Source organism: Leptidea sinapis, chromosome 18 (assembly GCF_905404315.1).
Source record: "Leptidea sinapis chromosome 18, ilLepSina1.1, whole genome shotgun sequence".
Classification (NCBI taxonomy): domain Eukaryota; kingdom Metazoa; phylum Arthropoda; class Insecta; order Lepidoptera; family Pieridae; genus Leptidea; species Leptidea sinapis.
This window is the reverse complement of record NC_066282.1, coordinates 4,974,763-5,046,851: the sequence shown is the minus strand read 5'-3', so window position 1 is coordinate 5,046,851 and position 72,089 is coordinate 4,974,763. Positions and strand designations below refer to the sequence as shown.

The following is a 72,089-nucleotide window of genomic DNA, read 5'->3' as shown; positions in this document are numbered from 1 at the left end:
CACCCATTTCCATTCGGTAGAAGACTTTTACAACAAACAATGCCTAGGAAGTAGAAACATAGAGTACACAATGAGTTATAAAACTCTCGTCAGTGAAGTCAAAGTCAAGTCAAATAAACTTTATTCATATAAGCTTAAAGTAAGAGCTTTTGAATCGTCTGTATAATTATATGATTTTAATTAAAAAATCATATGTTTGAAAAAGGTAGAACTCGTGAGAAGAACATACAAGAAACTCAACGGTAATTCTGTTGAATCAGATATTGCAATAGTTGTAATCTACATAAGAAATTAGTTGTAGATTAGGTGTTAGATCCTATATATTAATAATGTGCATAGTTAAAATGTGTTTTAAATAATAATTATTTTTAAAACGTAATAAAACATAAACTATATGAATATAAATTACCGTTTATTGATGGATCAACCTTTAGAGCTTGGCCGTGATTACTGTCATAATTAGTCATAGCATAAAACAAATACAATGATTTATTAACTATAACGGGTCGACTAGCCATTACTAATTGGTACTTGGTCATAGAGATAGGTGTCGTTGTGTGCAAAGATGTCTTACATAATAATAATAATAATAATAATAAGAAGAAGTACCTAGACTTAGTACACGGTTACTGACATGTGGGAAGTTGATTCAACAATAATTGTCCCAATAGTCGTTTCCGTACACGGTCTTATAGCAAAGAGCCTCGACCATCATCTCAAGAGGCTCTCACTTAATAACTGGATAAAGGGTCAGTTACAGAAAGCAGCTGTTTTGGGAACGGCACGCATCGTGCGGAAGTTCCTCAGTCTGTCGCCCTAACCACCGGCGGAATTGTAGTGAACCAACGCCGGCGGGACTCTATTTTTTATATTTATATTTGTAATATTGTTTTTTATAAATATGTTATATATATAAATGTAGAAAATAAGATGAAATTGTAATAAAGAGAATAATAATAAATTCTTTATTGCCATACAAATCATTACAAATATAAAATGAACAATTAGGATACGCGATGAAACAAAAGGCAAAAGGAAAAGGCTCAGCTTCACCTGACATAGAACCATGGATTTATCAGCAATTGTTGCTGTTTTTCAGCCATTCCCTCCTCCGGTGTTGAGCGGGAGTGGATGTATTGTGGCTCCCCGATTACCTACTTAAGCTATCTTTTTTTATAAAATGTAATATTAGAGAAAAAAAAGTGTACATTGGTAACGATTGTCCTATAAAAAGCGTCGGTGACACAAAAGGAAAATTTGTTGACTCATCAATGTGTTTTCGGCTTTCGAATTCATTTCACATCTATTCGCCGCATTTTAAGATCGGCAATGTTAATGTGATTCCTCTGGTGACCCGTATGCTTGTTTGTCCTTCTTGTATATAAATAAAGGCAGTTGTAGACTGCCTATAGAAGTGAAAGGTTAACCCGCTTATTCGTAATGGTCCGCTAACTTTAAACAGCCGCTAAAGAGTGTTTTTTCTCATTCTGACTTAGGTCAATAGAAGAAGGCAGAGTGAGAATTAGCATTGCTTTAAGTAAGCAGACTATTATGAGTAAGGGGGTAAAACTTTAGTATTTAAATTTGATATTTCATAATGTTTAAAAACAATTAAATTATTAATATCAATTTAGTTTTAAACAATATATTAATCAAACTATAACACTAATTCAACAATGCACAGTATATACATATACACTAAATCCATTCAATTTCACTTATAAGATATACACAGCACTAATGTTGCACAATACGTCAGCTGTATAGCTACAGATATACTGCTATAAGAATTTCGGTGACGCGAACTCTCAAGATTTCACCCATGCAAAAAGTGTCTATCTATATATATTTTTTAATTAATTATTTATAGCATGCGCTAGTCATTCGCATGTCGGTCACGCGAACCTATAGGTCTTAACCCTACCTAAAAATATCCAACGCAGCTAAAGCAGATTTCACGTCAAAAAATGATTTGGACAGGACGTCTTTTGGGTTCAATAGTAAATATACTGTACCAAAAATGGTATCAATGGTATTTTCATCTCTAAAAAACAATTGTAAGAAATATTTTTATGTTTGTTTTAGATCTCCGTTATTTTTGGACCGTTTCGTTTTTTTATTCATTTGAAAGTGAGTACTGAGTGTATAAAAAAAAATATTTTCATATATATAAATTACGTGTCACGTTGTTTGTCCGCGATGGACTCCTAAACTAATGAACGGATTTTGATGGGGATTACTTCATGGAGTGTAGTTTAGTCCAACTTGAGAGATAGGATGGTTTTTATTTCGATTTGGGACCCATAATTATTTTTATTTTCAATATTTGTTTTGTATGGACATATTTTCTATGAAAGAATTTAGTGACGCACGGTTTGACATTTCCACTGTGAAACAATTTCATTATAACAACAAGGAGTATTTTTTACGAAATAATTCTTTATGTTTTGAAATATTATTGGCAAATTCCTATAAAACAGTATTTTTTTTTATCTACAGAACAACGTCTGTCGGGTCAGCTAGTATAATATAAATAATCCTTAAGTCATTCTACAAAGTGAAACTATGGATTGGTATTTTCACGGAAGACCCAAAGAAGACTATGGATGCTTATGCAATTGCTAACGCCGAGAACATCTAAGTAATGAATATTTAAACCGGAGTGTTAATGACTATAATAATAAACCCCATTATCATTTAAGCTGACGAAAGACAATTTTCCGACAATTCAGTATCGAATAAGTTGTCACCGAGTAATGTGTTTTTAACAACTTGACGCCTGCGCGGGCGCAAACCTAATTACAACATACACCTGCCCGAGATTGAGTCATCTACATACCACGAGCACTCTAATGATAGCTTTTTCTGATGATAAAAAATTTAATGAGACGAGTTAACTAGATTGAATAAAGTTCATGGGTTAACGCTCTGTATTTCATTATATATTGACCATTAAATGTTTACAGCTTTTTTAAGACACAATATTATGGTTATTAAAGAATACTATCCTATCAGGCTTAGTAAGTAGTGATACTTTGTGAACATTATAGTATAAACACATTTTTTTAATGATATTAAGGGACGAGACGAGCAGGACGTTCAGCCGATGGTAATTGATAGGCCCTGCCCATTACAATGCAGTGTTTCTCAGGATTCTTGAAAAAACCCAGAAATTCTGAGCGGCACTACAATTTCGCTCATCACCTTGAGACGTAAGACTTTAAGTCTCATTTGCCCAGTAATTTTCCAGACCTAAACATAGTAATGTTTACACATTACTGCTTCACGGCAATAATAGGCGCCGTTTCGGTACCCATAATCTGGCCGGCATCCTATGCAAAGAAGCCTCCAACTGATGAAAATATGCTCGTGGTGCTGTCGTGGGAAGGGTCGTTCCCTAATATGGCGAGAAGTGCGATGGCTGAGCTATGTAACGTGCTCGTGATCGATCCTGTCATTGAAATTTAAATATTTATTGATAGTAAAATGTTTCCGAATTCTTACATTATTTCACATAATATCTATTATTACAATTTTCACATTATAGGTGCTTTTATTTATTTAACATTTGTGTAGGTTTTATTGTTGATTTACTCATTTTTATTTAATGTATAACCCCGCAGAGATTTTATAAATACGTTTCAAAATACGCTTTCTGTAATTGATGATTAATGGAGTTTCTAGTCACTTCTTTTCAAATAATCTCACCATTTCCAAAGTTATTGTAAATGGTAAGAATTGGTACTTTGACATTCATATATGACATATTGTTGTACTATATAAACATAAGGGCTTACAAATATACTTACTATAAAGTTTTACCCGATAATAAACCAAGAATATGCAAAATGTTGGCTATATCGCTGGCAACATTGTCATTACAATGATAATTATGAAGTTTTCGATTGTCAAGCAGCCTTGCAAATAAACGCGGGAAACGTTATACGTCCGAATAAACAAATCATACGCAAAATGTCTATTTGTAAATATTTTGCATATTTACAAATAGGTTTATTCTCAGGTATAAGTTGATACCAAGTTAGTTGTGAGGCCGTTAGAGTTTATACTTATATAATTTTGACTGATTGATTAATTAATTAAAGAAAATTATGAGAACTTAATAGTTTCTCATAATATTTATATTTAAAAAAAACTTTATTTGAAGAAGTAAGAAGGTTCAAGAAAAGCGCGTTCACCTTCCTTAAAGGCCGGCAACGCTCTTGTGATTCCTCTGGTGTTGCAGGAGAGTGTGGGCGGCGGTGATCACTTAACACCAGGTGACCCGTACGCTCGTTTGTCCTCCTATTCCATAAAAAAAAAAAAAAAGTAAGAAGGTCTGTCATCATTTACTAACGAGTTTTTCATAGACAAATTCATCTTGATATGCCTCAGCAATGGTGGATTGTCCTTCAGCTCAGCTTCGCCTGACTTGTTTCAACTGTCTTATGCCAAGCGAAACAAGTCGCTATGTGAATATCCATGGATGTTTTGAAACTATGACTTTTTTCTGGAATTCCATAATTGCAGATGGATCTGCTATGAGCAGAAACAATACAATTTCAATGAATCACACCCCTATCACGCTGATATTCTTGCTTTAACTACTGAAGTAAAGAAAAAAAATTCTATTGCAAGTAATATTTATTACTTTGACAGTGTGTTAGTTTAATACATAAATATATAAAAAGCTTATTTGAAGTGGTCTCCATTGGCTGCAATACAGACCCTTAAACATTGAGGCCAATTATCAATAAGCAAGCACTCTTTCCATGGGACAATTCTTCACTGCCAATCATATGGATTATTTTACGGACTCCAAGTTATCATGGCGTTTAGAGCAAGCCGTACTCTATAAAAATGGTCACAATCCAGCGCATTAAGATCTGGACTTGTCGAAGGCTAGTCTTTAGCTCTGATGAAGTCTGAAACGTTCGTTTCCAACTAAGACTGCGTAGACCGGGCGCCGGGTGTTGCTGGAAGGACTATTGGTTATTGAACATGGGTTGTTAAGGGGCTTCACGACTTTCTCAAGAATGGTGTCTTGATACACTTGTGCCGATGTCTTGATACCTTTTCCACAAAAGTATGGCTCAGTCTCTTCTTCATAGCTACTAAATACCACACTTAACCATCACTGAAGTCGGATAGTGCCCACGTTGCACTCTGTCGACTAATTGGGTAGCTTCCTTAGAGCTTTGAGCATAAATACGGTCATTTTGTTTGTTAAAATGTTGCTCAATTGTAAAAAAATCTCATCCGTAAACAAAATTTTGTGTGACCTCACTTTGCGTACTGCTTCAGTAGTTGTTTCGATTTTACCACCCTATTCTTTTTTAAATTAACAGTTAAGAAATGACCAGTAAGTCTCTTATGGGCTGCAAGTCCTAAGTCATCTTTTAAATACACGACATGGTTCTAGGTGCTATCTTCATCCTCGAGATAAATCTTTTGCTTTCGGACAGGATTTCTTCGTATTCTTTCCCTTATTGCTTTGACCACGTTTTTCAATGCAATCACTCAATACAACTCCATTTTAATATCACAAAATATTCTACAATGTATTGGCGCCAAAATGAGAAAACTCAATAAACAATCATATAAAAATGACAGATTCCAAATTCAAATGTAATATTTTGTTTATTTTAATTTGTAACAGTATTTATGGCCTGACTAAGTAGATAGAATGATTCATAAGCCTGTATAATTCCGGCATTGTGTTCCAGTCTACAGACTACATGCCATACATTATTAATAATTAATCCTGATAGGAATATGTAAAACAAAGTGACTCCAATCACTTATCGGTACCAGATAACATTAAGCATTTAATCTCCTTCCATCATTGCTGGCTTAAATGATAAGTTAACAATATTTATATGCGTATATTAGTGAGAGTTTTCAAAAGCTGTCAAATCAATTACATTCACGCAAATGGGTCATTAAAGTTGAATCAAGCTGTTCGTGAGAACGAACGAAGCGAACTGATTTGGTAGTTCATTCTCTTTTAAGAGTTTTACATACAATTTAATATGAAATATTAAGTTCTTTCTTTATTTTGGCCTTTTTATTCCTGTCATTAAAGGATGGGTACAATTACTCGAGGGTGGGCGATCTACTTACCCACACTTTTAGCCATTATAAACAATTAAATCTCTACCGTGGTAGGTATCTTATCTGTCTGTAATGAACCGATAGATAAGATACCTACCACTGGCAAAAATATACAATCGCTATTATTTCAATTAGTTGTGTGTTAGTAAAACATTGTTCATCTTCAAGCAGCTCTTGAATAAAACTTTTCAATATAAATCCAAAACAAAACGCTAGGTTAAGACTTTTCATCTAGGTATTAAAACAAGGCAAACAATCATGCACAGGAATTGCTTCTCATTTATAAGTCGATTGTAAACAGATCCTCTTTACATCCTACATACCAACAAAGAGCGTTCACACCTACTCGTCATCGTGTAAGAGGTTCCCATATTAATTTATCCACACAACTGTCAGGTGATAATGTTACTCCATTTATTCTGACATTACAATAATCGACTGCGTTCGTTCGAAAGAGAATCAAAGGAAGGTAAAATATATAGTAATGCTATTGGTAAATTCGTATGAGACGAGTTTGTTTAAATAACGGGTTGCAAGCTTGATCCTCATTGAAAAGTCATGTTTAAAATATAATTAATTAATAATATGTTAGTACCTGAATCAAATATTTTATCCCTTTTTATACATTAAACGCCCATAGAATGAATATATAACTTAATGTTGACTTTAAATGGAGAAAAGTAAAAAAATGCTAAAATGATTGAATTGGCCTTGCCCATAAATACTGACACAATAAAATTAATAAATGCATTTTGCCGTTTGTTGTAGACAGAGGGTTGCCAACTCTTTGGTGGTCAAAATAAATAGTAAAAATATTTTTACTGATAATGATTAAACTTTGGAATGTTATGTATTAGTAAAAATGAAAGGAAATAGAAAATTTTTACAAATTTCTTTTCATATCTCACTTTTACCTTATTATAAATTGCTCAAAATGGTTTCCGTTGACTACAAAGCATAAGTTTGATATTGATAATGACCTAACTGCATTTAATACCATAACATGACTTATCCTCGATAGAATATCAACAAAAGAAGTAAGATTTCTAACAAAAAGTTATTAACTCCTATTCAAGGGGTGACTTTTCTTCCGTGTAAAAACAATAAAACAAAAAAATTGATATTTCCTTTCATTTTAAGTAATACATTTCTTTGTAAAGATTGATCCTTATCAGCAACAAAGTTCATTGGTCTAATAATTGGTCCTGTATTTGTTTTTTTGAAAAATAATTCAGATCGATTTCCGTAAAACGTTCAAGAAATTGTAAAAAACTAAATATGCAGTTATTGTTTTCTTATAAATCGAGGGCATGACTCCTTTCACGACTTTTCTCTAATACTCGTAATTTCCGACTTGGCCATCACCGCCCTTCCCAAAAAAGTACCCTGTATACATTCATATTTTTGTAATGCATAAACTATCAGCAGTCTACATACAGTGTTTCATACAAAAGAAAGCTGATATTTTCCTTGTGGCAATAGTTATGGCAGGACTAAGTATATTGATGAAGTAAGTATATATCCCCATGCGACATCACCCATGTAGAGATACTATTGTATCTGATTTAATTAACAGTTTCAAAATCGGTCAGACCGTTTTGGAGATAAAACGGAGAAAAACGTACATATAAAAATTATAAATGTATGATATACTGGTAAGTACTGAAAAATGCAGGCAGATCGTAAAAATATAATATTAAAATACTGTAAGAAAAAAAGAAGTTTATTATAAAAAAATGTATAGAATTTGCCACTTAAAATCAACCTAGTGGAAACTACGTTCTCGTCGAATCGATGCTATATTCTAAAATAAAGAATTATTAATAATATAATTACAAGGATCTTGTTAGTATTTGACTGTATGAATAGGGTGTAAACAATAATTTCATCGCATAATTACACCGAATGTTAATGACTGGTACCTAAAAACCACGCAAAAAACTATTAAAACATTTCCCGCTAAATGCAGACGGGGCGGACACCTTACAAAAGGACGCATGTATAAACATGTCACTGCAACACACATAAATATGTCAAAGAGTACAAAACCGGTTACAAGTTGCTTCTGCGAGGAGCATAAAGCCTCTGCCATTGTCTCACTCTACGAGTTGTTAACACATGCTGTCTATGGTTACTTATTGACAATTGTATTACTATTCATATTGGCAGCTAAAAATACGTTCGAAATTCAAAAGCAAAGTGCCAATTTTTTTAATCTATAGCCAATCTAGGCACAGGCTATATAGATAACGCTCGAGTTATGGTTATGAAATTTTTTGCAGTTCCTAACTTTTATAGGATATTTCTAAATATGAAGGTGTATATTTTCTAATAAATCATATTATTTTGCACGATATGTGTTTAAGTTTATATGAGGCTATGCTTAAGTAGTTAAATATTTGTATAATAGCTCGCACGTCGTCTTATCATAGTAATTCCTGAAAACCAATTTCTTAGGACATAATGCAGAATTGATTATTTAAATAAGCCAATGGAAATATGCTTCAACTGTTTGGAAACCGTTTATTCTGTCACTACATATAATAAAACAATTTTTCTCCGCCACGTCTGTCTGTTAGTCTGTTCGCGGTAAACTCAAAAACTACTGCACCAATTTTCATGCTCTCTTAAGCAATGGATTGCATGATTCTCAAGGAAGGTTTTAGTATATAAATTGTTAAGTTTTTCTATTAATTGGCTAAAATAGAACGATATTTATTGGTGGTGTCGGAAATAACAAGCCGTCTGGGAGTTTGCAAGGAAAACGCTCTCTAAGCCCTTAGAGATATAACAAAATAATATATGGTGGAATTGTGTATCTTAAAAATTAATAGGTTTACAGAAAAGTCCGCAATAGGATATGTCTATCTCATAAGGATTCTCCATCCATTACTACTATATCCATTTTATTACTCTAAAAAATTGGCAATTATAAAGCGGTAATATAAAAGGTGTTCACACAAATACGATATTAATTTTTATCATTTTGTTACTATATATTATTAAATAATTCAGAAATACGTTTTTATTTCATTATTAACTCATTTACTTTGAATACACATTTCCGATGTCTTTAGACAACATTAATCCCGAATACTTACATAATTTTTTTTCTATTCGACTCAACAGGACAGCATCTGCGTAAGATAGAACTATAGGTATATAAACATAAACAGATCGTGCCACAGATTGACATATAAGGCAATATTTCAATATGCCTCAGACTCGGAATAACACACGTTTACATATTATGACGTCGGAAGTCTTTTAGCAAAAGTAGCGCTATACGGTTGCGGCGTTTGGCGACTATCTCAAATTATATCTTTATTATTATCTATATATATATAAAAATTCATTGCTGTTCGTTAGTCTCGCTAAAACTCGAGAGCGGCTGGACCGATTTGGATAATTTTGGTCTTGAATTATTTGTGGAAGTTTAGAGAAGGTTTAAAAAGTGAATAAATACGAAAATGTTCGGAATTAAAAAAAAAGCAACAATTTTGTTTTTCATTTGATGTGTCCCCCGTCGTTCAGACATCAAATTGAAAGAATAGTTTAAAATGAATAAATAATTAGAATCTTTGTATCTGTCTACCTTTCTCAGGAGGTAAAGACAAACTTAATTTTGGCTACATATAATTGGTAGATTAACTACAGTTGATGATGATACTACGAGTATGATGGCAATACACGTTTGCTGGGTCAGCTTATTATTTATATTTATATTCGGCATCCTTACCATTTAATGATGCAGTCTCTATCTGCTGAGTATTAGTTATCTATGTACTTATATCATAATTTAAAACAGGAAACGTAGTCAAATTAAAGTACAGCTATATAAAGTTAATTCTTACATGGTAACCCTAATAACACATTAGGGTGAAAACACATTTGTTGTTCGCTATTAACGTAATCAACTGTTACATTTCTATTAAGACATTAATCTGTTGAGGCGTCTGTCTCTAACTATGTTTTAATTATGGGCTGTTCGTAACAGCTGGATTGGTAATAATTACAGAGTTCGCACCGACAGAGCGCCGCGTCTATGCTGCGCTTGCGCATACTTGCTACTTGCACTGTCCTATTAGTACTAATAAAAGAATGTTTGTTAATTTAATGCCTGAATTAATCGTTGATAGTGGTCAATGCCTTACATTACGCTCTGAAACAGAAGTGGAAGTGGGCTGAACATATAGCACGATGTAGAGACAATAGATGGACCTCAGAGGCAACTATGTGGGAAGGGCCAATAGGAAAAAGGAGAATAGGACGTCCTAGGAAAAGGTGGATAGAAGACATTCAAGCGACAGCAGGACACTTATGGAAAAATATAGCAATGGACAGAGAGGCATGGAACAAGCTGGAGGAGGCCTATACCCAAGAAGGGGTTCCACTCAATAATGATGATGACAGTTCTTAGCAACAGTCATTAATACAAATAAAAATTATATATATTTTTTTCTTATCTATGTAAATAATGCTAACAATAAGTAGTATTTATTATAATAGATGTAATCATAGATAAAACTGTAATATATACTATACTAATACTGTTATTATTATTACTGGTCGTACTACTCGAATTTGTCGTACTTTGTTTTAGGATAACTTTCGTTGTTCTTTTTAAATATTCATATTTCCACAACGGTGTTTGTTGTAGAGAATTTGTTAGTGTGACAGAGAACGTACGAACACCACACATCAAGCGCTTGACATTAGACGAGTACCTAATACCTGAATACTCTAGACGTTCTGTTAAAAAGCAGTTACAAAACATCATAAAGACGAAAATTTTAAGCAATAGAAATTCTAACTGTTACCACTCTATATATTTTTGATAATGTATTAGCACCACCAATGTGCATACTAGCGAATTTGCTAGAAACTGTCATAACCATAATGCATTAGCACCAGGAAACAGACTTAAAGTTATAATGCCTACTACTCGGCTGAGTCGAGTTAGTAAGTCTTTTTGTTGGGGCAGTGTATATGCTTTTACAACAAAATCCCAGAAAATGTTCAAAACAAATGTATTACAAAATTCAAACGAATTAACGACGAAATTCAAACGAATTAACAGTCCATGAGAGGTTCAAATCTAGGCTAGATGAGGGCCAGTCGTCAGTTTTCATATATTCTTATTTTGTATGGACAAACAAACAAACGGGTCTCCTGATGTTAAGTGCTCACCACCGCCCACTCTCTCCTGCAACAACAGAGGAATCATAGGAGCGTTGCCAGCCTTTGAGGAAGGAACGCGCTCTTAACATTGGTTTCACTACAAATTAGAAAACTACAAATTTTAAATTTATGTGTCTGTCCTGTTAATTAATTATGTACGCTTTTGCTAAAGGTTTTGCATAATTAATTATAATTAAACAGCACCGTAATTGCTGTAACTGCTCAAATTTTTGTATATGTGCAAATAATTATCGCTTTTGCCAACTTGCTCACATTCTCTTACGCTAGCTGCTAAGCAGGTGCAAACGCGGCACGATAGAGGCGTGTTGACGCCTCCAAGTTACAAACACATCAAATCCTACCAATATAATTGTAATTAGTCTTAGGAGCCCCCGAGAAGCGAACAAGAACTTAATTATCTAAGTACTCTGATAATCATTTGTGTTCTATAAATTGTTCTTCTACTAAACAGGCTTTGCATGAAATATTATAGATATAAGCATTATTATAGCAGTAAGACTGTCATGATGTGAAGGTGATAGTTCTGAATAAAAGCAACGATATGCTGTTCTGATTCTTTGAGGTTAGATGCAAAATTCATTTTACATTCATATATGTAATTGAATTATGATGATATTCATTAGAATAATATTTATTCAAATTCAAATAAGTATGTATGGATCTGAAATTATTTTAACAACCTAGGATCCAGGTTCCATGACTGCAAATGGTTTCCAAGATTCAAAGATTAATGGTCTTTTTCATAAAAACTTATCGTAGGCTTAGAACGGCGTTAATGAACGCTTGTTACAAAATGGTATCCATAGATGCAATATAATATGTGACTTAAAAGAATATAGTACCTATTTTAGGGCATCTATAACAAAACATGGCCGACGTAAATCAGCTGTTTCCATGATTGATTTTAAATGTAAGTCTGTTTAATTAAAAGCTAGGATTACATAACGCTTCGCGCCTACCGTTACTTAATGTGTTGCAGATTTATTGGAGTTTACTCCTTTAGAATCGATTTTCATATAAGGCGCCCGGTATGAGAAAAATATGGATAGTAAAATCTGCTCATCAAAATTTGATAGTGACGTTTTTCTCATTTAAATAAAAACAGACTTTGTCAGCTTACAAATAAGGTAACAATTAGCATTGTATTTTCCTGTCGGCCACCTATCGTTACTTTTGAAAATTATTTTATTTTGCATTATGAAGTGTTGTGGCTAGTGAAAGTTAGTTTCCTATTAGATGTCGTTGAACCACAGACATCTTAGTTCAAATTAAAAACAAATACCTAATACTAGATTAAACGTCATCTAGTGTCACTTTCATAAACTATTTCGTATTTCCAAATTGAACGCTGAATCTTTCGAGTAATACGACAACATAACTTTTTATTATATTGATATTGGTTGATATTATAAAAGACACTAAACTTAAACTTAAATTACATAGAAATTGGAGGAAAACCCAGCGGCTAGATGACTTCTGGGCCTTTTCAGATATGAGAAGTACATTAAAACGTCGAGCTGCTGAGGCTTACAAAGCATATCTAATACGCGTAGAAAATAAAATCAAATCTAATCCGCTTGTATTCTGGAAGCACATAGCAAGTCTTTGTTTCAAAGGAGGTTTTGAGCCAACGGTAAAGTTACAGAGTGACAGTTTTACGGGAGCTGCAGCTGCTAATGCATTTGCCAGGTTCTTTGCAAGTGTGTATTCTACCAATATTCCCCGACTAAATACAGCACAAGCCAATAATAATGACACTTCTCATAATAGCAACTATGTAAATATACTTAAATTCACATCTCAGGATATTCTATATGGTATTAATAAATTAAAATCTTCCAGTTCAGTAGGACCTGACAGATTACCATCTTTTCTCTTCAAGGATTTAAAGACATGCATTGCCTTTATTTCATATATTTATCTTTGCAAACAAGTTGCTATCCCCTCCAATGGAAAACAACGAGTGTAACGCCTATACCGAAGAGTTCTGATAAATCCGATGTTGAAAGTTATCGACCCATAGCATTTCTATCTTCACCAGCTGAAATATTTGAAAATGTTCCCCACAGACTAATTTATTTACAGGTAGTTAAACTTCTTAATAATGCTCAGCATGGTTTTAGATGCAGAAGGTCAGTAAATTCAAATTTGTTAACATTAACAGAATTTATATCAACACAATTAGATATACGATTACAAGTAGGTGTGATTTACTTTGATTTTCGACAGGGTTAATAATGAGATCCTGCTTTCTATACTTTGTGCTATAGGCTTCTGTCCAAAGCTTCGTAATCTCTTGTCTGACTATCTCCGTGATCGGCAGCAGTTTATTAGACATGGAATTTATGAATCGAACCCGCTCTGGGGTGAATCAAATCCTAGGACCTTTATTCGAGTTTATTGGAGTTTACTCCTTAAGAATCGATTTTCATATAAGGCGCCCGGTATGAGAAAAATATGGATGGTAAAATCTGCTCATCAAAATGTCATAGTAACGTTTTTGGTGCGCATCATTTCTCGCGCACCTTTCACTTTCTTGTATTTTGAAGCATTATTATATAATTGAAATTGATTTATTAATTTACTTTCATAAAGTTAAGTGAAAATTCTATAAATTATGGAAGAAAGTGGCGTAAATACTAGTGCTGGAAAATCTGATAAGCACGTGGGTACTACGTATGATACAATTCATACATTAATATGACATGTATTGTATATATAAACATGTGTGCTTTGTATTTATTTAATATTGAATTATCAATATAGTTGATACAAATGTTTGGTTTAATATGGAGAGTATATATAGCCCATTTCACGCCAAATAGTCAATTTTAACCTAACGTATTATTTTATTTTTTTAATATCTATAATTTTTTTTCTTTCTGCTGTATGTATGTTTGCAACCGACTCCATTGGACTTGATTTTGTTAAGTACCTGTTCAAAGACAATCGTTCTTGAGAAGTAAACTCCAGTCGTGCGTCGGAGCTGACACACACACTTTTTCTTTATTTTTTTATTTGGAGTAAAAAACAGAACAATTATCTAAGATCTAGGTACATATAAGTGGCTTATAATATATTATGCTAAAACAATTGTTCCTTAGAAACTCACTAAGATTTAAAGTTTTTAATGTGACAATGACAGTTTAATTATAATTAACTAACGATAACCGTAAAAGAACATCTAGGAAAAAGAAGACTAATGTTACAGAATGTATACCTACTACGCTTCATTATAGATCGTGTATTGCAGTAATTCTCTTGTTAATTATATTTTTTAATTGTGCTATTTTAATTAAGTATATATAAAATCTAATTATACAAATGATTTGAGTTTTCTTTAGTTCTTCGCCAATATTTGTCTTTAAACAATTCGACACGTGTTTCGCCTCTACACGAGGCATCGAGGCCAAATCTGGCATGAGACTCAAACGAATTAACACTAAAGAAAACTCAAATCATTTTTATAATTATGGATTTCCTCAAAGTAACGCCTACTTCAATAAATTTTCATAAAATCTAATATCAACAGAGACAAAGATTTTATTGTAAGACTTATCGGGGTCGCGCTAATTATCATAAAAGTAGACAAGTGTGAATCTGACATTCGCAACTGAGGTCTCGTACCAACTGCAAGTTAGCATCCAATTTAATGAATCTAAGTAAATTTAATTGAATGAAATGATAAATCTGAACTGTTCGACTGCAATTAGTGTCCGTTTTAACTAAAGTCGAACTATGTGAAATAAATGAATACAAAGAACCTCATAACGCGTTAATAACCTCAGCGATAATACACGCATGTGGTTTAAGCATTACCTGAAGTTTCCCGCGTAAATTTTAAATTCTTTGCTTCACATTGTTGGCAATCTGTTTGACAACGTTTTGACATTATGACTATTTTCAGAGACAATAAACAATAGAGTAAATACCTTTTTTTCCGAAATGGTAACATTGTATACGACATAAATTGTATCGGAGATTTAACAAACGATTATCATAAGGAATTTTATCGATCGTTCGACACTTAAATACGTTATATATATTTTATAAGCGTTTTGTTTTGTCTGTTGCCTTTCAAGACTAAACTGACCATGGAGATTTATCTCGAAGTAAGCGTTACACACTACTACATATTATAAAACAAAGTCCTCATCTGCGTCTGTCTGTATGTCTGTTCGCGATAAACTAATAAATTACTTCACCGATATTCATGCTGATTTCACCAATGGATATCGTGGTTCTCGATAAAGGTATAGCATATAATTTGTTAATTTTTGTATACATATTTACATTATATATATATTTATGTATACATATGTACATTAACGATATTTGTTGGAGACTTAGGAAAGAAATAAGTCGCCTGGGATCTTTCAACCAAAACGCCGTCTAAACCCTTCGAGATATAACAAAATAATGTATGGTTTACAGAAAAGTTCGCGATCGTCATATGTTTATATCTTAAGGATAGCATACTATATTCTTTTTAAACCTTTAAAAAATTGGCAATTATAAAGCGGTTATGCAAAAGCTGTTTAAAATAATACGATATTAATCCTTATCATATTATTAAGTACCACAAATTAACATAATTCATTGAGAAATAGGTTTTTTTTTTAATTTTCAACCCATTTACGTCATCCTCGAAAACATACATAAATTTTGTCTGTCAGGTCCTTCCGTTTATAATAAAACGTTACTGTTTTGTGAGCTTTCCGCGTCACCGAAAAGAACACGTCAGTTAAGTAGCATTAACTGCTCCAAAATTGTTTCTAATGATATTTTCTAATAGAATTCGTACATATATGCTGTGTTTACCATTCAAAGACGCGTAGCCGTAAACATTATAAAAAAAAACCTTCAATTACTTCTGACAGTTTAGTGGCGGCTGCATTACAAACGGCGTAATGCCATCATTTGCACTCAAGTTTGTGCTTGCGGCAATCCCGCTATTACAGTATTCTAGTCGCAACATTTAACTTAATTTGCCATAATACCCCGGGACAGATACTTAGTGTGATCAATGTTAATAGCCTTTATTGATACAACTTGTAGTTTAGTAGCTAACAGTGGTTGGAACTAGTATATTACGCTAATATCTCAATTCGTGAGCTCGTGAGATCTGTAAATTGTAGCCTGTGTGCTTTGTTGTTGGGTGCAGATTCTAATTTTATTGCCGTTAGCTTATTTATACCGGTTGATATTTCTCATACTTTTTTTATAGAAAAAGAGGACAAACGAGCGTACGGGTAACCTGGTGTTATGTGATCACCGCCGCCTACATTCTTGTGCAACACCAGAGCAATCAAAGGAGCGTTGCCGGAGCTTTAAGGCGACACTAAATGCCAGCGACCTTGAGCGATATGAGTTCACGGCTGCCGGCCCGCCATCTATGTAACAAAGCCAATATTTTCAAAATTCATGGGTGGAAAACAGTTTTTATGCTTACAATCCTCGTTATTCACTACTAATCTGAATAAATGAACCTACACAATAAAGTACAAGCTATAAGACTAACTTTTCTGATAAATGTACCAAAAAAATGCGTCACGCCATGCTTAAAAACTTGTTTAACTTCAAAGAAAAGTGGTAGTTCAAAAAGGCTCGGCAGTGTTAACTATAACCAACAGCAAGCATTAGCAACCTACAAATAAGACTTAAGGATATGTGTAACAGGATTAAGTAGTGTTCATAGCTCGAATTTCTATACTTTCACCACAAAACTTGTCTAAAAACACCATGTTTGCGAATTTTCTGCTTATTCTTCGCCTTAAGGAACGTGTACGCGCTTTTTTGAAGGTACCCATGTCGTATCGTCCCGGTAACACCGCACACGGCAGTTCATTCCACAGTTTTGTAGTACGTGGAAGAAAGCTCCTTGAAAACCGCACTGTAGAGGACCGCCACACATCCAGATGGTTGGAATGATATCGTAACTTGTCGTGTGTCGTTGCGAAGGTGGCATTCGGCGACAGGAATCAGGTGAAACAGCTCTCCGGAACACTCCCCGTCCCGTTACCTATATTAGGTAAACTATAAGATTTCGTTGCATTTTACTGTCATATATTGAATAGATTTTTTTTTAAGTAAGTATGGGTAGGCCTACTAAAGGTGCCGCGCGTCTTAAATAATATATAAGCAAGAAACGGGAACGGAAAAAGGGAAAAGACTCCGAAAAAATCCTGTTTGAAACTCTATTCACGAGTGGGACACTGAAATATCGTGAAGAACGCTTTATAGCTTTCAATTTGAACGGGTTAATACTTAATAATAATATATAAATAACCTATATGAAACATCCTAAGAAGCCGTACACAAACTATTATTATGTCATCCACGTAAACAAAGATATTTATAAAAAAAAAACATAAAATGAAAAGCCTACTGGGCCAAATTATCTGATTTTTATCGGACCAAATGGCAACTATTCCGCATCAAACTAAAGAAGAATCGCGTAAATCGGATCATAAATCATAGCGTAATCGGTGTAGATACATAAAAAAATACCGATCGAATGGAGAACCTCCTCCTTTTAAAAGTCGGTTAACAATATGATGACATTTCAGAATAATATTTTCTTTCGCTGGTCACAGTTGTCAACCAACCTAACCCAAAGGATTCAATAATAGTACTCGGTACCCAAACCTAAGGAGACGAGGAAAATACAAAAAAATTAATACACAAATATTAAGGCTCCCATAATTATATGAGATTCTCACAAGATTTTACAACTAAAATAAATATCCTATCAAAGTACAAGAAAGTGGTGAGACGTTTTTAAATAACATAATAATTTGGAATGTAAACGCAAGGACTAGTAAAAAAAGAAGGACTCCGCGCCGTGATATTAGCAAGTGAAGCACCTTTATGCTAGTGTGTGTGCCGTCATGGGGTATACCAGTAACACAATTTTTTCTCCCATAATCATATATCCACAAATACTTTTATATTATTGTTTTTACACTTTTTCACAACGCACGACGGCATCTTAAAATACTTTATTGCGACGCAAACTGATCTGTCACAGACGATGGCTAATCCCATAATGGCGGCCGATCGGCTTATATTTTAGTTTAAGTGCGTGCGTGGTGTTTACCGGCTAGTTTTGATGCTTCAGTGTTATGTAAGATGACACGGAGTCCTTCTTTTTTTACCGTCAGTGTGTATACGTACCTATATATACCTATACCTATAGGTACCTATACGCAACTAAATATTCTTCTACCTAATTGAATAAGAATCAGAATCCTAATTTTAACAGAATTAACCCTTTGGAATGTCGTTCTTCAGACTGACATAACCCATCGAGCTTTTATTATTCGAAATTATCTAAAACGGAAAAACAATCATTTTGCATTTACGACGAATTGTCCGACTTTTGAAAATCGGAATAAAATGTTGCGGAGCAGATAAAAGATATTGGGTGTTCCCAAAATTAAGAGTGTCATCTTCATTTAAATCAGTGTATATATGTATAGCATGTGTTCCCAACAACAGATTTTTCGAAAATGCCACCGTTTCTCAGGGATAGCTTTCATTAGCTAACTCTTTATACATACATACATGTTATAATTACTAGCACTATCGGTGCTTTTATACATTACTAAATATTATATAAATAATTTGCATTTTTTCTGGGTGGGATTAAAATAGGTAGTAGGTGTACTAAGGTACATCGAAAGCTACCTATAAGAAAAATTAAAGTAGGTACCTAACTTAGGTTAAATGACATGTATCTGTATAATCTAAGGTACTTACCACATTAAAATAAAATAGATCATTAAAATCGCATTTGATTGCACAATTTGTTATAATATATAATAATCATTAATTAATAATTATTAAAATTGTAAAGTTACATAAAGCCTAGAAAATATTGAGTCACCTGCCATCTATTGATGAATAGAATAATACGCAATATTATTCATTCAAGTTTATTTTATTCCGAGCCCATTTTTACTAGTCCTTCAATCAAAATAATAAAGCAACGTTTTTACTATTGTTGTACACTGTTGCTGCCACATTTTATTATAATGTTCATAACATACCCCTTGTATAACACCTTTGACAATATTTTCGTAGGTAATTTGCCTGCATTTATCGCCATTCACCAATAGATGTCACTTTTAACGTAGCATCAAGAGTTTTGTTACTGTTGATTGTTTTGATGATTGTAAAAAATAGCAACCTAATGTCATCATGGTTCATACTTCATGTGCGAAGAAAAACAAAATGCCAATTAAATTGTCAGAGTTAATAATAAGTTTTAATAATTGAACTACCTTCAAAGAATAAAAACTAGTAAGTTACGACAATTTAATTAAGAAAATTTTGATACAAACTTTGCTGCAGTTTTGTAATCATGTGAGTATTATAAATTTGTTAAGTTTGCAAATTTTATCGAGGTTACCTTTTTTTCTGAATTCCTAACTTTGCATTTATTATATATTAGGAGTTTCGTGAACCTAGCTACGTTGGCAATGCATCGCCGTAGTGAAATGGAGGAGCGACTTAAAGTTTTTAATGAAAAATGTGATCAAGTCATCCACAACATATCGAAGTTAAAAATGCAGGTTTGTAGTTATTATAAGGTTTACTTATTGGATAATAAATCTTACAGGATAATAAGTAGACAATATACTCGCTCCCTGATATTGCAAGAATCAATTTAGTATTTATAACCTCGTAATTATATTATGCCGCAATATAAACAATAAGTACATTAATTTAAAATACCATACTTAAATTATTAATATAACAACATTGAAGTACTTAGTTATCTGTTGTTTAGTATGTGTTTTTCTATATCTTAGAGCCAGTGGGCTTATTATGTATGACTAAAAAATCTTAAAATTATTCAAATAACTCATAAGGCATGTTCCAGATTTAAATCACCTATAAGACTATATCATACAAACTGGTGTATGTTTTAGCAGACAATTTTATATTGGCATTATATTTGCTGAGAAGATTTACTGTTAACAAATGAAAACATTTGTCTTGATTCTAGTCACAGGAGTAAGTTTGTTTCTGCCGAGTAGTACAAACACAGCATGTTTATCTACAGCAATACAGCTGTAATGTTATATTCTGGCTTATAGGGCATTCTTGTGTGATTGTAGTTCCATTTTATGGGTGTAGTGTAATAAGGTTTGGGTCACTTATCATTATGATATGAGACAGCTCATACTGTAACTGTCATGGGCAGATAACACAACATTGGAACAATGACAGAAGAGTTTTGCTAGGCTGCTTCATGCACTAAGCCTTTTGATTGGGCCATTGTGTACACTGTTATATTATAAAAATGTGTAAGCCCCACACATTGAAACAACCACAGAGCGTCATTATTATAAACATGTGTTATGTCATCAGGCAGTGGGCTGAATGGTTCTCTCATTCCAACAGAATGGATAACTGCAAGCTAAAAAGAAGGTAAATGAAATGCACACTAAGAGGCTGCAAAAAATACTTGGTGTTTGTAGAACACAAACAATATAGATACCAAAACAATACTTTTTACTAGATCCATGTAGGCTCATATTAGTCTCTGTGTAAGGCTCTATGGAAAATAGACTTAGTGTAGATGTATCAGCTATAATTATTAAGCTTGTTTGATTTATAGGCCTGTGGTTGTTGGTTTGGTAACTGTACTTTTAATTTGTGATTCTTCAATTGTATTCACAGACCGAGAGGTTTGGAAATTTTTCAAGTGTATTGTTAGTGATATCACTAAGATTGTGGAAAATTGATTGAAGTATCCATTATTTTGCGGAGATTCATAATTATCCAATTGATTTGAGTTTTCTTGAGTGTTAATTCCGACAACAATTGTCTTCAAACAATGCCTGCCAACATCTAATGAGAATGCCTCGTGTAGAGGCAAATATTGGCAGAATGAACACTCAAGAAATCTCAAAATAATTGGATACTAAGATATATATAAACTCATCATGATTATACTTACCTATGTTGATAGTGAAAAATCTGTAGCCGTTACTAAGAAATATAAAAAAACATTCCCAATTTCATTACTTATTTATTTTATATGTGTCAGCTTCCATCAGTGCCCAGTTATTAATAATTTACAATATTTTTATTTTATTTCTAAATAACAAAATCAAGCCTGTCTAGAAATGTAGGTCTTACTGCTAAAATGTTTAATGATAAAATCAAATATTGTTTCAGGCATCAGGTTTTGCGGAGCAATTAAATTGTGAGCCGTCAGCTTTGAGAGAAAGGTTTCTGAGTTGTATGAAGCAGTTAGATGAATATACATATCTTATAACTGATATTAATCTATCTGTTGTAAATTGTGGTTTGTACAACATATATTTCCTTTACAAAAAAAATTTATAATTATTTACAGAATTAGCATATAATTTATATGGTTTTCTCTTTTTAATATTTCTGCCATGAGTATATGTATTGCCCATAATATATTGCTTTAACTACCGTCAGTTGTTGTTTAAAATAACAATTTTTTGCATGCTAATTGATTGAATAAGAAAATGATAAAATTTTATATTTACTTAAACTTTTAAATGCATTTTGTAAATAGTCATAAAATGTTTACAAATAGAATAGTGGAAAAGTGTCAAAAACCAAATTAGATAACAAGAATTGATGTTAACAATTTGTTATTTTTAAAGTGATATAAAGTGCTTCTGGGATTAATTAAATTATATTTGAAACCATACTTTATGTATGATGCGGGACTCGAACCTGCGACCTCTAATAACAGATTGTTTTGATTTGAGAGTGACATATCAAGTCTATTTCCTAATAATTATGTATGCATTTATTTGGGTTGATCAGGTTATCAACTGTAAAGTAAATCCAGTAGATGGAGCCACAACATGAGAGTTGAACAAGACAAACAAAGATTTACGAAACATACATCACTCCAACTGTTGGCTCAGTTGGAAGAGCGCTCGGTCGGTACCTGAGAGGTGGTGGGTTCGAGTGCCGCATCGTTCATAAATTTTGATTAGTAATTTAATTTAAGAATTAATATTAGTTTCAGGTGATGTAACAATCAGTTCTGACATGACACCAGTCCATGACTCTGCCAGGAAATCTGAACCAGTACAGCCGACTATGAATTTAATGGATGCATTAAGTGAACCAATTCCGTCCACATCCAGACAGTGTATGAACCCCAATCCTGTCAATAAACCATTGAAAAAGAGAATCCCGAAGGACTCTTTGATAGTTTTCTCTAGTACTTCATGTTCTTCGGAGAGTGTTCAAAATCGCAGTGAAAGAGAGGAGGAGGAGCTTTCTAACAATTTATCAAAAATTCAAATAGAAGGTAGTTTTTGATTCTCTCTTGTCTAATTTAATATAGCTGTTTGACCTGATTCGTACGACACGCCACAAATAGGGATATCATCCCCACCATCTGTATGTGTTGCAGTCCACCACAGTGCGGTTTTCCAAAACATTCTTCCATGTACGACCAAGCTGTGGAATAAGCTTCCTTGTGTGGTGTTTCCAGGACTATACGACATGGGTACCTTCAAAAAAAGCGCGTACACTTTTCTAAAGGGTTGGCAACACTCTTGTGATTCCTCTGGTCTTGCAAGAGAATGTGGGCGGCGGTGATGAATTAACACCAGGTGATCCGTATGCTCGTTAGTCCTCCCTTACATAAAAGAAAAGAAACCGCTGGTTTTTAATGAAAAATTAAATCATTTTTGGACATATTTTTTTAATCAAAGTATCTACTGTTATAGATACAGTTCCTCCATCTAATTGGTTGATCACTTAAACGTTTTCCGATAGATAGAGTGAGGAGGAGATAGATGGAGACATTATCTGTCACCTGGGTTCAACCATTCATTATGTTGAATTTTTGTGACTATCACAAATGACTAACTTTAATTATAGGTCACAGTTTCGCTAAAATCCCTTAATTTCTGTACCACTTTAACAAAACACGACAAGGGTAAAAGGGGAAGAGGCATGAGGAAGGAATTCCACAAATAGGCACAATTCTAACTCTTCTATGCACCTGAGTAATGAAATCCCAATTTTCCCAAAGATTAAACTGTACATAGTGCTGTTTTTTTTATGAAAGTAAGGCACGAGACGAGCAGGACGTTCAGCTGATGGAAATTAATATGCCCCGCCCATTACAATGCAGTGTCGCTCAGGATTCTTGAAAAGCCCAAAAATTCTGAGTGGCACTACAATTGCGCTCGTCACCTTGAGACGTACGATGTTAAGTCTCATTTGCCCAGTAATCTCACTGGCTACGGCGCCCTTCAGACTGAAACACAGTAATGTTTACAAATTACTTAAATTATATTATAATTAAATAGGCGCCGTTGTATGATTTGTATTATTTATATCTTTATTTGTGAAAAACACTATTTTATATATGTATAGGGAAACATTCACAATATATATGAATAATGTTTGAACAACTTTTCAAAAATTCTGAGCGGCACTACAATTGCGCTCGTCACCACAATTTCACTAACTACGGCGATGAAAAACAAGTTATTTAACATTTTGCCAAATAAATCGAACACAGAAAGCATTTAGAAGTATTTTTGAAAATATTTTTATAATAAGGTAATGTTTGGCATCATTTCTATTTTTTTTAATTAAATGGCTCTGTTGACGATTCAGCCCACGTCAAGGTGGAGAGATTTTTTATTTTTATTTAGCTGATTGAAGTAAAGAAAGGAGTAAGTAAGAGGAAATGATCGGTTGATATAGCTGTGGTTTCCTTTTATGAACTTAAGAATAGGCAACAAGAGTTAGTACGGATGTTTTGCATTTATTTAATTGTTTTCTATTTAAGTTGCAATTGCACAGTAATGTTCACAGTCTGTCAAAATATTAATTATCAAAATAAGAGAGTTATATGAAGGAATATGTTAGAAATGGAGTTTTCTTTATGCCTAAGGACGAAAGTATGTATCGCGGGCATCAAGAGTCGAAAGTCAATGATATGTACATTAACAGGCATAAATTTTTTCAATGCAATTTTTTTCGTTATAACGCTACCGACCATAAAGAAAAATAGTATTATTTATTATTTACGATTCACGTTCGCCATAACGTTTAATACTAAATCACTACCTAATCGCTGGTTGCCTATAAGTCACCTGGGAGGCGACATGTTTTGACGCGACTATGTCACTTGTAGTACCTTCTTATTTATATTGTTATGATTGTATTCCTAATTTTTTTTAAATATTTCAGAAACCCTCATAGCTCAAATCAGAAACTGCAAACTACCCGCACAGGAACTTATAGAAGTAGATAAGCGTTATCAAGCAGTAATAATGCACGCTGATGGCGGCATATTTTGGATTATAATTGATACTATAGATGATGTATACAAGTAAGTTATTCTTTTTATATTTTTAACTAAAATGGATTAAGGCAGTTATGTTATGTTATCCGTTATTCGATTCTCGTTCTTATTATATAATAATATTCTTATAAATAAATTAAGTGTGAATAAATGACAGCACATAAGCGCAAACGCCGAGAGGTCCGTTCCGCCCTCCCGTTTCCTACTTCCCCGCCCCGCGATTAGTGTGTAATCCGTGCGCACGCGGGGCTAATTTTTTTTTATCATGTTATAGAATTTTTTGTGTTAATAACGCAAAAATATTGACAGTTAAATATTTGTATGCCGATTTATTGGCGAGTGTGCTGTGCAACTACGAATTTTAAGAAATATGTTACCACGATTAATGCAAACAAATAAAATACATTTCATTAAAATTATAACTACTACTATAAGTTGAGCTAAAATCTATAGGTATGTTCGAAAATATTATATAGGGAATAGTTAGGTTGTGCTGGTCATAAGCATACAGATCTGCAAGTATAAGGCTCACCACGGTAACACTTAACAGCTCTTTTTTTAGTCTTTAGGATCCCACTGCTGGGCAAAAGCCTCTCCTGCTTATCGCCGTCCATTTATCCAGATCTTTACTCAATCGTTTTCTGCCTCAACGTCTTTGTCCGTTCTCAGGCACCCAGTGCGTGCATCTGTGTGCATCCGACATACATGCCCAGCCCAGTGCTTTGGCTTGTCGATTTTTTCTTCAGTTCCGTATTTCTAAAGCGATCGATAAGCTTGACTCCCAGGATACTGCGCTCCATATCTCGCTGACAAACCTGGAGTTTGGCCTTCTGATACAAAAGTAAGCGACCATGTCTGTGCACCATAAGTTAGGATGGGCAAAGACATGGTCATTGTAAAGAGATCGGCATGGCACGTGATGAGTTTGCGTTCAATTGACACGGGAAGATCTCCCTTCATAAAGTGCCTCGTGGACCAGAAGCTCTTCCAGGCATTTCAATTCAAATTCAAATATTTTTATTCAAAATAGGATTTATAATCACTTATTGAACGTCAAAATCTACCACCCATTCAAAAGAGACTGCCTCAGACCTGAGAAGAAACTCAGCGGACTTTTTTTTTTATATAAAATATGGATTACAATGTAATATCGTACAATAAACATTGATAATTAAAGAGCCTGAGGGTGTTCGCTTTAATCCCAGTCCGTGGTGTCATTAAGAAAATCGTTTATGCTATAATAACCTTTCCCACACAAACGTTTTTTAACAATTCTTTTAAATTTCGTAACACATTTGTTTTGTACATTTTCTGGGATCATATTGTAGAAGCATATACATCGCCCAACAAAAGACTTACTAACTCGACCCAACCGAATAGTAGGCATAACAAGTTTATGTTTGTTCCTCGTGTTAACATTATGAATGTCACAGTTTCTAGAAAATTCCTCAATGTGCTTATGAACATACAAAACATTATCAAAAATGTATTGAGAAGCAACAGTCAAAATGTTTATTTATTTAAATTTTTCTCTTAATGATTCTTTAGGACCTAGGTTATAAATCCTACACCATCAATTTCCTTCTCTTGCCTCTATTGGCTGGATGCTGCTATCTGGCCCAAATACATGTACTGCATAGCCTGCCCATTAACCTCGACCTTATGTTTTCTGCTGTTAAATAATTTTATAAGCGAAAACCCACAAGTTACAACTGTAAAATGTGTCAAGTCAGATCCATTCAGAGCTATATACTTCATAGCTTTTAAAAGGAATAGACTTTTGGTGCGTTTGGGAATTGTGAATGTGCGCGCACAGATACATGATTTTATGACACTATTAAGTTAGTCGATAAATCTCCCTCTTACATATTTTCAAGAGATATCTATATTCAATATATGTTTATTCCGCAAGTCCACTCAAAATGTAAATACGAGGACGGCCATCTTGTCGCTTAATGACATCAAAAAGAATTCTAAAGGAATCAATTTTGAGAAAATAAATGCCTTTTATGACAAAGAATAGGGATATATTTTTTTTAATGTTTTTTTCAATAGTTCATATCGTTATATAACTTTACTTATGTAAGAATAGCAGACCCTTTGAACTATAACTGTAGCTAAGCGAGGATTAAACTATCTTATGAGACCAATAAAAATTTTCGTTTTCGAACACATGCCATTTTGTGAACGCGAACAGTGACGTCATAGTCCATAACGACTACCAAACAAGAATTGCTTGAAAATTTACATGTTTCAGCTTAATGAAGGATTTGGATGAGTATTATACGAAGAACCAAACCCGGTTGACACCGGATCAGAGGAAATTACTAACGTATTGCGCTTACTATGATCATGAAACAAAGTACCACTATCGAGCTCTTCTTATCAACATCTGCAAGGTAATATTATTTTTTGTATACTTTATTAACAAAGTAGTGTTATATTCTCTCCCTAGAGATATACCCATTTATTCATAATAGTCTGCTAACTTAAAGCATTGCTAATTCTCACTCTGTCTTCTTCTATTGACCTGAGTCAGAATGAGAAAAAACACTCCTAAGCGGCTGTTTAAAGTTAGCTGACCATTATGAATAAGGGGGATTATTCTATACTCTATGGAATAATGCAGTCAATCTCATTTAGTCTTATTATATGTTCTAGATACGTTTTTTTATTTATATTGATAGATTTTTTTGACAGAATTCAGAAAGATTTGTTTTGCCGGATAGATTATGAGTACTAAGTAAGCAGCAATGTGTAAACGGTATTACTGTGTTTCGGTTTCAAGGGCGCCGTAGCTAGTGAAATTACTGGGCAAATGAGACTTAACATTTTATGTCTCAAGGTGACGAGCACAATTGTAGTGCCGCTCAGTTGGGTTTTTCTAGAATCTTGAGCGTCACTGCATCGAAATGGGCAGAGCATATCAATTACCATCAGCTGAACGTCCCTTATTTCCATAAAAAAATAAAAATAAAGTTTTTTCAAATATTATTCATATATTTTATGAATGTTACCCTATACCTATATAATATAGTATCACAAATAAAGATATACTTAACTAGTTTATTTTCTCTTACCCAAATCATGTTAATTATATTTGCACACTTCCAGAACGAAGAAATCGCCAACTTGTATCTTTTAGACACGGGGGAGTACAGGTCCGGACTGGCGCATACACTGCAGCCACTCGCACCACAGTTCTCCGAGCATCCGCCGTTCGCTCGAAGCTGCCACCTGGCGGGGGTATGTGGAATATACGCATATGCTTTATAGCAGTAATAAATAATCATTATATTCGATTGCCATCTTGCAACTCTATTGTGCGTATCTGTGGATGGAATAGAATAATATTAAAATCACGATACAAAATAGGTGTTGATCGTAGACGGGTCAAAATTTGAAGTTGTAAGTATTTTTAATGCTGAATCATAATAAAGTAAAATACATTGTCAAAAAAAAATAAAAAGAAATATGTAGGGGTATGAAAAATGGATGTTGGCTGATTCTCATACATACCCGATATACACACAAATTAGTTTAGCCGAGAATTTGATATATAAGATTAATTCAATTGACACAATGGTTAGAAGATTTAGAATACGACGAGACGTAACTTCTTCTGCAACATCTAATATAAAAAAATACAACCTGTCACACAAAATACACACTGCTACTCCTACCCCACACATACATTAAATGGAGACTTAAGATAACTGAATTGTTGATAATTTGTTATTTTTTAAAGTGATAACCTGGGCTTAATTACACAAATTGAATTTGTAAATAAAATTTATGAACGATGCGGGACTCAAAATTTTTGTTATCACTTTAAAAAATAACAAAATTGTTAAGATTTATAAAGAGCGGCATCTCAAGTCTATGGAATAGGAGGACAAACGAGCGTACGGGTCACCTGTTGTTAAGTGATCACCGCCGCCCACAATCTCTTGCAACACCAGAGGAATCACAGGAGCGTTGCCGGCCTTTAAGGAAGGTGTACGCGCTTTTTATCTCAAGTCTTATTTCCTAATATGCAAATATTGGGGTTGAGCAGGTTATTAACTGTAGAGTAGATCCTGTAGATGAAGCCGCCACCTTAGAGTTGAACAAAGCAAACAAGATTTATCAACGATACGTCACTCGAACGGTTGGCTTAGTTGGAAGAGCGCTCGCACGGAACTCGAGAGGTCACTGATATATACAGTGTTAGTTTAGGACTTTAAGATCACCTATTTGTACAAAAAGATAGAATGAGGTTTTGGCACATAAGTAGATTTTGCACACATTGGAAATATATTAATCCCCACCAGGGGCGTGCATTAGTTGTCTTGAAAGGTAGGCACTGTATATCTAATATCTTACTAGTGCTAGTGGTAGTTGAACTTTGGAATATGCAACCTAGAGATTGCTCAGGGGCCGTTCATAAAATACGTTCGCATAAAAAGGGGGGGGGGGGGGTCTGACTGAGTGTGACAAGGGGGGACGGGGGGTATACGGCAACGTGACGTTCGCCGTTTATTATTTTTTGACATGATCGCAATATCTGTGGCGCGACTCTAGCGGCGTTGCGATCCGTCACAACTGGTTTCTTTGTTTTTCCAATTCTTGAAAGAGTAACGTTTCCCTCTGTCTCGATTCAGTAACAAAATGAAGATACTGTTTCTGATGTATTTATTATTATTTTATTCTTTCTTTAGCCATTTAGCAGTGAACTAACACAGACGCTTTTTTCATCTTCTCTATTTAATACTCTTCAGTTAATTACTTTATACTCTTTATTGCCGAAATATTTTTAACTTTCGGAATTTGTGTACTATCATTTAGAATTTATCATACTCAGCAGGGGGTGTCTTAGTTTTAGTGACGAAATATTTCTAGGGGGGGTCAAAGTGTGACACAGCGTGACAATAGGGGGGGAAGAGGTCAAAAAAAGCTGATTTTAGTAATATTACCGGAAGTATTCAGTAGTATTCTAGCGTAAGGAAAAAATCGTATTAGGTTGTTTAATGTTTGGTTATAAAATAACGGAACGAAATTAAACTAAATTAACTTAAACACTATATTTATTTAGGTTGACAACGAGGTAGGCACTGCCTAATTGCCTATATAATATGCACGCCTCTGATCCCCACACGTTACCACCATCGTAATCTGAGCCCGCAACATTTCCCCCTGCCCGATTTCGTACTGGTTTCGCCAGATACTTGGTAGCGTCTTAAGGGGCTTATACGGCACACTGCACCAGTAATATGGATGTTTTTTTATTTCAGATTGAAATTTCTATGTCCAATGAAAGCGAAAATGTAGCGAAAATTGACTCTTACGTGTTAGAACAACGTGGGAAAGCCTGCACCATCATTGTTGATGATAAGTATGGAAATTTTATGATATGCAATTATGTTTTTAAACATAAACTTGTAATGTCTACTCGGTTAAGTCAAGTAAGTTAGTCTTGTGTATAGGTGACTATCTGAGCCCTAAATTTTCGTATTTGTGGTAGATTACCAGGCTCCTGTGCACAGGATGCCGGCTAGATTATGGGTACCATACGGCACCTATTTCTGCCGTGAAGCAGTAATGTGTAATCATTACTGTGTTTCGGTCTGAAGGGCGCCGTAGCTAATGGAATTACTGCGCAAATGAGACTTAACATCTTATGTCTCAAGGTGGCGAGCGCATTTGTAGTGCCGCTCAGAAATTTTGGTTTTTTCAATAATCCTGAGCGGCACTGCATTGTAACGGTCTTGTGCCTAATTTTCATAAAAAAATATTTGATTTTCAATGAGTGATTTAAAGTCCTATTTTGAGTAGAAATATTTTAATTTTAGTATTTGTCTTGACATAAGTTTTAACGTGTTTAAACACCCTCTGTACTTTCAGCTTATACATTGTTTTCAGTTATATGTTAATCAATATCAATGTATGGAAGTGTATTTCAGGGTATTACTTTCACTCACCGCTCAAGAGTCGGGATCTGAAATTCATTCAGGCAATACGTTAGGTTCAAAGTGCAATGTTGAGTATACCTTTTGTATTGTACGGATCATAGAAGCGATAGTACATTGCATGTAACAGTCTTAAAAAAAATTGAGTTCTCAGAAAAACCCTTTGATTTGATACCTATTTTCTGGAGGATGCATTAAATATAACGTGTCCGCCATGTTGGTTTCGGAACGACGTAACATAGTTGTGAATTAATTTCATCCGATCTAAATGTTTATTCAAAATTGATTGAGGGTGTTGCAAAAAATTCAGATCTAACCCATACTAAAACTAAGGTTGTAAATATATCTACATTACTCTTATCTCGTTATAGTTCGACTTCGTGTTTCTAAGACCATTTAAGCTTCATGAACAATTTTGTACAGTGGCAGTATCGGGGCAGTGCGGCCGATATTAATACTATATTTGTGCTGCAGAAGAGGGCTATTCGCGCGATTTATAACCTAGGTCCTAAAGAATCATTAAGAGAAAAATTTAAAGAAATAAACATTTTGACTGTTGCTTCTCAATACATTTTTGACAATGTTTTGTATGTTCATAAGCACATTGAGGAATTCTCTAGAAACTGTGACATTCATAATGTTAACACGAGGAACAAACATAAACTTGTTATGCCTACTACTCTGTTGGGTCGAGTTAGTAAGTCTTTTGTTGGGCGATGTATATGCTTCTACAATATGATCCCAGAAAATGTACTAAACAAATGTGTTACGAAATTTAAAAGAATTGTTAAAAAACGTTTGTATGGGAAAGGTTATTACAGCATAGACGATTTTCTTAATGACACCACGGACTGGGATTAAAGCGAACACCCTCAGGCTCTTTAATTATAAATGTTTATTGTACGATATTACATTGTAATCCATATTTTATTTAAAAAAAAAGCCCGCTGAGTTTCTTGCGCCCATTCTTCTCAGGTCTGAGGCTGTCTGTTTTGAATGGGTGGTAGTTTTTGACGTTCAATAAGTGATTTTAAATCCTATTTTGAATAAAAATATTTGAATTTGTACATATCAGGCCAAATGTGTTGGCCAATTCCATTGTGTTGGTAAGTTACCTTCAATATTGTATCTACTGTTCCGGGGCGTAAGAACAATAGGGATGTGCCAAACTCATAAGTGACATAAGAAGCGACTAAGGACTTTGTTGGTGAAGGAAGGTCACGTTGCGGATAGATTCTTCATAATATTCTTCTGAAATATCATGAAATGTTCTAGTTGCAACATAATAGACAAATTACCCATCATATATACCATATTACCCATATCATAGAAGGCGTTGGTAATTTAAACGCTTAAAGTTTCCACTTAGAATTACAATATACACTTATCCCCTTATTCATAATGGTCCGCTAACTTTAAACAGCCGCTTAGGAGTGTTTTTTCTCATTCTTACTTAGGTCAATAGAAGAAGACAGAGTGAGAATTAGCAATGCTTTAAGTTAGCAAACTATTATGAATAAGGGGATTATTATTAAAAACTAGTTGTCCCGACAGACGTTGTTCTGTATATAATAAATAAAATAATGTTTTTTTATTAATTTGTCAATAATATATCATAACATCAAGAATTGCGTCGTAAAAATGCACTCTGTTGTTGTAATGAAATTGTTTCACAGCATAACTGTCAAACCGTTGCGTCAATAAATTCGACGGAGGACGCATCAAAGGAAAAACAAATTTGTTGTTTTTATTTAATTCCGAGCATTTTCCTATTTATTCACCAAAATTAGCCAAATCGGTCCAGCCGTTTATATATATATATATATATATATATATATATATAGATTAGTTGACACTGCTGTAGTACCAACTAACTAACACAAATCAAGTTAATTAAAGATCTGAATATTATGTGCTATTAGTTATTTCTAATCCGTGATAATTATATAAAATAACATTACTAACACAGTAATGAGTTATTTAAATAAATGTAATTATTAATTAATTGGGATATCTTATGGCAGTTCATGACAATGGTAGAGCTTGATAACTATTTTTTTTTAGGAAATATGCATTTTTACGTTCATAAATAGTAATTTGGTTTGCAGCACATCCGAATCGCTCGGCGTGTTTGTGTTCCTTGAATCGAAGTATAGCCTGAACAACATGGTCGTGGAAGCTGGATGGGCTCGCAAAAGTAAGTTAATTAACGCTTTTTTTCATGAAAATAAGGGACGAGACGAGCGGGGCGGTCAGCTGATGGAAATTGATACGCCCTCCCCATTACAATGCAGTGCCGCTCAGGATTCTTGAAAAGCCCCAAAAATTCTGAGCGGCACTACAGCTGCGCTCGTCACCATTTGCCCAGTAAATTACTGGGCTGGACTAGATACGGTGCCCTTCAGACCGAAACACAGTAATGCTTACACATTACTGCTTCACGGCAGAAATAGGCGCCGTTTTGGTACCCATAATCTAGCCGGCATCCTGTGCAAAGGAGCTTCCCACTGGTAAATAAATAATATCAAAAAATATATAAACGCTGCGCAAGAGCAGGGCTCCCTGTTTTTTTTTCTTACATGTAATTTAAAACCGCGGAATCTATTTTAATAAAATGTTTCAGGCAATCTTCAGAGTAGCCCAGCGAAACAGTTTTTTTTTTGGGTTTTATTAATGTAGCCTGTTTAATCATATTTTAAGTATGCCTTTCGTATATATTTTTTAAACTGTAATAAAATTTATTTCATTTACAGTTGACAAGAATGACTCAAAATTCAACAAAAGTGGCAGTTCGGCGGAATCTGATTTTACGGAGTCTGCCTTTGATATCACGCACTGTCCGGAATTCGAGGACCCCGTTGTGGCTGTTACGGTAGTTAAAGTTTTAAATCAGGGATATAATAATAATAATAATTCCTCAAGGAATTAATACAATAAAGTCTTATAATAATATAATAATGACTTATACACCGATGTGAAACTCGATGAAACGAAAAAGCGAGACGATAGAGACACAAACAGGTAAATGTATAGGATTCAGTGGGCGAGAGAATGAGACAGGCACATAAATTAATAAGATTTAACGTGGGAGAGAAACTGAGATTGGAAGCTTGTCTTTTGTATGATGCGAGTACAGCTTAATATTATATTCTGACGTCATGCGCACGACGTACCAGGAGAACATAAATATGATAGTGGTGATAGTAATGTCTTTCATAGCGGTTGAAATCATGTGTCATCTTAGCAACATGTACCAGGTCCTCAAAATTATTATACAAGTGCTGACTCGTTGTTGTTGGTGTTAGTGGTTCTCTATGGAGCGTTGCTGCAGGCTTCATTAAGGCAAAAAAATATATTAAATTTATATTTCAGGGTTACCACAACCGAGACGAAGCCGATATCTGTAAACACTACAAGGGTGGACCTGAGAAAACTTGTTTTAAGGGACTTAGGTGTACAAAGAAGCACATTGTGAAAAACCCAGGTAATAAAGCCCAATACTTTGAACTTGCTACTAAAAAACTGCACGTATGTGGCATAAACTAGTAAAAAAGGAAAAGACGGATACTTGACTTCAGAAAGTGAAAATTTATCGAAGTAAGCGTTACTTTGCGGAAATCCATAATTATACAAATGATTTGAGTTTTCTTTAGTGTTAAATTAACACTAAAGAAAACTCAAATCCGCCAATATTTGTCTTTGAACAATTCGACACGTGTTTCGCCTCTACACGAGGCATCCTCAGGACGTTTTAATCTTTTTCTTCTCGCCAAAATCTGGCACGAGACTAAAGTTAAGAGTTAGTTCCACATAATCTAATAGTACAGTAAAGTTATGGCTTTTTTTAAGTCAGGAGGCGATAAGGAGATATTAATAATTATAGACCAATTTCTGTACTACTTACAATAAGTAATATTTTTGAATATATTAAATCAATTGTTATACCATTTCTCTGACAATAACGTCTTACGCTTTAAAGAGTTTGGTTTATATTATACATCCGATATCGGTATCGCGATGCATCTTCTTTAAGTTAACTCTAACTGTCATAAAAGATGGTGCAGCGCGTACGCATCTTTTCCGAATGTGAATTGTAAGTCTTTTGTACAATGATGTTTATGTTTTTATCTACACCCATGCTTTAAATCCTCTATTAAACATTCTAAAACAGTTAGCTTATTGCCAACATTAAAACACCCAATGTCCTAATAACCATTACATCATCCAAACGAGTGTTGTAATGTTGTACTGAATTTTATTACAACACTCCTTTGTTTTTTTTTCGATCCCTTCATGCGCAAAGAGTTTTAACAGACAGCCACATTCTTATTGCTCGATGCGTGGTATCTGTATGAATTTCAAAAAAAAAACATTTTCGTTTACGCGCGTTCCACACTACCAGAACGTCACGCGGCGTAAAAAAAAGTAGGTTATTCAAATCCCCGCCATTTTTCTTCGATATATTTATTGTTTCGTTTACCAAAAATGACCGATCCAAATTTTGACAGCACAGTGCCAGATATTTTAAACGCTGCAAAAGAGCATAATATTCAAGTGAATTTTAATAATGATTGCACTATACAAAATGTAAATTACTACTAAAATAAATAATTCTTTCGTTAATACTTAGTTTATTTGTATATAATCAGTAAGGCCTATTAGGTTACTACTAGGACTGGCTGTTTTAATGTTAGCAGTAAGCTAACTGTTTCAGAATCTTTTAGAGGATTCATATTATGGGTGTAGATAAAGTCTTGTATGCAACTGTTGATAATTAGGTATTAAAACACTCGTGTGATACTATTATTAAAAATAAACACACATTCGTATTTTAATACCCCTTATTACACAACAGTTGCATAAATAACTATTACAACATGTTCCCAGAATTTGTAAATTCAAAAGAATTGTTAAAAGATATTTAGGTTACTACAATAACTCGCTTTCTTTATGATACCATAGATTTGGAATGGAGCGACCGCGCATAATAATTGTTATTGTAACAAAATTTTATTTAAAAAAAAATCCCGCTGAGATTCTTGCGCCCGTTCTTCTTAGTTCTGAGATATATTTCCAAATGGCTGGTAATTTTTGACGTTCATTAAGTGATTTATCCTATTTTGATTAAAAATTATTCAATTTTAGTAAAATAGTAGAATTTTTATGCGGTGCATAAGAGCTAGTTCTCCTCACGGACTACTAAAAAAAGAAGGACTCCGCGCCGTGATATTAGCAAGTGAAGCACCTTTATGCTAGTGTGTGTGCGGTTACGGGGTATACCAGTTACACAATTTTTTCTCCCTTAAATAATCATATATCCACAAATACTTTCATATTTCTGTTTTTACGCTTTTTCACAACGCACGACGGCATTTTTAAAATAATTTATTGCGACGCAAACTGATCTGTCAAAGACGATTGCAAATCTCATAATGGCGGCCGATCGGCTTGTATTAGTGTAAGTGTATGCGTGGGGCTGTGTATTTACACGGAGTCCTTATTTTTTTTTTCGTCCGTTGTTCTGCTATAAATTATTTATGTTTAACATATTAGATGGATGGACCTTGGACCGGGTGGCAGTGGCAGGCAAGTGCCCTACGCTGCCGTTACCTGAGCCCGGCACGTGGATCCGCGTGACGGTCACGCACGTGGCACATTTCAACCGCTTTTACGTGCAAATACTCAACGAGAACGAATTAGGTGAGCCGCACACTTGTGACGTCAGCAACTGCACTGATTATTTATTTTTCTAACCCTCTACTTTTATCTGTCATTTATATAGCCAGGATCACTAATATATGTACATATCTTAATATATATATCTAATATATAATATTCTCATGTCGCGGTGTTTGTAGTTAAACTCCTTCGAAACGGCCTGACCGATTCTCATGAAATTTTGAGTGCATATTGGGTAGGTCTGAGAATCGGACAACATCTATTTTTCATCCCCCTAAATGTTAAGGGTGGTCCACGGCAATTTTTTTTTATGTTTTATTGATTTTTTTTTTAATTTGTTTGATTATGAGTCAGCTGGCTCAGCTAGTATATATATATTTCTTTTGTGTGTCTGTTGTAACTGAACTCCTCCTAAACGGCTGGACCGATTTTGATGTTTTTTTTTGTGTGTTCCAGTGAATTTGAGATTGGTGTGTGTCTTCAGGTGGATTCGAGATTGGTTAAGATTCACAATTGAACTACCTCCTAAACGGCTCGACCGATTTTGATGATTTTTTTGTGTGTTCCAGTGAATTAGAGATTGGTTTAGATTCTCAATTTAGTCCATATATAATTCTACTGCTCATGTGTATGTTAGTGAACTCCTCCTAACGGCTGGACCGATTTTTCAAATTTAAGACGTGTATACAGGACAACGCCTGTCGTGTCCACTAGTATTATATATATATTCTTGATAATGTAATGTATGTTCATTGGCACATAAATGAATTTGCTAGAGACTGTCATAACCATAATGTTAACACCAGGAACAGACATAAACTTATGATGCCTACTACTCGGCTAAGTCGAATTAGTAAGTCTTTTGTGGGGCGATATATATGCTTTTACAACAAGATCCCAGAAAATGTTCAAAACAAAAGTATTACGATATTGAATAGAATTGTTAAGAAGCGTTTGTGTGGTAGAGGTTCCTATAACATAAATGACATGCCACAGATTGGGAATGGAGCGACCGCCCTCACGCTATTAAATAATAATAATAATAATTAAATTGTACAATATTAATTTGTAAACATATTTTTGATGAAAAAAGACCCACTGAGTTTGTTGCGCCCATTCTTCTTAGGTCTAAGGCATTCTTTTTGGAATGGGTGGTAGTTTTTTGACTTTCAATAAGTGATGTCACATCCTATTTTGAATAAAAATATTTGAATTTGAGTCTTTTAAAAAGTCTATACTCTATAGTTTTATTAAGCATTGTTTATCGTTCTTTAATGTCGCCAAAAAAGCAGTTTTTTTGGTGCCAAAGACAACTAAATCTAGATTAAATCAAATCAAAATCAGTTTATTCACGTAGGTCACGGATATGACACTTATGAATGTCAAAAAAAAATAAAAAAAAATCTTATTGAATCTACCGCTACTTCGTAAAGGCTTGAGGTAATGAGAAGAAGTAGCAAGAAACTCATTGGGTATGGTAGGTTCATAGAAATATTAAGTACATACTTTATTACATAAATAATATTTTCATGTTTAAACATTAACAGTTTAACTGAACATTCTAATGTCAACTTAATAAAACAACTTGTTAATGTAATTTTCCCGCTTTGGCTGTATGGATGTACTATAAAGTTTTTTTTTACTTTTAAGTCGGTTCGAGTCCCAGACGAGGCAAGTATTTTTAGCAAATCTTTGAATGCAGAATTACTGACTTTCAAAAATAACATAAAGTCTTCTTTCAGTAAAATCCTATCTACGATATTTAAGGTACTTTCCCTCCATGTCCCATAACTTTGGGACGCCCTGTATATGTATGTATGCCCTTTGTAAACATTTTTTATTGATATATGTAGGTATATTTCAAATAATTTAAGAATCAAACCATACCTAATAGGTATGGTTTCCAAATTCAAACGAAATGTTTTTATTGCATGAGTATGCCATGCTAAGTTTGATAATTTTTCAGATGAAACTCCACGTGCTTTTGGTAAAGTGGTACCGCCGACAACGCTCACCGCTCTTGTGCGAGAAATGAACAGCGACGCACTTCTGACGACCAACAAAGATAAGAATTTCGAGGTATTTTGATATTTTTTTTTCATCGACAGGCATGAAGCTACTTTAGTAGCTGATATCAGAATCAAAATATCTTTATTCAATAAATTCTCGAGGAACACATTGAATCGTCACATTTTTTTTTAATATACAAAAATACGAAGTTGTATCCATAAATATACTATTGCACTATAGCAGGGGTGCTCAAACGGTCGATCGGGATCGACAGGTCGATCGCGAGTGCTTTTTGGGTCGATCTCGAGAAAAAAATCCGGTATAATAAACAAAAATCGGTAATTACGTACCATCTTATGAAAAGTATTCTCAGAACATGCAGTGTCACGCTTCAACATCCAAAGTCACTCTTTAGTTTTTTTTTTTATGGAATAGGAGGACAAACGAGCGTACGGGTCACCTGGTGTTAAGTGATCACCGCCGCCCACATTCTCTTGCAACACCAGAGGAATCACAAGAGCGTTGCCGGCCTTTAAGGAAGGTGTATGCGCTTTTTTTTAAGGTACCCATGTCGTATCGTCCCGGAAACACCGCACAAGGAAGCACATTCCACAGCTTTGTAGTACGAGGGAGAAAGCTTCTTGATAACCGCACTGTGGAGGACCGCCACACATCCAGATGGTGGGGATGAAATCCTAACTTGTGGCGTGTCGTGCGAAGGTGAAATTCGGCGGCAGGAATCAGGTTAAACAGCTCTTCGGAACACTCCCCGTGATAAATGCGGTAGAAGACACACAATGGATCGACGTCTCTACGCAACGCCAAGTGATCTAGCCGTTCACAGAGCACTGAGTCCCCGACAATTCGAGCTGCTCTACGTTGCATGCGGTCAAATGGATTGAGCATCTGCTCAATATTTTTTTCTCTGGTCTGGCGCACCCAAGTAGATACTTGAGATGACAGCAATACTCCATGTGTGGCCGGCCCTGCGCATCGAAGAGCGCTAGAATGTGGGCCGGCTTGAAGTATTGCCGTGCTCTATTGATGACGCCCAGCTTCTTCGAAGCCAATTTGGCTTTGCCCTCCTTTGGCTAGTTAAGCTTAGAACTTTAGAACGCGCTTGTTTTGTAAGAACCAATACACTCGCAATTTTGAATAATAATTATGAGTTTTTTCATTGACATTTAAGAGCAGACCTACACTTACCATGACTAAAAAAATGCATATTTTGCGCAAACCTAATATCTATGTCATCGTGACACTCTACCTAGACGACAATCCTTCATCACACATACTTGAAGCCTCTCAGAGCCGATCGATCGTAGTCTATAAATTTTGAGGTAGATCGCCAGCAGTTCAAGTTTGAGCACCCCTGCACTATAGTGTTTACACCGGTTTACAAGAACCTAATGAATTGTCAAGCTGTCATTGCGAGATGGAGCGACATCTGGCCAAGTTATCTTGGCATTTATAAAATTATCTATTCTATAGTAGGCTTCCTTAATTAATTGTTTTTTAATATAAGATTTGAAATGACGAATTGATAGCTCTGTCACTTTTGATGGGAGTTTGTTATAGAAACGCACAGAGTTTCCCATGAAAGAATCGTTAAGTTTTTGTAATCGGTATCTTGGAATCAACAATTTATTCTTGTATCTTGTATTAATGTTATGTATATCATTTCTTTTCAGCAGATTATCTTTGTTTCTTAAACACGTCCATTTCAAAATGGCGCCGCTGATCAACTTTAATTTAAATTCAGGCTCTACACAGATGCAACTGAGGCTTAAACGTGCAGTTAGCAATAAACGGCCTCACCTAACTACTTTTGAATTTTTGTTCGTTAAGGCCATGGGAATTTATTATATTAAACATTTTATTTATTAGTATTCGCATTTATTCGATTAATACGAAAATTTGGTTCAATGCTAAAGGTCATATTCTTTTATGCAGCTGAGGCTAAAACGTGCAGTTGGCAATTTACGGCCTGTGAATTTTTGTACATTATTGTCGGCAGTTGTCAGTTGCCTCTATTTTGAGCAATGCACGGACACTAACACAAAGTGACATACAAATGGCGAGCGTAAGACGTAGCTTGTCACGCGTACTAAAGTAATAATCCTGGCCTGTTTTCATGTTCCAGAAATCTAAATGCATAAATTATCTAAGGCTAAATATATTGCCACCAGTCTCCTTTGCACAGGAAGCCGGCTAGATTATGGGTAGGTACCACAACGGCGCCTATTTCTACCGTGAATGTGTAAACATTACAGTGTTTCGGTCTCAAGGGCGTCGTAGCCAGCGAAATTACTGGGCAAATGAGACTTAACAACTTATGTCTCAAGGTGACGAGCGCAATTGTAGTGCCGCTCCGAATTATTGGGTTTTTCTAGAATCCTGATCGGCACTGCATTGTAATGGGAAGGGCGTATCAATTACCGTCAGCTGAACGTCCTGCTCGTTTACAGATAGCACCAGCGATCGGCGAGTTGGTTGCGGCGGTGTTCCCCACGGACGGCCAGTGGTATCGGGGCAGGGTTTTGAGCACCGAAAGAAAAGATCATTGTATTGAGGTACGCAGTCCAGCTAGTTGAATATATACGCTTAATAGCTTAGCCTGTATGTAACGCAAATATTGGATGTGAAAGCTTCCTATAATATAATAATAATAATCATGTTGTGATCAGCACATTATTCAGGACTTCTTGTTCTTTTTTTATATAGTTACCATCATAGTAATCTATAGAATATTATTATTCGCGTTATTATTTCATTATAAAATAACCTGTCAAACTTTACAAAGGCAATACATGTTTATATTAATTTGTAAAATAGAAATGCTGTGAAGTTTGCTTGAATAAAAAATATAGGTAATTGACTTTACCAATGATAGCCCAGATTGGGAATCGAGCGACTGCCCATACTCTATTTTATTAATAAACAAGCTGAACCGGCAAACGTTGTATTGTACGTTGTATAATAATACTCTTGGTAACTTCAACAAACCGTCAATGCCGCCGTTGCACATGAGGAATGACACCCTGGCCCATACGGCAAAAGATAAAGCTGATCTCCTGTACGCTCTTTTCGCCTCCAACTCGACTCTTGACGACACCGCCGACCATCCCGCGGTGTCAGAGCTCTATGCCTGAAGTGCAGTTCAGACAGAAAACTCTAAGGCAAGCTCTGTTTTCGTTGGACGTCAGGAAGTCGAGCGGGTCGGATGGCATTTCTCCAATCGAGCTTAGAACGTGTGCCCCTGAATGACGCCGGTGCTAACGCGTTTATTCCAGCACTTTTATTCCAAAGTACTCCCTGACTCATGGAAGTCAGCCCTTGTCCATCCGATCCAAAAAAAAGGAGACAATTCGGATTCGGCAAACTACAGGCTTATTGCTATTATCTCCCTGCTCTCCAAAATCATGGAGAGCATAACTAGCCGCCAGCTTTTGGTATACCTAGAGGGTCACCAGTTAATCAAGGACCGAAAATACGGCTTTCGTCATGGTCGGTCGGCAGGTGATCTTCTGGTATACCTAACACATAGATGGGCGGCGGCTATTGAAGGCCTTTGATCGTGTATGGCACAAGGCGCTCCTCTCCAAACTTCCATCATTTGGGCTTCCCGAGAGCTTATGCAAGTGGACCTCCAGTTTCCTCACTGGGCGCAGCATACAAGTCGTTGTCGAAGGTTTTTGCTCGAATCCCAAGCCCGTGAACGCTGGAGCGCCCCAAGGCTATGTGCTATCGCCCACGCTGTTTCTTCTGCATATCAATGATATGTTGGACACCACCAACATACATTGCTATGCAGACGACAGCACTGGTGATGAAGTATACACGGGCCGTGCAGGTCTCTCTCGGGAAAACGTCGACCAGTGCCGGGAGAAACTTGTGTCTTCTATCGAGTCCTCTCTCGAGAAGGTCGCGGAATGGGGTAAATTGAACCTTGTCCAATTTAACCCCCAGAAGACTCAAGTTTGCGCGTTTACCACTATTTGTCGTATCACCGCTCTTCGGCAACACTTCCCTTAAAGCCTCGCCTAGTATCGGAATACTGGGTCGCGAAATCTCGAGCGATTGCCAATTCCGTGGCCACCTGGAGGGCAAAGCCAAATTGGCTTCGAAGAAGCTGGGCGTCATCAATAGAGCACGGCAATACTTCAAGCCGGCCCACATTCTAGCGCTCTACAAAGCGCAGGTCCGACCACACATGGAGTATTGCTGTCATCTCTGGTCTGGCGCACCCCAGTATCAGCTCGATCCATTTGACCGCGTGCAACGCAGAGCAGCTCGAATTGTCGGGGATCCAGTGCTCTGTGAACGGCTGGATTACTTGGCGTTGCGTAGAGACGTCGCTTCATTGTGTGTCTTCTACCGCATATATCACGGGGAGTGTTCCGAAGAGCTGTTTAACCTGATTCCTGCCGCCGAATTCCACCTTCGCACGACACGCCACAAGTTAGGTTATCATCCCCACCATATGGATGTGTGGCGGTCCTCCACAGTGCGGTTTTCAAGGAGCTTTCTTCCACGTGCTACAAAGCTGTGGAATGAGCTTCCTTGTGCGGTGTTTCGGTTTTCGGTGGACGATACCACGTGGGTACCTTCAAAAAAAGCGCGTACACCTTCCTTAAAGGCCGGCAATGCTCCTGTGATTCCTCTGGTGTTGCAAGAGAATGTGGGCGGCGGTAACACTTAAAAAAAATAGCTTTTCTTCAAATATTTAATAATTCGGTCTTTCGATTATACAATGGCTCATAACAAAAAAGTTAAAATTCTTTATTTGCATTTGCATGAAACATTTAGATGTTACATATTTAGGAGTAGGCACATGTTTCGTCTTGACAGACATGAAAATATTTTAGTGCTTAAGTTAATCATTTGTCCATTCAATCGTAAAGTTATACTTATTTAAAAAATACTTTACAATATACAATTACAATTTCATTTTCTTTAATTAATAAAATATTAAAAGAGGTTAATATCGTTAAAATAATCAGTAAGAATTACATAGTAATAAATAAAAGAAAAGAACTACTTGTAAGAGTTAGATTGGTGCCAGTTATCAACACCTTTGATAATATCCGTTTATTGAGTTAAAACAACATTTCAAATGCCTACTACATACATAATATAACTAGCCCCGACAGACGTTGTTCTGTAGATAATAAAAAAATACTGTTTTATAGCAATTTGCCTATAAAATTTATAAACATCAAGAAATATTTCGTAAAGAATGCTCCCTGTTGTTATAATGAAATTGTTTCACAGCGGAACTGTCAAACCGTGCGTCACTTAATTCTCTCATAGAAAATATGTCCATACAAAACAAATATTGAAAATAAAAATATTTATGGGTCCCAAATCGAAATAAAAACTACCCTATCTCTCAAGTTGGACCAAACTGCACTCCATGAAGTAATCACCATTAAAATCCGTTCATTAGTTTAGGAGTCCATTGAGGACAAACATTGTGACACGAGATTTATATATATTAAGATAATGACTTGTACTCGGCTTAGTCGTATATGCTTTTACAACAAGATCCCAGATAATGTTCAAAAAATGTATTACGAAATTCAAAAGAATTTTTAAAAAGCTTTTGTGTGGTAACGATTACTATAACATAAATGACTTTGTTAATGATACAGGCTATTAAATAATAAGTTTAATTGTACGATGTTTCTTTGGAATTATGTTTTGTTTGTAGAAATAATTGTATTGTAATGAAGAAGGTATTAAATAAAACCAATGAAATATTATTAAAATATACAATTCGAAATTAATTAGTTTTTTGTACATATTGAAATTCATTTAATTCTCGTCCATTGCTTGCAGTTCAGTAGATATATGAGTTATAAGAGGCTTAATATGGTAGCTGAAGTATGATACAAATGGTCTAGTTGACCATCTAACTGTCGAATTTGGGTGTCGGTATGTCCGCCCATCGTAAAAATTAACTCTGTAAATTTTTCCCTAACGCCCCAAAGAAAGTACAACTTCACAAATTAATTTACTAAGTAAATACATACATAACAATAGCAATGACAGTACAATATTGTATATTTGATTAAAAAGAGCGCAAAAAAAAGAACACTGGGAGAGTTTCTTGTGTCGCTTCTTCTCTCTCAGAGCGCCATTTGTTTCTGAAGCGGTAGTAGTGTCTAGTATTTTAGAAATAACACCAAAAAGAATTCTGAAGGAATCAATTTTGAGAAAATAAATGCCTTTTATTCCTTTTCATACATATAATTACGCCTCTTTCCCGTAGGGGGCAGAGACAACTTCTTTCCACTTGCTACGATCCTCACGTACATGTTTCGCTTCGTCCACTTTAATTATTCCCTTAATACATGCCCTTCGGTTTAGGGTACTCTTCATCTGGCCTTTTTTCAAGACGTCCCTGATTTGGTCTCGAAACGTCCGCCTAGGTGTAGACCTAGGCGGACGTGTGCGAGTGTGAATGAAAGTGTTGGAAGGGGGTAGCCCCTTCCAACACTTTCATTCACACTCGCCTTATATACACTTTTCAGTAAATTTTTATTCAATTTAAATTCAGATATTTTTATTCAAAATAGGCTGTGACATCACTCTTTGAAAGTCAAAAACTTCCACCCCTTCCAGAAAGAATGCCTCAGACTTGAGAAGAATGGGCGCAACAAACTCAGCGGGATTTTTTTCCAAATATGTTTACAAAGTAATTAAACTTATTATTTAATAGCCTGAGGGTGGTCGCTCCATTCCCAATCTGTGGAATCATTAAGAAAGTCATTTATGTTATAGTAACCTTTCCCACACAAACGTTTTATAACAATTCTTTTAAATTTCGTAACATATTTGTTTTGTACATTTTCTGGGATCATATTGTAGAAGCATATACATCGCCCCACAAAAGACTTACTAACTCGACTTAGCCGAGTAGTAGGCATTATAAGTTTATGTCTGTTCCTGGTGTTAACATTATGATTGTCACAGTTTTTAGCAAATTCCTCAATGTGCTTATGAACATATAGAACATTGTCATGAATATATTGAGAAGCAACAGTCTTAATTGTTGATTTCTTTAAATTTTTCACTTAATGATTCTTTAGGACCTAGGTTATAAACAGCGCGAATAGCCCTCTTCTGCAGTACAAATATTGTATTAAAATCGGCAGCGTTGCCCCATAGCAATATACCAGAAGACATAATACTATGAAAATTACTAAAGTATACAAGTCGCGCCGTATCTATGTCAGTTAATGGTCTAATCTTTCTTCATTTATTCTCTCGACATCATCATTTCAGCCGGTAGACGTCCACTGCCGGATAAAGGCCTCCCCCAAAGATCGCCATGACGATCTGTTTTCATATTTGAGGTGTTTTCTGCCGTAATCGCCACGCTTGGCAGGCGGGTTTGCGATCGCAGTGGATGATGGTGGTTCTCGGAAGGATGCTCTGTTGTTTGAATCCCTTAGTCGCCTTTTACTACATCCATGGGAGATGGGGTGGGCGACACAACACGCACGTCTTCGACGTGGCCAGTTAATAATATTACAAGTATTTCCTGTGTTGTTCAGGTGATGTACATTGACTACGGCAACACCGCGTGGCTGCTTGAGAGCCAGGTGCGGATACTTCCGCCCCGGTACGTGGCACTACCCGAGCAGGCCGTTGGCTGCGTGCTAGCAGGCGTGGCTTGCTCCTCCCTCGATGCCGACCACCTGGCGGCAGCGAGACTCGTGGTCACGCAGCTTATCAGCAATCTGTCGTTCAACGCTCAGGTTATGTACGTATCATAATAAGAAATAGCATATTTATGCAACTGTTGTGTAATAAGGGGTATTAAAACACGAATGTGAATTTATCTCACGAGGCGAAGCCGAGTGTGATAATAGTATCACATGAGTGTTTTAATACCTAATTATCAACAGTTGCATACAAGACTTTATCTACACCCAAAATATGAATCCTCTAAAAGAATCTGAAACAGTTAGCTTACTGCTAACATTAAAACAGCCAGTCCTAGTAGTAACCTAATATCATCCATTACTGATTATATACAAATAAACTAAGTATTAATGAAAGAATTATTTATTTTAGTAGTAATTTACATTTTGTATAGTGCAATAATTAAAATTCACTTGAATATTATATTCTTTTGGAAATTAATCGCTCATTTTTTGTAAAGAAAACAATAAAAATATCGAATAAAAATGGCGGGGATTCGAATAACCTATTTTATTTACGGCGCGCGACGTTCTGGTGGTGTGGAACGCGCGTAAACCAAAATGTTCTTTTTTTGAAATTCATACAGATACCATGCATCGAGCAATAAGAATGTAGCTGTCTGTTGAAACTCTTTGAGCATGAAGGGATCGAAAAAAAATAGGAGTGTTATTATGAAATTCAGTACAACATTACAACACTCTTTTGGATGATGTAATGGTTATTAGAACATTGGATGTTTTAATGTTAGCAATAAGCTAACTGTTTTAGAATCTTTAATAGAGGATTTAAAGCATGGGTGTAGATAAATAAATATACAGCCTACCAGTGGTTAATTTGCACAGGATGCCGCCTACATTATGGGTACCACAACGGTGCCTATTTCTACCGTGAAGCAGTTACTGCATTACTGTGTTTCGGTCTGAAGAGCGCCGTAGCTAGTGAACTCACTGGGCAAATGAGGCTTAACATCTTATGTCTCAAGGTGACGAGCGCTGCTGTAGCACCGCTCAGAATTTTTTGGTCTTTCAAGAAGCCTTAACGGCATTACATTGTAATGAGCAGGGCGTATCAATTACCATCAGCTGAACGTCCGGCTCGTCTCGTCCCTTGTTTTCACAAAAAAAATTAAACAATCAATTGTTTAGTCCATGGTCTACTCAGTAGACTAGTAATTCCTCGTAGCACATCACGTCCTTCTCAAAGAACATTCCCACTGGTATGATGACGTGATCTCTTTGTGTTATATTTATTATTATCTTAAACATACAATGTTACAGATCGCGCAGCTACAAAGAATTAACATTAGAATTGATTGACGGCGTCGGTCGCAACGTCGCCGAAGAACTCGCCAAGTCGAGAGTGGTCGAGCTGGTAAGCTTTAGTGTTGAACATGACACCGATGTGAAACAAAAACTGGTTGTCCCATAGACAGCAAATAAGGCCGGGAACACATACCTATACATCGGGGTCGCGACAATTGCGACATTAAATAAACACACGGGTAGAACTACTTAACCGTAACCATAAAAAAAGTATATTCATAACTTAAATACATCATTCTCCTAAATACATCAATCTAATGTATAAAATTCTCGTGTCGCGGTGTTTGTAGTTAAACTCCTTCGAAACGGCTTGACCGATTCTCATGAAATTTTGAGTGCATATTGGGTAGGTCTGAGAATCGGACATCTATTTTTCATCCCCCTAAATGTCCACGCCAATTTTTTTTTTTAATTTGTTTGACATTTTTTTTAAATTATGAGTCAGCATTAAAAAATACATACAACTTCAAATTTTCACGCATCTACGATCAACAGTTACTTTTGTATCGCGATTTTAATATCGGCAATACAACGTTCGCTGGGTCAGCTAGTCTAATATATAAAGTTCTCGTGTCCCGGTGTTTGTTACCAAACTCCTCCGAAACGGCTGAACCGATTTTTGTATGAAATTTTGTGTGCATATCGGGTAGGTCTGAGAATCGGCCAACATTTTTTTTTATACCCCCAATTGATAAGGGTGATCCCTAAATATTTTATATTTATTTTTTGACAATTTTTTATTTTATTATGATTCGGTATTGAAAAATACATACAACTTCAAATGTTCGCCCCTCTACGATCTACAACTAGTTTTGTGTAGCGATTTTTATATTATTCTGTTGCAAGATTGCAATCAAATACAATAAATATTGTAGTAAGATATATTTGGTAGGCCTGAGAATCGGTTGCATCTAATTTTTATACCCCAAAAATTTTAATCATTGAATTTTTATTAATTACTTTATATGGCAATACAACTTTGGCTTTTTCAACCTGTAAGAAATATAGTAGCCGCGAGCTAGCGTAGGCGCTAACACCTACATCGTGGCATCTTAAGCGACCACTTAAGGGTGATTAAAATTTTGTTTCCTAAATATAATAATAATATATTAATATTGACACACTTTTTACACAAATTATCTTTCCCCAAGTTAAGCATATATAGCCTGTGTTATGGGTTACAAGACAATGATATATTTAATACAATATTAAGTATATTAAACTTAAACATACATAAATACATTTAAACATCCATGACTCGGAAACAAAGATCTATATTCATCATATAAATGCTTGCACCTACCGGGATTCGAACCCGGGACCTCTAGCTTTGTAGGTAGGATCGCTACTCGGCTATACAAGTCGTAAATATAATTTGTATGTTTGAAAATTTCAATTATTTACTTAAAAGTTTAGAATTATTTTTTAACGATTAAGGTTAGATAGCTCTTCTGGTGTGTTCATTTAAAGTCGCCATTAATAACGCCAAGATGTATAATGAACGACGCATACGAAAGTCCATTTGTTCGCCGTCGATCGATGTATGTGGGTAGAGCCTAAGGCAACGTTTATCCGTTATATTATGTTCCATAGATTATAACTTAAATACCTAATGGTTTTTTTATGACTAGTATTACAGTATTAATAAGTTTAAATATGATTTTTTCGTAAAGTATGGAATCCCTAATATAATGTCTACATTAACCGTATTGAAAGAATACAAAAAAAGTTTGTGAAATTCCTTCAACTGCGAGCCCTATCGTTTTCACATACTTACTTTGACAGGTGTAAAAAATTTCATTTGCTACCGCTTCAGCAGAGGCGTCGTACAGCAGATTTTGGCGTATTTATGTAGTATAGCGAACAGTAAGATCGACTGTCCAGAGTTACTTAGGGTGCGTCCATAAATTACGTGAGATGTTGAAGGGGTGGAGGGGGTCGAGTCAAATCTTATCTAATCTTATGTTGGAGAGAGGGGTCTCGGCAAATATCACGCAATTTTTTTTGTGATTGAAAAAAAAATATATACTACTAGCTGACCCGACAGACGTTGTTCTGTATATAATAAATAAAATAATGTGTTTATATGAATTTGTCAATAATATATCATAACATCAAAAATTACTTCGTAAAATATGCACCCTGCTGTCGTAATGAAATTGTTTCACAGCAGAACTGTCAAACCGTGCGTCAATAAATTCTCTCATAGAAATTATGTATGGACACATCAAAGGAAAATTAATTTGTTGTTTTTATTTAATTTAGCAGCATTTTCCTATTTATTCACCTTTTAAACCTTCCCTGGACTTCCACAAATAATTCAAGGCCAAAATTAGCCAACTCGGTCCAGTCGTTCTCGAGTTTTAGCGAGACTAACGAACAGCAATTCATTTTTATATATAAAGATATTGGTCCATTTAAGCCAAATTGTACATGCTTAAGATTTAATCTTAAGCGTTATCGTAATACATACGATTAAAATCATTCACTAATTCGTTCGAAAGAAAATAATTTGGTTCATACTTCGACGTTATACATCTTTACAATAACAATCCAACGCGTTTATGTAAGAAACCCACATCACATGGGGGATAGGGGAGGGGGTTGAATAAAATCTCACGACATCTCACCAGGGGGGCAGGGAGGGACAGAAAATTCAAAAAAACACCTCACGTAATTTATGGACGCCCCCTTAGCATGCATTCGTAATGCCCTCGCCTTTTACATACACCCATGGAGTGGTGTAACTATCGTGCAAATAGCTTCATTACTAGATCCTGCAGAAGTTATAACGACTTGTCAAATGACGTAGATCTTGATTTATTTTCTATATCTAGTACTAAATTAAGAATAACCTTAACTAATAAGTTCTTCCAATTTAAATAATTGTATTAATATGGTTTTAAAGCGTAAAATTAAATCGTATCAATAGTTCTACATAAATGTGAAAACTTTTACGTAGCCTTCATTAGTTTTAATTATTTCATAAGTTATAATTGTAAGCTAGCTGTAAGTCTCCCAAATATTAATAAATAAAAATAGAGGCATGAAAGGCATTTATTTTCTCAAAATTGATTCCCTTAGAATTATTTTTGATGTTATTTTTAGTATACTAGATATTACTATGGCTTCGGAAACAAATTGTGCTCTGAGAGAGAAGAAGGGGAGCAAGATACTCTCCCATCGTTTTTTTGCGCTCTTTTTAAAAAAAACTGTACTGTCATTGTTATAAAATAATGATAATGTAGTCGCAGGCTGTCGGATCACTTAGATATTCAGCTGTAGAGTAGTAGGATTTAGGATATAGGTATGCCTCTATTTATTTACGGTATGTGTGGATTGATGCATCTACTATACTCAATAACTCTTGTGTTTATAAGTATTAATTTACTTTTTTTCTTTTTTTGACTTACTCGTGTAAGCCTTTCAGTTTTTGACTTTTGAGTATTTTTGTTGCGTCACTTTGCATATATTGTAATTGAAATGATTTGTAAAACAACTAAAATGTAAATCTTGACTTAAAAGAGTGGCAATGAGTTTCTTGCTACTTCTTCTCATTAGCTCAACCCTTTACGAAGTAGCGGTAAATTCAATAAGAAACAATATTTATATATTTTTTTTGACATGCATAAGTGTCATTTTTGTGACCTACATGAATAAAGTGTTTTTGAATTTGAATTTGAATTAGGACAGAGCTATTCTTTAATAGAACATTTAGATTTATTTATAGATAATGCCTGAACAGTGGCGGGGGCTTTATTATAAAAGTGTATACATTTACCCTTACAGCTATTACGTATGAAGCCTACTAGAATTAGGTACAAGCAATCCCTTTCTAGTGCTATAATAATGAAAATCACTATTAATAGTAAAAAGGTGACGATTTTTGTGGACGCATATTAAATATTCATAAATGTACTGACAATGAACAATCATAATTTTTAAGCTATTGCATAGCTTCTATCGCGGGCCTTGAGCGTGGAGACCGAATCCAGAAATTCCGTAACGAAAATAACATAACACTTACTTATTAGATCTATATAGATATTTCTGTCTTTTTGTGCAGTAGGTCTCAGGTTCGAGCCTGGGGTATCTTGATTTTTTTTAATTTATTTATTTTTTTATCACGTTTTTTAATTTTTATTATTATGACAAGCATTTTTATTTAATTTCACCTGTCCCGTTGTCTGTCTGTAATCAAATCTTGCAAGTTAAATTTTACTCACTTCCCGTTTGCTTTTTTTTAAATTAATTTTATAAAAAAAAATACTGCATAAATAAAATAAATAAATATTTATAATTGCATAAGTTGATAAAAAATGCTATGCAATAGCTTTACCGCGGCAGTCCCCGAGTGCCACACGTCTTTTTTTTTTTAATATTTTTTCGAAATGTTATCGCATAATAAAAACACAGTTGTGCCTTACTATGGAAATTACAAAATTTTTTTAATTGCAAAAATATTAGTCTATCAATATTTTCTAAGGAGTCTAAATAACTTTAATCTGCGTCTAAATTTTATCTCATGTACCTATGTACTACTGTACTGACTGACTGTGACAGCTGTGAACTTGACGAAAAAAATTGCGACGAACTGTCAGCCTCTATTTGTAGCAACGCACATATCGCGAGTGCAAGTCGTAGCTGTCACGCACACATATCTGAGTGCTAATAAATTTTAGCGAATTTAGTAAACATGAAAACACTTCTCTTTTCCCATACAGGGACCCAACAAAACTACAAGTACCTTGCTGTAGAGCTGTATTATTTCAGAGAAACTGTTTTTTGATGAAAAATCTATAATCACATCCCAAAGATAATAAGAGAGGTATCGTCAAATATGAATTTCTCATCTAAATTGAAAATATATCTTAGTAAAAACTGCTTATATGCATTTATTTTATTTATTTATTTATTTAGATAGATTACACCAACAACACATCATTATGCAATTAAAATTTTAGCAAGTACATAAGGGATATTACAATATGACATGTCTTTACAGGTGTAAACAACATTTACAATAGTGCGGAAAGAATAACAAAGTTGAACAATTAAACATAATAAAATTAAAGAAATGAAGAGTTAAACAATAATGATGATATTAAATGACTTAAATACATTTCTACTTTAAAAAAAGAGATCTATAAAATTAACTATACAACAATGCAATAATTTACTTCTTATATTTAACTTACATAACTAAGATCTTAATATTTTAATGCAGTTGGTTTTAAATTTATTGATATTAGTAAATTAGACGAATATTTTGAATTAAAAAATTGTCGTAACTAATGATTTAGAAATTATGCAAATAAAAACATTGACTTTGAAAGTATTAAGCCTGGCCTGTTGTCATGCGTTGCCTGACAGCAAGAGGCTCTATATAGACGTAGGTATAAATTATCCAAGATTATAATGGGTATTAATAGCAACTTATGATACATTCTGACGCGCCATGTTACAGTTGACCGTTAGAGCTCTTTTAAGTATTTTCTTGTTTTATTTATAAAATATCTTTTTACTTCAGTTATAATATGATATGTCATTGTAAATATACTGTTATTGGTAAGGGTAAATGTATACAGTTTTATAATAAAGTCCCAGCCACTATTCAGGCATTATCTGTAAATAAATTTAAATGTTTTATAAAAAAATGGCTCTGTCGTAAATCCTATTACTCCACTGCTGAATATATAAATGATCAGACAGCTAGGGACGAGATTGTGATCATTTTACAGCGATAGAAATGAGCGCCATTTGTTTCCGAAGCGGTAGTGGTATCTAGTAGTTATTAGAAATGACATCAAAAAGAATTCTAAAGAATTCAATTTTGAGAAAAATAAATGCCTTTATTGTTAACGGTATTAAAATCTTGGATGAAGTTTAAACTGGATTTGCCATGCACATACTATCGCTACAGGGACAAGCAATCCGGACATATTGAGATAGAAATTGATAGAATGATAATTTGAACTAACCACTGGTTTATTCCAATAATATACTGATTATAATTAACATTTTTACACATTATTTCTAATGTGGAATTATTTATCACGTATTACTATGCTATTGCTCTTTTTCTATCAATCTTATGGTATGTTTTGTGATTTCCGATCAGTTCGGCTTTTGCAGCCAATAACGTAGCAGCATATTTCTTAAGATAACTTCACCTCTTAAAATCTGACAGGGGGAACAAATAATTGTGTCTTATACACAAGTTTTTGTATGATGTGATCTGGATCTAACTAGTGAAATTTCTGGGCAAATGAGACTTAACATCTTATGTCTCAATGGCACGAGCGTAGTTGTAGTGCCGCTCAGAATTTTTGGGTTTTCAACTGCATTTCAGCACTGTTTTTTAATGGGCAGGGCGTATCAATTACCATCTGCTGAACGTCCTGCTCGTCACGTCCCTTTTTTCATAAAAAAAAATATCCGTGTACATACTTCATCCTAGATAGACGTGACGTAATTCGTTCTTATGGTTTCTCACATAAGAAAGCGGATGGCTGTATAATTTTACAGAGATTATCTCTAATATATAAAATTCTCGTGTCATGGTGTTAAACTTCGAACTCCTCCGAAACGTCTTGACCGATTCTCATGAAATTTTGAGTGCATATTGGGTAGGTCTGAGAATCGGACAACATGTATTTTTCATCCTCCTAAATGTTAACCTACCTTACCTTACTTGCCTAAGTTAACCCTAGATGGTCCACACGAATTTTTTTTTTAATTTTTTTTTTTAATTTGTTTGATAATGAGTCAACATTAAACATATTCATAAAACAGTAAATAAGAGATTATGATATCATATACTTATATTATTATTGTAGAGATACTTATTTCTCAAGTGCGACGACTGATATATACTTACCACGTGTCCACATTGTAATTTCTTGCCTTACTTATTTGTTTTGCTTTCATAAAAAAAAAACAAGTAAGAAGGTAATATTATAAAATAAAATTTTATCTAATTACGCTTAAATTAAGCGCTTTTGAATCGTCACTATAAATATATCTTTTAAATTACTGAATCTACCATAAGTTTGGAAAAAGTAGAGCTCGTGAGAAGAACATACAAGAAACTCAACGTCCACTCTTTTCAATCGATGGAGTATTTTACAATGGCTGTAATATACAAAACATATTAGTTTGTAAGTAAAAAATTAATTATGTTAGTTAAAAGCATTTTAAATACCAAATATTTCATTAAAAGTAATAAAAAATAAACTTTGTTAATATAAATTGTTCTATATTGGATGCATCAACATTTAGAGCTTGAATTCATTGTTTGTGTAAGGATGCTTCGTGAACATGATGGTCGTGATTACTGTCATAATTAGTAATCGCAGCCAAAAAAATGCACTGTTTTTTTAATTATAACAGGTACCTGGCACCACAAGCAGCACCATATTTAAGTGATGGTAAATGTATGTGCTAATTCCTTGCGGATATCGCCTATTTATACATACGTTACTTCGAGACGTGTGCAGCAATGGTGTGCAAAACGCTTCATTCTGTCATGTGGTGTTTTTTAGGTATCCGTAGATAGTTTTTCAGAACCACCTTCCCTTTCTATACTTTGTCTATATTTTTGTATGAAATTGTATATTAACATAGCAATCTAAATGAGGAAATACATTGTTATAATTAGTAATTTCTTGCGGGAGGACTATCACCAATATACAGGTGGTTTTTTGATAAGGGCTATGATGACAAAGTTGGAAACTATGGGACTTAGAGAAAAGTCGTGAAAGGAGTCATGCCCTCGATTTATAAGAAAATAATAACTGCATATTTAGTTTTTTTTAAATTTCTTGAACTACTGACGGAATATGCCCCGAATGATTTAAAAAAAAATACCTGTATTATTGAACCAATGTTCTCTGTTGCTAATAAGGATCAAACTTTGGAAATATATGAATTACTAAAAATGAAAGGAAATAGAAAAATTTTACAAAATGCTTTTCATATCTCACTTTTACCTTATTATAAATTGCTCAAAATGGTTTCCGTTGACTAAATGCATGAGTTTATACGTCTCTTTAAAGATCTTACTGCATTTGATATCATGACAGGACTTATCCTCGATAGAATATCCCCTTTCAAGACTTTTCCCTAAGACTCGTAGTTTCCGACTTGGCCATCACCGCCCTTCTCAAAAAACCATCCTGTATATACATATATTACAACGTACGCTGGCAACACTCTGGATATTTAATGATCCTGTACTGCAAGGGTGTGCAGATTGACAGCAATACGAATAAATTGAGAATCTCACAGTGAAAAATTATTGCTATAATATATTTTTATAACAACAGTTTCGTTTTAAAGATTTACGGTTGAAATGTTATTTCGATTGGTACAGGTTTGTTTCAGGTTTTGGACGTTTTCAATGAGTCACCAGCTGTGGGACTTTTTATTTAACGTGCCCTATGTCGCACCGACTACCTTCAGATTTTGAGTAGTTCAGATATAAGATTTGTATTAACAGACTAGGTCTCTATGGCATCAGTTCAATTAATTTTTCCGTCTTTGCGACATTTGCTGCACACATACTGCGTGTCAGTATCCTGTGATCGATCGTGAAGATAAACGGATGTTTTGTAAAAAAAATATGTTAAAATTAAACATGGCCAAATAATTTTAAGCAATATTAGACATAAGTTGGAGGGTCACGTTTTTATCTGACAAGAGGAAATTAAATTGATTTTGTAATTATTTGTGTTTTTTTGTCTCTGGCATCCTTTGCTCTATAGTTTATTATAATAGTATATATAATATTAAGATTGAACAATATTGTGTCTGTCACTTCACAAGATCGAGCAGAGACCAACCAGTATACCTACTCTTTACAATGATACAACCCGATCAATTGGTATTAATCCGTGGCGCAAAAGAACTGTCCGCGTCCCCCTCATTAAAAGATGTCGCCTCGACCCCTCTCTGCGTGCCCTGCTGTGACTGGACTTTACATGGATAACAATATTCATAACTTTTATTAGATTAAGTATATAGAATTAGATGTGACAAAATGAAATAAAATTAATTTAAGAATTTTAGTAAATAATTAAAAATGTCATCAAATAATGTCCGCTATGCAAGCAAACAACACTACCTTATTCCGATATATATTTTTTAAATACCTGTGAGGTTATATTACACCTCCCGACTCGACTACTTTAAAGTTGTGAAAATAAAATCTAGTGTAATAGTTTCTTTCGTCTTGCTTAGCTGGCGTAAACGAAACATGAAGGCATTTTTATTTGAAAAATTCTTGTTTTATTTGTTCTGAAATCTCGTCCGACCGGATGATCGTAACTAAATCCCGTGCCCATCTGGAGGGCAAATCCCAATTGGCTACGAAGAAGCTTGTGCTCTCTTAATGACGTCCATTAATAGAGTACGGCAATACTTCAAGTTGGGCCACAATATAGCGCTATACAAAGCGCAGGTCCGGACACACATGGAGTATTGCTGTCATCTCTGGTCTGGCGCGTCCCAGTTACAGCTCCATCAACTTGACTAGGAGCAGCTCGAATTGTCGGGGAACCAGTGCTCTGTGAACGGCTGGATCACATGGCGTTGCGTAGAGACGTCGCTTCCTTGTGTGTCTTCTACCGGATTTATCATGGGGAGTGTTCCGAAGAGCTGTTTGTCCTAATTCCTGCCGCCGAATTTCACTTTCGCACGACACCACATGTTAGGATATCATCCCCACCATCTGGATTTGTAGCGGTCCTCCACAGTGCGGTTTTCAAGGGGCTTCCTTCCACATACTAAAAAGCTGTGGAATGAACTTCACTTGTGATCACTTAACACCAGGTGACCCATACGCTCGTTTGTCCTTCTTTGTCCATAATAAAAAAAGAGAAACACGCTTGAACGAACTGATCCGCGTGCCGGTACAGTTAGTAAGCCCTGCCCACTACGGGATAGTGTAGTAGTAGCGCTATTTTAAAGCGTCAGAAATGCTTCCATGTTATATGCGTTTACTGAATTAACTACTTGTTTTATATCCAAGATGATGGTAGTTATGTCTAGTAACACTAGAGGAATCACAAGAGTTACCGACCTTATAAAGCCTCGAATAAATATACATAATATTATGAATGGGAAAACCGAAAGCACACATTTAGAGAGAATTGAACCAGGGTGGCCCTGGTTCTTATATAGTTACTTAAAAGAACTTTCTTGCAATGTAAACCAATGATATTATAGTATTAAAAGAGGTAGAAATGTCACGCCGAAATACAATCGCCTAAATTGAGTCAATTGGTTCCTTTGGTCGTAGTCACTCTCTCAATACGAAAACGGTACACACGCGTTTGTTGTTGACAGAATTGCTTACAATTTGATATAGGTAAAACATTAAAATGCTGTCTTGTGTTATGGGAAGATGCAGTAATTACGAGAGTACAAAGAAATCATAGAAATACATACCACAGTTAAGAAATCATGATTTTTAACATTTTGATATCATTATTTATCTAACAAAATAAATACGTTGCCATGACAACGCCGATTGCCACCAAGCCGATCATAGATTAACGTACAGAAGTGACGAAATATTGATGCTGTCTGTTGCGGGATGATCGAGGTAGAATATTTCATCAATAATATAAGATACAAAAAATAATAATTGTAAACTTTAAACTTTTTGGCAGCCGTCATTAGTAAAATTGTAAAAATGGGACCCTTACTGTAATTAAATTTCAGTTTTGTTTTGTTATGTCTGTATGTTTTTCATTATTTTATGTACAAATAATTGATATCATCAATTATATATTATAATCAATATAAATTTTTTTTTTATAAAATCAATGACACATTATCTACTTAATTTCAATGCAGTTTTACTACTTTATAGCTTTTACTAGGGTAAAGCACCAGTAGTCAGCCTTTTGAGACATTATTTCCATATAAATAGTGTTGAAATTAAATAACACATTTAAAATAATTTTAATCGAATCCTCGTCTCCTTATCGCCTAACGCACACTTAGGAACCATTAGCACGTCAGGTTGACAAGCTACACTCCTTGATTTGCACTATTGCCAAATACATGACTAGACACGTCGCTGTTACAATTTTTTTCTTAAGGAATTATGTTCGAGTTTTCAGTTAATTTTTGTGTGTATTAGCTGTAATTTGTGGTGCATCTTTATACTGAGTTACGCTAAAATGTTTATTTTGTATTTTATTAACTTCAAAACGCATTTTATTTGTTTAATACGTTGTAATTTAAATGGCTGACTACTGCGTTTAGAATTTTTGGGTTAAATCCAATACAATGGGGCCCCCATATTGAAGGATTGGCGAACAGACTTAGTTCTGCAGCATACGCGGTTAAAAAGATTAGACAATTAACTGACATAGATACGGCGCGACTAGTATACTTTAGTTATTTCCATAGTATTATGTCCTATGGTATATTGCTATGGGGCAACGCTGCCGATATTAATACAATATTTGTGCTGCAGAAGAGGGCTATTCGCGCTATTTATAACCTAGGTCCTAAAGAATCATTGAGAGCAAAATTAAAAGAAATTAATATCTTGACTGTTGCTTCTCAATATATTCTTGATAATGTAATATATGTTCATAGGCACATAAGTGAATTTGCCAGAAACTGTCATAACCATAATGTTAACACCAGGAACAGACAAACTTATGATACTACTCGGCTAAGTTGAGTTAGTAAGTCTTTTGTGAGGCGATGTATATGCTTTTACAACAAGATCCCAGAAAATGTTCAAAACAAAAGTATAACGTTATTCAAAAGAATTGTTAAAAAACGTTTGTGTGGTAAAGGTTACTATAACATAAATGACTTTCTTAATGATACCACAGATTGGGAATGGAGTGACCGCCCTAAGGCTATTAAATAATAAGTTTAATTGTACAATATTACTTTGTAAACATATTTATTCGATGAAAAAAAAAGCCCGCTGAGTTTGTTGCGCCCATTCTTCTCAGGTCTGAGGCATTCATTTTGGAATGGGTGGTAGTTTTTGACTTTCAATAAGTGATGTCACATCCTATTTTGAATAAAAATATTTGAATATGAATTTGAATACTCAGCCATGGGCGGCTGACTACTACTGGTTTTCTCGTGATTTTCTTATATGTACTTGAAATCAACGGAGCGAATAGTCTCAAGTATGCTCATTACTTTAGACTTATCTCTTATAAGACGAAAATTGTATTTTACCAGTAGTCAGCCGCGTACAAATATAATAGCACGTCAGGGGCTGACCAATTCGTCTACAAAACCAGTAGTCAGCCGCTAGTCCTGTTAAACAAAATAGCACCTTAAAGCGTTTTAAATTAGGATTAAATTGACGCACAAATATTTTATCATGAAAAGCATTTGTTTTATAATTCCATCATGTCAAAAACACCAATCCACCAATACAAAGAAGAGCAATTAACACTAGCTATGGTGGCGATTAAAGATGGGATGAAGATTAGAGAAGCCAGTGGACTTTTTAGTGTTCCGTTCGACTACAATTAAGGGTTCCAGAAATACCCCATAAAATGGGACCAGAATTGGTACTGTCTAATAAAGAAGAAACTGCCTTGAACGACTGGCGCATAGAGTTAGCAAAATGTGGCTTCGCTTTTAAATGTGATGATGTCCTTAATACCGTCCATAATATTATTTCTGTAGGACATAATATTATGGCCGAACCCATTTGTAAATAATAGGCCGGGGAAATAATGGTACTAATCATTTTTACGACGAAATCCCAAATTAAGGGAGACGGCAACCGAAAATATATCTAAGAATCGAGCCGCTGCGCTGTAACCAACAAAAGTTTTCGGAAGTGGTTTGCTGAACTAATAAGCCATTTATAAGAAATGAATGCAAGTAATATTTTAACTAATCCAGACCAAATATTTTATGGTGAAAAAACCAAATTTACGTATGTTCGAAGAGTGGAAATTTGTATCCCGAGGATATAAAAACGTCTCCAAAGTTGTAAAGGATAAAGAAGCTGTTACTGTCCTTGTGTTTATATCGGCTTCTAGAAAAAATTTGCCTCCATGTAAACTACACAAATATAACAGTAAGCTGTAAGACTACCAAAAGATGTATGCATGCCTGTCAGTATACCAACTGGATGGTTGTCAAGAAAGTCAGCAACTGGTTGCATGAAATCCGATATATTTAAATATTATATTGTTAAAGGTTTGAACAACGGTTGGATGAACAAAACATAAAAAAAAAACTAGTTCTCGTTTTTGGTAATATTGATATGGTATTATCCAATATGAACTTTCACAAAATGTGACACATTTGATTCAGCCTGCTGATGTAAGTGTATACCTGTAACCCTTTGAAGGCAAAATGAAAAAATACATTGTACGAATGGACAACTCCACCTGAAAATGTCAATAGTGTCCTTTCGAAAATAACCTTTTTTCCATCACTTAAAAAGTCTCAGAAAAACTGACAGAAAAAGAGAGGCTGACTACAGGGTAAGACATGGCTGACTTGTGGAGAAATGAGGTTGACTACTGGTGAAAATTGCAATTTTTTGTTAAATATTAATTTTATCTATAATTCTATTATAAATATAATGAATTGTAACTTTCTTCAGTAAATTGAATAAACAAATCTTTCGCAGAATAGTGGATGTTTTTATTCATAGTGCTTAATATTCAAAATACAGTTGAATTAAATTTTAGTACTTACTAAAAGGCTGACTACTGGTTGTTTTACCCTACATGAATGAATCGTATTTTAGGCATAAATCACGGTGTACGGTAGAAAATCATATCTGATCGATGATTCTGTATTTATCTATTCAACTATGAAGCAATTAGCAAATTAGATTTATCTCGTTTCGCTTGCGATTCTTGCATTTACTATCCTTCTTTGGCGTGTAATCGTAATGAAGTGTGCTATTGCAATGTTAAATTATTCATGTGTGCGTTAGTGTATCATTTATAAACACCGAATGTTGTCTAGGTAACCCATCTATACTTTTAAATATCATTGGTAGCCAAAGGATTAATAAATGGAAGAAAAAATCAATATGATTAAAGAGGCGACATTATGGTATGGTAATCTGTCCACAACAGATGCCACTTTTCATTAGAAAAATAAAACAAAAAAATATTAATATTCTATTTTGCAAATTTCAAAAAACTGTAGCAAAACTACTTACCAGATTAACATATTTATATTATAGCTGTTTATCTGGTAAGCAATATAGATACAAATAACTTTGAGATTTATTTTGGGATTACAACAATATGGGTCTCAAAATATGAATGAAATTGAAAAATTCTCGACTTAATTATGTAATAAATGGAATGGCTGTAAAGTAACTATTCAGTATATATATAAATATACATGGTTCAACCATTTTGTTGAAAAGATAATGATGCAACAGCCGATCCATTTCAAAGGTGTTTAAAACCAGGTGTTCTCACAGAATTTAAAGAGTTGTAAACTTAGAAACATTGTTAATTTTGCTGACCTTAAATGATAAGAGGACCATTTAGATGTATTTGATAAGTATGATATATGTAACTACAGTAGAACCTCGATAAATTGAAAGCCTCCAAATCTCAAAAACAAAAAATTCCCTTCCCTTCAAACACCAAAACCTCCATCACTCACATCACATATTTTCCCTCCATAGCTAGAAATATTAAATTTTACCTCTGTATCTCAAACATAGCAATGTTTTATTTTACAAACTTTACAACTTGATTATTTGAGACTTATTACCTCTATAGTTAATTTTATTTTATTATTTTTGATTTCTCAACCTACATAAAGTTGAATATCCCTCGAAATACTCTATAACTCAATTTTTTTGGAATCTCCCTTGATGATTGACTTACAGGTTCTGCTGTATATCAAATTATGGTACATATTTATCAAGTTTCATTCATATATTTTAACTTTAAATATCATACAGTGGTCAATACTCAATACACATTTACTATAATAATATACATGTATAAAACTGCTATTGGTAAATATTAAATAAGATTATAAAATATTTTCATTACATTTTCCCCATGGAATATGAAACAGAATAACTTAACATCTACATTTGAATATTAAAATGACTAGCTTTATTATCACACATTCTAAGCTACACATAGCAAGCAGTTAATAAAAATTATGGAAGTTAATTATCTGTAACAAACAACTTTGGCAACTCAGTTTCAAGTCTAATAACCCGAGCTATAGATAGTAAACGCCAATGGTTGTATGGATTAGATTTCTTTGTATATAAATCCGGTGGGTCAAAAGTACTATAATATGAGATTAATTCATGAGATTTATCACCATCCAAATCAGCAATTGTTAGCGATCGCTCTTGGTATTCTAAGTCAGGCTGACAATTTGGAGCCGGACTGTTCAGGTTTACATGACCTCTAACACAAATTTGTACTATATCAGTTTGACTCACATTTACATGGATATATGTCTGTAATTTATCAAATGCAACGACAACAATTCTCTCTGAAATGTCATGGGCAACAAAATTTTCATATTTAATAAATGAAGATATTGAAGTAACATTGATAGTAGGTTGATAAAACACTTCATATGGATTCTTAGGGCTTGAGTTCTCTACATTATATCTGACTTCATCAATTTTTAGTGCACCTTTTGCAATGTGTGCACTATTCCACTGTCATAACTTCAAAACAAAGCCTCTTATTGAATTTGCGAAAGCAAAAGAGCTGGGTCTCATTGCAAAGACATGATTGGCACTGTACTCCCATGTTACGTTTGTCTTTCCATTTCTGTCTAATAATAGCTTTAAAGATACCCTACATGTGGAAGGGCATTCTCCATAGTTTTCAACTCTCAATCTTCCAGGACCATTTGTAAATATTTGTTTTGTGTTTCCAATATTCTTTTTCAAACTTAATTTTATCTTCTTTGATATAATTGAAATTGTTGCTGATGTGTCATTCAAAGTATGATCCAAACTAAGAAGTTTCTTATACAGCTCTTCATAAGTTATTTGACGAACTGCTTGTGTTGTTCCATTTTTACACAAATATGTAATGGCATCTGTTTCACTGAGTAGTTTTACTGAAAAACAGTTATCAACACCCATTGGATCCCCAATAATGTTGCCAGTTGCTCCAGATATTAATAGAAGTGAATTATGTTTCGTATTGGGGTATACAGTTACAACTGTCAATAAATCTTTCACTTTATCTTGATCCATATCTTTTACAACAATTGGGAAATCTATAGACGCTATATTACTGAAGACTTTACCTTGCTTATGAATATACCAGTAGTATGTACCAGATAGCGGGTTGAGAGCAGCAAACAAACCTTCAGTGCCAGTCACAATGCAGTCATCTTGCATATCCCGGTTGACATCTAGAAGGTGACAGTTGATATCAGTAGGAATCCTAGTCTCACGTGTGTACCAACCCACTTTTCCAGAATTTCCGACTATAAGTAGAACACCATTCACATTGTCGTTACTGTTTTTTGTATTCATCATGTGATTTCCCCTATAGATAAATATCAGGTTCTTTGTGTTTGGAATTGCACCATCTACGACTTGTATGGCGCCTGAAAGCTCAATTTCTTCATATGGCAGCTCCCAGCTAGTTGTCTTGTCTTGCGAGTAAGTGTTAGCGCAACTGGTACCTTCTGAACAAGGTATGCCCCAAAGGAAAACCACTACAGTGAAGATGCATAGGAAAATTGAAGCTATGAATGAACAGCGTCGTGAAAATGACATCTTCTTAGATGCATCCACATCGTCAGAATGTAAAAAACTCACACTATCCATAGTACCATTTGTGTTATATTCATCCATATCGCTTAGGCTGTAATTCTTGGAAGATTGGAGGCCGCTGTTGTATTCCAAATTGTTGCAACTTTCGGAAGCTTTGATGACTGCATTGTTATGGTCTTCGTCTGAATCGGAGTCCGTTATTATTTGTTTTAGTGGTGCATAATTTCCGCTGTTATCATTTACAGACATCTTTTAAGTCATCCAGCATCCTTACAAAGCGAAAGAGTGGGTACCTAATATAAAAGTTTAATTTAAGTAATATTTAAATACAAGTCTTGGCAAAGTAAATTTTACTTACAGCTGAATTATATGAAATATAATTATTTTATTTAACTCAGCTCTATTTTGTAATGGTTATCAAAATTGAAAATAAATCAATATTCAGCCAACCCAGAGAACTATTTTACTGAAAACCAAAGAGAATGTAAACAGTACCAAAGAGAATTTAAACACTACGTTCAAGAGAAGGGAGTGCCATACAAAATAATGAGAAAAGTCGCTTGTATTGTATTGCACTAAATCTTGATACCAACATAATCAACTAATGACGTAATATCAGAGCTGCCAATATAATAAATATATAGGGTTGGAATCAATACATAATTTTATCGATAATTAACTAATATATATATATATATATTATTTTTACATATTTAAATTAATATAAATAATGTCTAATTTTAAGCTTTAATATTTTGACCTAAGCAAAGTCTAACTAGTTTAAACTAAGGGATACGTTTTAGTTATCTCAAAGAAAAAAACAATTAATATAATTAATATTTTATTAGTAGTTTTGTTTTGCGTTGTAGTTGCGGTTTAGACAGTCTTTGGTATTCGTTTTTCAGTTGTTGCAATAAAGTCGTAGGCGAGGGTCCTGAAGGTGTAATTATAACAGAATACATGTTAGCAGAAGTTAGTTAACCCTAATTTTTAGTCTTAAAATAATTTTTTGCACATCATAACCACAATATAATATAATTAAAAAGATTTTAAAGGTAAGAAACTTATTAATCAAAAATATAGATACCATAAAAATGAAATAAATGAAAATAAATTTAATAATAATTTAAAATAAAATATCGACAATCGATAAAAAAGTGTCAAGCACTACAGAGAGATTATAATATTATAATTTTTATTCTAGATGAATTAAATCAATACTTTATCACTTTTAATCACTTTAAGCATTCTTTATTAGCTTATTATATTTTGTTCATAAGTGCTTACCTTTCTTTATCCAAAAATAATTTAGCCACGAAAATATTTGACCAGCCAGATTTTAAACCACTTATTTTACACATATTTTATTACATGGTATAGCTTAGAAAGTCTTACGCATTTATTATATAAATAATTAAGCACATTACCCTGAATAATACACGAATAAAGTAAAAGAAAACGAATTCGTTACAAAAATTGTTAACAGTCACTTTTATTTTGAATGAATGACATGTCACATGTCACATGACACTCAAACCAAAACAAACAAAAGAGTCGAATATATGTTAGAGCGAGACTACTGCGACTACTACAAAAACTTTCTGGTTTGTGATTTGAGTTTGACGCATCGGTATATAAATGATGGCACCGTAAACGGTTTTCTTTAACAATAGAATTAAAATAATTATTGGCATTATATTTTTTATTATACTTATGCAATATAAATAACAGTTGGAATGGTGGTAAACGCTTCATATTTACAGTTAAATAAATCAGGCTTTGGAGGTCAATGAGTCGGCTAGTGAATCGATTTATACCTCAAGTAACTTTTTACTAAACAAGGGCTTGCTTTTCCAATAACTTGATGATTCAATGAGATGGAGTGAATTTAATAAGAGTGGTTATCAGTGGTTGTCAAGGGGCTATTTGAAATTGTAAAATACGAAAAAAGAGACGATCATCCAAAAACGGTTACGCCATAGGTAAAGTGGTGAATTCATTACACTCCCTTATTTACTCTTGTAACGCATTCAAAGAACTAGATTTCATGGCCCCAATTATTATTCTCATAGATTTTGAGTGAATGGAATGAAGTTTTCTTAGACCCGCTAAATTACAGGACTCCAACAAAAGAAGGTTACGGAATCAACGACACTCCGTACTGTAGTATTGTAAAGTAGCTTCAAAGAACCTCCACCAAACATGGTGGAATGCACATCTCTTTTAAAACCAGCATTTAAGTTTAATGAGAAGCTTTTCACATTTAGTAACTACGTATTCAGGAAGAGCGAAGCCTGTCAGTTTTTAATCTAAAACGACTCTCAAAAACTTCATATGTTTAGTTAATATTACATTCGTTGGTATCTTTTCACCATTTCTAAATCATCTTATATTTTGCCAAACAATAGACGGATTAGCAGGAGGAGACATGGATAGCAAAAATTTTCTCTCCTGCATTTTCTTTCATTAGTTTGCGTGCATTTGATATAGCATCAGACACGGCTTTAAAGATCTCGTCTGACATGTCTCTATTGTTTTCAGCCCCTTTTCTTAATTTTACTATTAGGTGACTTTTTCAAAGGGGAAACAGCTTGTAGAAGTGCAATTGTAAATGCATTGCTTTATTATTAACTACATGTGATGTATTGGGTAAATTCGAAACATTTTTATATTTCAAACAAAGCTTTTTGTGTGAACTTCGTAAGTAACGAGAATCATTAGTGGGAAATGAAACAATAATTGGGAAGTGATCACTTTTTTTTGAGTTAGATCATCTAGGTATGCCATGTAATATTTTCATTTACAAGTACAAATATAATGAGGATCAAGTATGTATATCTACATTTCACCACAATAAGTAGAGATACAACATCCCCAAGAAATATGATGGGAGTTGAAATCTCTTAAAATTGAAATAGGACGATTGACTCTAGTTCAATTTATTTCATCAAGTTTATCAAATCAGACGCTTTAGGTGTTATTATTAATCTTGTAGGTACCGAAAAAGTTAAAATATTTATGTAAAAATTCTTTAGGCGTGACTTGGGGGTAACTCAGAATATTCTTCATTTTCTAGAAGGAAACTCAATTAAGAAGATAAAATGAAAAAATACTCTAAGTGGACAACCCCATCGAAGTTTTAACTGGCACACGCCGCCTTGGGTAGGTATTGATTCCAATGACAGTCTCGAGTTAGAATACAGCATGATAACGTAACCGTACCTATTAGGAATTGCCCTGGTATTAATTTACAACACTTGGTGTACGAGACTTGGCACTGTCTTGCTTTAAAATGTACTCGGCGGTTTGGTTTTTCCCATCGGCGCTTATGCCTCCCCAAACTTCCGTGTACCACTGTAACGAACTCTTTCTTCGATGGAACACTGTGCAAAACTCCGCCCCTTTTTTCGACACATCTCTCTTCCGACGTAACTTGAACAAGAGAGCGAATTGAACGGAGATGGATTGGATCCGGCAATTTTGTCTTTTCGAGTAAATAGGTGAGGGTGTGAACACCCTTGAAAGAGGAACGATCTAAATACTCTGCGTGCAATATGATTTTTATACAATAGAGGATCCTCATAGGCTAATCGTATCAACAGTCTATCTAAAGCAATACATTTAAATTCATCACTCATGGTCTCAATCACCTGCACGGATGGCATTATATTTACATATTTTAAATTAATTCCGTGAGTGATCACCAATAAAACAAATTACAAACAACGTAAGTTACAAGTTACTTTAACTTAGTAAGAAACACCCATTTTTTGACAAAAATAGACAAGTTCCAGAGATTTCCAAATTTCACAGATATCAAAATCACCACAGTTGTAAAAATAATACGCGGTAATAAAATTGAATCCGCATTTTTTTATGTGGACAGCTCTGTGTATTACTGTCAAGTGATTAAGAAAAAATATTATTACCGGAAGACGCAGTGTTGGTAGGCCCCCCACCAGTGGGAGGCTCCTTTGCAACGGATGCCGTCTAGATTATGGGTATCGGCGCCTTTTCTGCCGCGAAGCAGTAATGTGTAAGTATTACTTTGTTTCGGTCTGAAGGAGGCCGTAGCTAGTGAAATTACTGGGCAAGTCACATCTTATGTCTAAAGGTGACGAACGCAGTTGTCGTGCCTCTCCAAATTATTGGTTTTTCTATAATCCTGAGTGGCACTGCATTGTAATGGACAGGGCGTATCAATTACCATCAGCTGAACGTCCTGCTCGACTCGTCTCTGATTTTCATAAAAAAAAAAAACAATCTGGTCAAGATCGCCGGAATAAGTTGGATGAGGGCAGCGCAGGACCGATCGTCGTGGAAATCTTTGGGGGAGGCCTATGTTCAGCTGTGGACGTCTTCCGGCTGATGATGATAATGATGATTAAAGAAAAACGATACAGCAGCAAAAGACTTCCAAGGAAGACTCCACCTTAACACGACATGCCACAATTAAGGATATCATCCCCACTGATCGGTCCTCCACAGTGCGGTTTTCAAGGAGCTTTCTCCCTCGTACTTCAAAGCTGTGGAATGAGCTTCCTTGTGCGGTGTTTCCGGGACAATACGACATGGGTACCTTCAAAAAAAGCGCGTACACCTTCCTTAAAGGCCGGCAACGCTCTTGTGATTCCTCTGGTGTTGCAAGAGAATGTGGGCGGCGGTGATCTGAACACCAGGTGACCCGTAGGCTCGTTTGTCCTCCTATTCCATTAAAAAAGAGACTCCATGCTTTATCCATTTAAAGTAATATTTGCAAGTCTTGACTGTTATGAACAGAAAAACTTCGACTGATATTATAGATTCTATACTGGAGGTTTACTCGCAAAATCGACAACGATACATTCGGAACGATACGATAATACTCCGAATATATCGCAACTACCCTACTCTAACAAATGTTCGAATTCCTTATCGTTTATCGTTACCATAGACTAATATTTTGATTTTTTTACGATGTTAGTGTGAATGAAATATGTTCAAACCTAAACATCTGTGCTACGTCGCTGTTAAATGTCAAAAGTCAAAACATAGTCTAAGCGCTAAGGACCATGCCAGACTCTGCACCACCAATTTGGTAACGCATAATGTAAACGTTAAAAAAATATGTAATGAATATAAAATGACCATATAATATTTAATAAATAATACAAAACTAGCGGATAATAAAATGTAAAAAAAGTAACTAAACCCTTCTCGTCGACTTCCTATTTCTCAGGCGGCCGTTTGCATTATTTCTACGCATAAACGATCAACAAAATGACTTAAAGGACTTAGTAGTAAAAAAATCCTGTTAAATAGTATTTATTATTAATAATCATAGATAGCATTGAATTGAAGTATATTCTTGCGAAACGCGCTAGTGGAATGCCTGACTTGTGGTGCTGGGGAAATTTCAAAATTTTTTGTGGTGAAATTGGGTGCTGGCTTTAATAAACCACAAATCCCTCGCAGCATTCGTCAAAAAATCCAGATATACTCGCACCTCAGTCCCCACCCTAATCGCACCACCAAAGATTCTTTTTCGTTGGTAATTCGAACAGTCCTTGGTACACTTACCTCTATTAGGCATAATATCACAATATATATCTATACCTACGGATTGAATCACTACGCTTAAAACTAAAAATAATATTATAACAAAAATTTCTCGAAATGATTTATTGCGAACACAAGAGGCCTGACACACACATCCGCGCACTTTTGTTCCAGAAATAATGGAATAGGACTTCACAGAATTCGAACCACTCCTGAGAACCACTCATCAGCAAGGGCCGCAGCATGGTCCACACGGAGAACCGCAGGGAGGACAGCCCCCGCCGCAAGGAGGGCTGCAAGGTGAACAGGGCCCACAGCACGGCGGTCCACAGCACGGCGACGGACATGGCATGCAGCATGGTCCACAGGGGCCGCAGCAAGGTCCGCACGGACCACACGGGCTACAAGGACCGCAAGGTCCGCACGGACCGCACGGACCGCAAGGGCCACACGGGCCACAGCAGGGACCACACGGGCCACAGCAGGGACCACACGGGCCACAGCAGGGACCACACGGGCCACAGCAGGGACCACACGGGCCACAGCAGGGACCACACGGGCCACAGCTGGGACCACAGCAGGGCCCACACGGACCACAAGGAGCACACGGACCACAAGGGCCACAACTGGGACCACAGCAAGACATTCTATTTCACTACTGGTATACTACTTGCAAAAGTCCAAAGTAAGTATAATCACTCGAGTATTTTTGTTATTTGATTTTTATTTGGTTTTCTATAAAATAAAATATATTTTTTTAAAAATTATTTGCTTTCCTTGTAAAATCTTAAAAATAACTGAATGAAATTGTCTTTTCACATTTTATTGTTGTCAGTTTTTGAATTATTCTTTCTTTTAAATTTTCTTCGTAATTTTTTTTCGTTGAATTTCCTCTGATGAGGTTCTTACCTCATATCTTTATAACTCTTCTCATACTATCAAGCAACATTAAGATTTTTCTATTTTATTGTTATTATAATAAATATATAACGAAATGTAAGACTTAAAATTCCAACTCGACATAAAATAAACGATATACACTCTCAGGCTTCAATGCATACGGTTTACACTGAAAATTTATCAACGATCTCTGTTTTCCTTACAATATACTAGCGAATAGACAACCAAGCGTTCCAGAGAGAAGCACATCTCTAACGGAGATACCTACTACAAGCCATAAAAGGAAAGCCAATCTCTTGTTACTATATCCGATTGAGTATACTTGTAAAAACTAGTTTACAAACGCACACATTCACAAATCAAAATTGGTAACGCATTAACGGGCTATCAGGTCGTGTATAGGCTAGTATATTCTAAGTATATGATTTCCAGCATGCTTGGAACGTGTACCTGAGTTGGCGCAGGTCCTAACTCGTTGACCCAAACCCATTAAAGTCAGGTCTGCTCTATCCGATTCATTAAAAGAGGACAATGCGGAACCGGGTCGCTTTAGCCTGTTGCTTCCCCTGCTTTTCATAATTGTGAACAATCAGCTTTTGGCGCACTAAAAGGATTACCACCATGAATAATCGATAGTACGGCTTCCGCATCAAATGGCTGGTGGTTTTCTGATATTTATGTGAATTTGCCAATGACAGTAGGCCTTGCACTCGGCCTGGTATATCCAGAATTTATGCAAGTGGACCACCAGCTAGCTCAAATCAAATATATTTTTATTTCATAGTTAAATCATATTACATTTGAAATATGTAATTTTTTTCATACAGCTCGTTCTGAAGGCAGGTCTCCTCAGAGAAGAATGAGCAAGAAACTCTAAGGTTGCTCTTTAGTCTTACTAGGCGTTATGCTCGGACCCAAAGTCTGTGATACTGATGTCATGTCGACGAGTGTCGGATTAGACTTTAGTTTAGTTTATGTTTACTGGGCTATTTACTCTCTTAGCCCCTTGATTGGACCATTATGCATGTCAGTTAATTTTCTTACTCCAACCAGCGCAGGCGGTCCCAGAATTAAAGTAGCCTTTTCAGATTGCTGCTCCGGGAACATTGTTGAGATCAGAGGATTTGTATACCTTGTTCTGCCACCTTGTTCTTCTGCATAAAGGACTGTCCGTCACACTTATGGTAAATAGCACTTATTTCTTCTTTCGATGTGTTTCCTTGACGGTCACGTAACTTAGTAAATTGTAGCTTTTGTTTACCTACGGAAGACTTTTTTTATCATTTCTCTTTAATTATATTTCTCACCGTATATGTTGGGTGTTACTATATCAGTCACTCTAAATATAGAGTGACTGATATAGCACGATCATCACGGAATGCTTTGGCATGGACGTAACTGGGTTTCCATCAATAGAACCAGATAAATACTTCAAGCAGGCCCACAAACTAGCTCTATGTAAAGGACACATCTGGGTGGAAGTGTAGTATTGCTCTCATCTCTAAGGCGCTTGACGGCGTGCAGTCCGGTTCGAATTGTTGAGGATTCAGTATATGAGGCTTCTAGATCTCGCGGCTAATACG

The 72,089-nt window shown here is 34.9% G+C and overlaps 2 protein-coding genes across 2 annotated transcripts; one reads left to right on the top strand and one right to left on the bottom strand.

The window, feature by feature from the left end:
- Window positions 1-19,531: 19,531 nt before the first annotated feature.
- On the top strand, window positions 19,532-48,976 carry LOC126969418 (uncharacterized). Its single transcript, XM_050814825.1, has 16 exons — window positions 19,532-19,680; window positions 19,769-19,889; window positions 21,505-21,634; window positions 22,337-22,630; window positions 24,535-24,676; window positions 26,907-27,048; window positions 27,764-27,895; window positions 29,923-30,023; window positions 32,706-32,794; window positions 33,351-33,469; window positions 33,970-34,081; window positions 36,151-36,297; window positions 38,243-38,355; window positions 40,755-40,859; window positions 45,849-46,057; window positions 47,277-48,976. Coding segments are annotated over exons 1-16 (2,109 nt in total). The 5' UTR covers window positions 19,532-19,678; the 3' UTR covers window positions 47,428-48,976.
- Window positions 48,977-62,847: 13,871 nt separating this feature from the next.
- On the bottom strand, window positions 62,848-64,523 carry LOC126969435 (protein FAM234B). Its single transcript, XM_050814852.1, has 2 exons — window positions 64,427-64,523; window positions 62,848-64,361 (listed from the first exon to the last, which is right to left on the bottom strand). Exon 2 carries the CDS (start codon window positions 64,315-64,317, stop codon window positions 62,995-62,997), a length of 1,323 nt encoding a protein of 440 aa, XP_050670809.1. The 5' UTR covers window positions 64,318-64,361; window positions 64,427-64,523; the 3' UTR covers window positions 62,848-62,994.
- Window positions 64,524-72,089: the final 7,566 nt, after the last annotated feature.

Coding starts and splice junctions, on each gene's coding strand:
- LOC126969435 (XM_050814852.1), bottom strand. CDS start 64,317: ATGTCTGTAAATGATAACAGCGGAAATTATGCACCACTAAAACAAATA.
- LOC126969418 (XM_050814825.1), top strand. Junction 33,470..33,969: donor ACCCCGTTGTGGCTGTTACG/GTAGTTAAAGTT, acceptor TTTATATTTCAG/GGTTACCACAACCGAGACGA. Junction 40,860..45,848: donor GAAAAGATCATTGTATTGAG/GTACGCAGTCCA, acceptor TGTGTTGTTCAG/GTGATGTACATTGACTACGG.